General features: G+C 44.0%; 8 protein-coding genes across 8 annotated transcripts; 6 read left to right on the top strand and 2 right to left on the bottom strand.

The window, feature by feature from the left end:
• Positions 1-5,178: 5,178 nt before the first annotated feature.
• On the bottom strand, positions 5,179-5,872 carry LOC112900589. The gene is made up of 4 exons (XM_025969434.1): positions 5,815-5,872; positions 5,587-5,716; positions 5,363-5,488; positions 5,179-5,265 (listed from the first exon to the last, which is right to left on the bottom strand). The coding sequence occupies exons 1-4, from the start codon at positions 5,870-5,872 to the stop codon at positions 5,223-5,225; spliced, it is 357 nt and encodes a 118-aa protein (XP_025825219.1). The 3' UTR covers positions 5,179-5,222.
• A 2,427-nt stretch (positions 5,873-8,299) lies between these two features.
• On the top strand, positions 8,300-9,150 carry LOC112900590 (uncharacterized mitochondrial protein AtMg00820-like). The gene is made up of 3 exons (XM_025969435.1): positions 8,300-8,695; positions 8,841-9,014; positions 9,142-9,150. Exons 1-3 carry the CDS (start codon positions 8,300-8,302, stop codon positions 9,148-9,150), a joined length of 579 nt encoding a protein of 192 aa, XP_025825220.1.
• Positions 9,151-11,883: 2,733 nt separating this feature from the next.
• LOC112900591 (probable aldo-keto reductase 2) lies at positions 11,884-14,471 on the top strand. Its single transcript, XM_025969436.1, has 5 exons — positions 11,884-12,170; positions 13,318-13,328; positions 13,414-13,582; positions 13,688-13,793; positions 14,133-14,471. Exons 1-5 carry the CDS (start codon positions 11,884-11,886, stop codon positions 14,469-14,471), a joined length of 912 nt encoding a protein of 303 aa, XP_025825221.1.
• An 8,349-nt stretch (positions 14,472-22,820) lies between these two features.
• On the top strand, positions 22,821-24,708 carry LOC112899932 (probable aldo-keto reductase 2). The gene is made up of 4 exons (XM_025968592.1): positions 22,821-23,376; positions 23,547-23,719; positions 23,806-23,908; positions 24,233-24,708. Exons 1-4 carry the CDS (start codon positions 22,948-22,950, stop codon positions 24,557-24,559), a joined length of 1,032 nt encoding a protein of 343 aa, XP_025824377.1. The 5' UTR covers positions 22,821-22,947; the 3' UTR covers positions 24,560-24,708.
• A 5,050-nt stretch (positions 24,709-29,758) lies between these two features.
• LOC112901451 (cupincin-like) lies at positions 29,759-31,565 on the bottom strand. The gene is made up of 4 exons (XM_025970377.1): positions 31,080-31,565; positions 30,912-30,992; positions 30,507-30,785; positions 29,759-30,402 (listed from the first exon to the last, which is right to left on the bottom strand). The coding sequence occupies exons 1-4, from the start codon at positions 31,563-31,565 to the stop codon at positions 29,908-29,910; spliced, it is 1,341 nt and encodes a 446-aa protein (XP_025826162.1). The 3' UTR covers positions 29,759-29,907.
• A 12,940-nt stretch (positions 31,566-44,505) lies between these two features.
• On the top strand, positions 44,506-47,137 carry LOC112899411 (probable aldo-keto reductase 2). Its single transcript, XM_025967866.1, has 5 exons — positions 44,506-44,843; positions 44,945-45,145; positions 45,896-46,068; positions 46,158-46,260; positions 46,532-47,137. The coding sequence occupies exons 1-5, from the start codon at positions 44,619-44,621 to the stop codon at positions 46,868-46,870; spliced, it is 1,041 nt and encodes a 346-aa protein (XP_025823651.1). The 5' UTR covers positions 44,506-44,618; the 3' UTR covers positions 46,871-47,137.
• A 2,167-nt stretch (positions 47,138-49,304) lies between these two features.
• LOC112899409 (probable aldo-keto reductase 2) lies at positions 49,305-51,220 on the top strand. Its single transcript, XM_025967865.1, has 4 exons — positions 49,305-49,778; positions 49,973-50,145; positions 50,246-50,348; positions 50,583-51,220. Exons 1-4 carry the CDS (start codon positions 49,353-49,355, stop codon positions 50,919-50,921), a joined length of 1,041 nt encoding a protein of 346 aa, XP_025823650.1. The 5' UTR covers positions 49,305-49,352; the 3' UTR covers positions 50,922-51,220.
• An 11,529-nt stretch (positions 51,221-62,749) lies between these two features.
• Positions 62,750-65,180, top strand: LOC112899686 (probable aldo-keto reductase 2). Its single transcript, XM_025968258.1, has 5 exons — positions 62,750-63,025; positions 63,123-63,326; positions 64,104-64,276; positions 64,368-64,470; positions 64,603-65,180. The coding sequence occupies exons 1-5, from the start codon at positions 62,801-62,803 to the stop codon at positions 64,942-64,944; spliced, it is 1,047 nt and encodes a 348-aa protein (XP_025824043.1). The 5' UTR covers positions 62,750-62,800; the 3' UTR covers positions 64,945-65,180.
• The last annotated feature ends 4,135 nt before the right edge of the window (positions 65,181-69,315 follow it).

A 69,315-nucleotide genomic window follows, 5' to 3' on the forward strand; every position in this document is an offset into this window, starting at 1 on the left:
GTCAGACCCGGGACTACGGGACTGTGTACATAACGTAGTTCATACCGGAATAGGGGATAGGACATGTCGTATGCCTTATCTATGTTGTACTCTACTCGCATGCGAAGTAGAACTAGACGATACAGAAGGAAGCTACTCGAGTTGTACTCGAGTACGGTTCTAGACTAGTGTCGGACTAGGATTCATGTAACCCTGTCCTCCCGGATATATAAGGGCGGGCAGGGACCCCCTCAAAACACAACATCAACACCAAGGCAACACAAACCACCAAACAGGATGTAGGGTATCACGCACATCGCGGCCCGAACCTGTCTAAACCTTGTATTGCTTGCACCTTCGAGTTCCTGATCTCGGTGTCACCCTACCTAAAACTTACCACCTCGGGTATACCCCTCGGTGGGCAGGCGGTAAAACACCGATACAAAGGTATCTATGTGATGACGTGTGATCCAAGTCTCAAACTTGCTCGGGTTTTCAGACCGTACAATATTCATGTGCTCCTCCGTATATGGAGCCACCAGGGATGAATTCTATAAAACCGTGAAGTTTGCTTGGTAGATTTCATTGTGAGGGATATGCATATTAGATTTTTTTCCCTAGTGTGCCTTTTCCCTTCAGTCTCCCTTCATGGCGTGACATGGGGACCCTGATCGGACTGAGATCATCAATAAAGTCAACACAAAACTCAATGAACTCCTCTGTTCCGTAGCCCTTGGTGATACATCCTTCTGGACGACAATGATTATGAACGTACCCTTTAGGACTGCATGTACCTCTCGAAAGGGAACATATTATGTAGGAATACAGAGCTCAGAATGTTTATCTCTTTCACAATGTGAACGAAGAGATGTGTCATAATATTAAAGAACGAAGGTGGAAACACCATCTCAAAGCTTACAAGACATTGGACCACATCATTATGCAGCTTTATGAGCTTATTTGGATCGATTGCCTTCTGCAAAATTTCAATGGAAGCCGCATAGCTTCACAATCACCAATCTTACATTCTCCAGTAGAATACCCCTAAGTGCAACTGGAAGCAATTGTGTCATCAGAACGTGATAGTCATAAGCCTTTAAGTTTGTGAACTTCTTCTCTTTCATATTTATTCTTCTTTGTATATTCGAGGAGTATCCGGACGGTACCTTCATACTGTTCAAGAAATCAAACATGCTTTTCTTCTCCTCTTTGCTGAGAGTGTAGCTAGCAGGACGCAAGTAGTATTGTCCATTGTCTCTCTTTTCAGGATGTAGGTCTTCTTGTTGTTTCATTTCTTTCAGGTCACGCCTTACTTCGATTGAATCTTTTGCCTTCCCATACGTACCCAGGAAACCGAGCAGGTTCATGCAAAGATTCTGCGTCAGGTGCATCACGTCAATTGCGTTGCGGACCTCTAATACTTTCCAATAAGGTAACTCCCACAATATAGACTTCTTCCTCCATATTGGTGCATGTCCGTTTTCAACATTCGGAACTTGTTGGCTGCCACGGCCTTTTCCAAACACTACATGCACATCCTTTATCATCGAGAAAACACATTTTTGTCACGGAACATAGGCTTACCATGAGTTTCTGGTTCTCCTTTAAATGTTTCCCTTTTCCTCTTAAGGGGTGATTGAGGGGAAGAAATTGATGATGGCCCATATACGTGACCTTCCGACAATTTTTCAAATAAAAGCTTTCGGTTTCTTCTGGACAGTGGGTGCAGGCGGAATCCCTTGTTTGACTGTCCCGGCAGGTTACCAAGTCTAGGCCAATCATTGATAGTTAAGAAAAGAAATGCTCGGAGGTTGAAAGTCTTCTATTTGTAGTCATCCCACACACGTACACCTTCTTCCTTCCACAACAGTAAAAGTTCATCAACCAACAGTCTTAGGTGCACGTCAATATCATTGCCAGGTTGTTTTGGGCCTTGGATAAGCACTGGCATCACGATGTACTTCAGCGTCATGCATAGCTAGGAAGAAAGGTTGAACATGCATAGAGTCACAGGCCATGTACCGTAACTGCTGCCCCACTCGCCGGAAATTCTCTGTCCATGTTTCTCCACCGCGACCCATCTCCGGGGTGTCTTAGCATCCTATCCTACTTATGCTCTTCTTTGTGTGACCGCATCAACTTAGCGTGTGCCCTGTTTCTGAACAAGTGCTTCAAGCGTGGTATTATAGGGAAATACTACATAACCTTAGTGGGTATTTTTTTCTTGGCAGGCTCCCCATCGACATCACCAGTATCATTTTGTCTAATCTTATATCGCTTTGCGCCACAAACAGGACAAATATCCAGTTTCTCATATTCGTCGCCATGATAAAGCATACAGTCATTAGGACAAGCATGAATCTTCTGTACATCCAATCCAAGAGGCAAACAACCTTTTTTTTGCTTCGTATATTGTCAAGGGCAGTTCGTTACCCTCAGGAAGCATGTACTTTATGATTCCGAGTAGCTCCTCAGATCACTTATCGGTAATACCATTTGCTGCCTTCCACTACAGTAATTCCAGTATGATACCCAACTTTGTGTTACCCTGTTTGCAATCTGAATAAAACAACTTTTTATGATCCTCCAACATCTTCTCAAACTTCTTTGGCTCCTTCACAGTTTCACTGTCTTTCTGTGCATCTAGCAATACTTGACCTAGTTCGTCATATGGTTGCTCTTCTACAATATTTTCTCCAGCCACGTCCATTGGTTTATCATCAAAGGCACCCGCTTCATACATGTGAGCCAAAGTATGGAATGTTGCATGCTTGGTCCAAAAAGTATAGTTATCCATGAAACCCCTTTCAATAAGGTGGACGTGCAGAGTGTTTCTTCTACAGAATTTCTTGTTATTTCTGCAAATGAGGCATGAACAACACATAAAACCTTTCAATGACCTGTGGGCCTCAGCCACATCGAGAAAAGACGTTAGGCTATTAATCCACGCCATAGTGCACCGGTCGCCATACATGCATTGTTGGTTCATATCTGCAATCATATTATCCACGCCATGGTGCACGGTCACACTAATTTTAATAAAAAACTATAATCAAAGATGCACATTTTTAACTATTACAATAACATGAATAATTAAAAAGTCTGAAATCTCCATCACACAAAATGAATAATAAATTAAGAGGTCCAAATGACCATCACACACCATGACTAATTAAAAGATCTACATTACCATTACACAGTATCAACTACACAATATGATTAACTGAAAGATCCAAAATTCCAAATAAGCTACATGCTTATAGAAACTACTCATGGGACCTATTGATAGGTGCCTCGTGAACCGCCTCGCGAGCTCTCGACACCGAACGGTCAATTTGTGCTATCCCCAACGCTTAGCGCCTTTACGTCGAGCCATCAACTCACGATCATCATCCGTACCATGCAACTCGACATCTAATTCACGCTCAACTTTGCGCCTGGCCAGGGCGAGGGAATCAAATGCTTTCTTAATCCAACTCCGAATACGACCGTTAACAAGTCCAAGATGCACTTCAGGGCTGTACTCAAGGGAATGGCCTGTGCGCCTCAAATGATTGCGTACCGCCACCCGAGCAAAAGCACGGCGCTTCAATGCATCATGTTGCAATGCCATTTCTATAAATTAAACATTAATTACTCATCATGTTAGGTGAAGCGCTAAACTACAGTATTTTCAAAAGTAAAACTAATTTCACTACACTTATCAAATAAATGTAAATAACAAAATAAATTCTTAGAATTACAATGAAAATATACTCATACTCACTGGCTATATTCAAATTACATCTTTGCATTCATATTCAACTTTACATTTCACATTCACTATTTCTAAACCCTAATTATTTGGACACTCTTCAGTTTGAGGTGAACACTCATCGTCCCATGGCATATGGGATGCAACCAAGGTTCAAAACATTTATTCAGGCTCTATATGCAAAAACCATCGAGAAGAAAATAAATCTTTATTTAGGAATATGTATCTATTGTTAACCTTGATCCTACGGTGATGACACTGCCATTCGGGGCCAACATTGATATCCATGACACGGTGCGGTACAAGGACGTGATGAAGGAGTACGGTCTTGGTCCGAATGGTGGCATTCTCACCTCGCTCAAACGTGAGGATTTCTTCATTGGGACCAAGACCGTACTCTATCATCACGTCCTTATACTGTACCGTGTCGTGAATATCATATTTGTTCCGAATGATAGTGTCATCGCAGCATGGTAAAGGGCTATCGATAGATGCATGTTTCAAAGCAAAGATTTTTTTTACATCTCGATGGTTTCAATAGGAGCCTGAATAAATACATCATTAGAGTGTCAAAATAATTCCTTCGTAATACAAAATAAATACCAAGTATATATATTTTTTCACGATATTTCATATTCACTAATTATACATTTCACTAGCTTCAAAGCATAACAATAATGGCCACTCTTGGAAATACAGTGTCACTTGTAATTAATTGAAAATAAATATTAGCATAATGACATATACATACATGTCACTTGAAATTAATTGAAAAAAATTACTCTAGATTTTCCACATGCAAACTAACCACATTCAAATTCTAGTCATCGCTTTTAGCTATATATCTCAAATGAATGTGTAAATATAAAAAAAATCATACTCATAAAGACCATCAAAGAAGAGAGGATGAAGTTGCTAACCTTTTGAGCACTTAAATGTGTGAAATCTCCACCAATCTTGAGAAAAATAGGCAGCACCTCCTCTCTAAAACGCCATGAGGAAGAAGAAGCCCGAGCTTCAAATGAATGGCTCGGGCTCAGGATCGGGATCAGGAGGAAGAAAGGTGCTGATATATAGATGAAGGCATGTTAGTACTGTCTCGTGGTTCAAGCCGGTACTAGATCTCTCCATTTAGTACCGGCTTAAGCGTCTAGCCGGTACTAAATATTCTCGGCGCCATTTAGTATCAGCTGGAGCCCCCAGCTGGTACTAAAGTGGCACTAGTCGTTACCTCCTGGTGTCGGTGGCGCACTTTAGTACTGGTCGGATGCTCCAACGAGTACTAAATAGCAACCTGAGGCACTGTTCTTTCAGCCTGGTACTAAAAAAATACAGGCGTTACGCCAGGGATGAACGCTCGCTACTCTGGTTGTGACGGCTGACACCACATTTCGACGGCGGTAGGCTGCGCCACGAGTCTTATGCGGTTAGTGCGGCAATGAGGTGGAGGATTGGGATGTTGACTCTACTTCTAGGCGGCACAGTTTGTCTAGAGCAGCAAAATTGTTGGCCTGCTTTGCTCAGAAGTCTTCCTGCAGGTGAAAAAATCAATAAATATGAGAGGGATTTGAAGGCTCAAATGCGACAAAATTATTCAAATTTTTTGGGGTGAACGAAATGGATAGGAACCTGTGCTTCCAGTGTGGAGTGCGAGTTTTGGAAGAGATGGTCATGGGCTTGCCGGATTTGTTCTTGCCGGGCCAATAACTCTTCTTGCTGTCGCTGCCCAACTGTGCAAGTTTCTGAATTGTTTCCCTGCAAATATTTACTTAAATAGCGTTCATTTTCACGGTAAATCAAGCATTGCTCCAAGAACAACAATACAAAACGAGCAGTGAACACAAATACACTACCTGCTTTCTTCAAGAGCTTGTGCTTGGAAGCTGTGGAGATTATTCAATCCTTCCGTAGCCCGGCTCTGACCATCAATTAGCTGCTTCTGATTCTCCAATGACCACACTCCCAATATCATCAGCCTTTGCTCTGCAAATCTTTCATCTTTGAAGACATTGAATCGCCAACACTTTTTATTTCCCTGTGAATGTATCCAGTTTCTTCTTTCAGTTTATCCATCCCATTGCCAAGGCTCTCATACGACTCTTCGACGCGTGCCATGCCAGCGTCGATCTTCTCCCTCATCTCCGTTTGTTTCCTTCAGGGCAACCTAAGACTAAGAGGCAGCGATCTCCTTGGACTGCTCAAAGACGGCCTTCGAGTTAGCCAGCGCGTCATTGATCTGCTCCCCGACGTTCTTCGACGTCTCTGCCAGATGAACAGTTTGTATCTCGATCGATGACAGCGTGTCCCGAACTTTGCTGGACTCCTTGATAATCTGGTCTGACCTCTCCTCGATCACCTCCAGGCTATCCTATCATCGTGAACCAAGAAGGTAATCACATACATGTATCTAATCTGTACACAAGTCGAATATGTAGTTATTATATTACATGCCAACCACAGTTAGCACGGACCCTGAAGAATCAGTAGCACGAGTAGCGAAGCTAGAGCAAATTGAAGGTGAGTGCACTAACCTTGTGGGTGTATGGAGTTAAGCTGTGGAGGTGCTTATATGATGAAAAATTGGATCTAATCACTTTTTCAAATTTTCGTGGGTGCATGGATACCCCTAATTACTACTTGCCTTCGCCCCTCTGGGGATGACCGTGATGCAGGCCTGAACAACGTTTGAACACGCGTCAGACTCCACCACTTGTACCACGCACTGGATTGAACTCCGTGCTCCTCGCTCACCAGCACGCGAGCGGGCTGAAGTCGCACGCTAGCTATGCCGCTCGACTGGCGCTCGCCTGAACGTCGAAACCCGCCCACAGCGGCGGCAGTTGCATGCCTGCGGCGTTATTAGCTCTGCTCGTCTGCACCGATGCGAGGCAGCACCATCCGGGGGCGCCTGCACCAGCAGCGGCGCACATGGAGGTTACCCGCCCCCGCATCGCCTGTAAGCGCCGCTTGGCCGCCCGCTCGGCCGCATCTCGCGTCCGCCCGCATTGCTGTCTGCGGCACACCCGCAGCGGCTACCCGCCGCTTGCCAGCAGAGCCCACCCGCGACTTGCCCACAGCGTCCGCCCGCGGCTCGGCGCGCCACCGACCCGGAGATCGAGGTGCCGCCCGACCGCAGCGCGGGCCAGCAGAGCGGCGCCGCTCGGAGCGGGACGCCCGCTCGAGGAGGCGGCAGCAAGGGGAGGAGGCGGGTGGGGATGGGGCCGGTTCGGGTTTCGGATTGGGACAAGCAGGCCGGTCCAAGAAGGGCGCAAAGGTCCTGATTTTTATGGGAAAACCTCTGAATAAATAAAAAAATTAGAGACAAAAAAATGTGAAACTCTGAATAAATAAACCTCGTCGATTGTTGGGACTGTGACGGTGGCGCCAAGATGATGAAATGGGGATGGCGTATACGTAGGCAGCAATGGCTGTGGTTGATTGGCAAAAAAGATCACGGTGAAAAGATGAGTCGGTTCACATGAAGGAGCGCCACCTCCCTTCGCTGGGAAACGCTCGAACAGCCGGAGGTAGGGTCTGCTAATTTGCGGTCGCCCATAGGAGCGGATTCCAGTGGTCGATTTCCGACCGGCCCGTGCTTTTCCATTTTAGGAAAGTTTTCGTCCCCGGTCATCTCCTTTCTAGCATCCTTTGGTCATTTTCCTTTTCAGCACCAAACGGCCCCGCACGCCTCATGCTCTGAGGAAGTGTTCGCTTTTGCCGATTTTTTTACTACCCATCGCGCTCCAACCTATTTTTGCCCGCATTTTTTGTTGCTTTTCACTTTTACAAATCTTCACTTTCACTTTCTGCATGAAAAAAACATTCGGGACCGTGGAAAAATGGGAACAAAAGTGGGGGGGTGGGGTGGTTTGGAATAAAAGCTAGTAATTTTTTTAATGGAGGCTGCGATGTCTTGTGGGCGCGCACGGTCGAGACGCCTCGCCGTGCGGCAGGCGGAGTGCCCCTCACCTGCCTGGCGCGTGTCAGGCACAGGGCCACAAACCCTAGCTGCCCGGTAGAGAGATGAGGATGGTGTGAATCGAATGATGAAGAAATAAAATTGAATCAAATGAAAGAAAGATAAGACAAATTAATTGGGGGTACTAATGTCCCTGAAGTTTTTTCCAATAATACTTCTATATTCCATTTGCTCAGATGACAGCTACTCCATCGACGCTAGTGCCAGCTTCCATGCCGCCGCCGCCGCCAACGGACCGCGTGCACGTCGCACCAGCACGGCTTCCTGCTGCACCGGCTCCGGTTCCTCCCGCGACGCCTACCTCCAGAGCCGCCGCACCGTCCGGTTCACCATCACCACCTGCTCCCGATCTGATCGGGTCCATGCCAACGGCCTCGCCACATTCTGCGCGCCGCACGCCACGGCCATCCGCGACGCCGACCGTGCCGCCGACCGCGACGCCATCCATGATGGCGACCGCGACGCCGTCCGCCTCGACCCCTCCTGCTGCTCCACCCTCGGCGCCGTCCTCTCCACCAGCTGATCGTACTCCTTCGCCATGCACTCCGCCACCAGCTGCTCATGCTCCTGATCTGCAACAGCATCCCATGGTCACCCGTGCCCGTGCAGGCATCAGCAAGCCAAATCCTCGCTACGCCAACGTCGCTGTTGCACCAGCCATCTCACTGATCCCCACCACTACTCGGGCAGCTCTTCGTGACCCAAATTGGAGTGCCACCATGCAGGAGGAATTCAATGCCCTGATCGACAACAACATTTGGGATCTAGTGCCTCGACTGTCTGGCGCCAATGTGATCACTGGTAAATGGGTATTCCGCCATAAACTTCATGGTGATGGAACCCTAGAGCGCTACAAGGCTCGTTGGGTCGCGCGTGGTTTCTCTCAGCGCCCCGGAGTGGACTATGATGAAACATTTAGCCCGGTCGTGAAGCCGACTACCATCCGCACCGTTCTCACCTTGGCATCATCCCGTGGTTGGCCGGTAAATCAACTCGACGTCAAAAAATGCTTTTCTTCATGGTGTTCTTGATGAAATTGTCTATTGTCTTGAACCGGCCAGCTTTGTCGACCCCTCCAAGCCGGATCATGTGTGTCTGCTATCAAAATCTTTGTACGGGCGTAAGCAGACGCCAAGGGACCAGTTTCAGCACTTCGCCGCCGTCGTCACCAAGCTGCGCTTCGTCGCATCGCGTTCTGATGCATCCTTGTTCATCTACAACACTGGTGATGATGTTGCTCTTATCCTGCTGTATGTTGATGATATACTCCTGACCAGTGGCGGAGGACGCGATGAAATTAAGGTATTGCTAACGCGAAGAGGACAAAATTTACAACACAATCTAGACCAACTAATATCAGAAAAATGTACAATGAAAGCAGAAAATACCTTACAAAGAGGTCATCGTGATCATTATCCATTTACATTAGGCTGCATAGCTCTTAAATCTGAAAAAAATAAATATGAGTTAGGCAATTGCATTTGTCTAGTGAAATCTATAAAAAAATGTTAAACTTGTGAAATAAAAAATACCTCTAGTTACGTCTAGGTCTAGAAGACTTAGGCAATTGCATTTGTCTAGTTTTCTTATTTTGAAATGCCTTTTCAATTTGTTGAAGATCAAGTCCTTTGTATATTTCTCTTTCTATGTAGCACACCATCAAGTCATTCAACCATCCATCGGTCATCTTGTTGCGCAATTCAGTCTTAATAATTTTTATAGCCGAGAAGGCCCTTTCAACCGTTGCGGTTGCCACTGGTAACAACAATGCCAACTCAATGAGACGATAGACTAATGGAAACACAATATGTCTCTCAAGTTGAACCATTATTTTTGATAGACTCGCAAGATCATAATAAGCCATGAATTCTTCAACTCTTCACTCATAATAACGAAAGTTCTTAGTTGATCTTTTATAGTCTTGCGGTCAATTAAAGAGAAATCCTCATGATAGATATCTGCAATCCGAGCAAGCTTCTCCACATCAAACTTAGAGAATGAATTTCTTGGATCAAGGCAAGCAAAACACACAAGCAACTATGAAGATAGCTCATTAAAGCGATGATCAAACTCTGTGGTGATAGAATCTATAGCAGCATAGAAGGTATCCACACTATAAAAATATTCTTGAGTGATATTATTTCTCCCACCTTTCCTTGATCGGCCAAACCGTGGCACAGCATCACACATATTTGGCATTGGGATATCATTTGCAAGGCAAAATGCTTTGGTTTCTTCCAACAATGGCTCCCAACCCTCACTTCTCAAATTAATCAAACGTGTTCTCACATCCACAACCAACGACATAGCTTGGACAACATTTTGATCCTTCCTCTGCAAGAGAAGAGAGAGCTCATTTGTGATACAGAGGATTTGCAACATCATCTTCATCATAAACACAAAGCTGAAACACTCCATTTTTCCAACAAAGCCACCTGCACTAAATGGATTGCGCTCATCTTGATGCACAATTTCTAAGACTTCTATTACTGAATCCCACATTGATTCAATACGAAGCAAACTCTTATAATGAGATCCCCGTCTTGTATCCCCGGATCTTGACAATGTTGTTGCTTGTTGTTTGCCTCTCCCTGATGAAATTTCTCCACTCTCCAACTTAGATAAGAGATTCAAGCGATGCTTATGCAACAATAAATCCTTCCTTTTGCAAGAAGCACTAGTGCTACTCACAATCAATGTTACATACTCAAAGAAATCCTCAAGGGATGAGCAATATTTTGAGACAACAACAACTACCAATTGCAATTGATGAGCAAAGCAATGGATATAGAAAGCATATGGGTTCTCATCTCGAATTAATTTTTGAAGACCATTAAATTCACCTCTCATATTAGAAGCACCATCATACCCCCGCCCTCGAAGTTTTGCAACAACTAATCCATGATCACTTAACATCTCAACTAATGCTTTCTTCAATGACTCTGATGTTGTGTCCTTCACATGCTTGATACCCAAAAATCTTTCTATTACTTCTCCTTTTTTTGTTGACAAATCTCACAACTATAGCCATTTGTTCTTTGACTGATATATCACGGGATTCATCAACAAGAATGGAGAATAGACAATCCCCCATTTCTTCTTTTATTGTCTGTGTGACTGCTTCAGCACAACAGTTTGCAAGTTCCTTTTGAATTGTTCCAGAAGCCATTTTGGCATTTTTCGGACACAACTCATCAAAAGCTTTTCTAACCTCCTCATTTCTTTGTTTGTACCAATCAAAAAATTCTAAAAAATTGCCCTTATTTAAGGAAGTGCTAGTCTCATCATGCCCCCGAAATGGTTCACCTTGCAATGCAAGATAACTTACAATACTTAAGGAAGCTTCCAACCGGGTCTCATATTTGACCAATGCATCTTGACTGTAACTTGACATTCTATGACTTACACTTGACCTTTGGTTACGAAAATCATGGAATGCTGTTGTTGCAACATTGTGTATGCTATTAGGCCCACCAACATATTTTGGAAATGTCGTGTACACATTCCTCCACTGTGAGAAGCCAACTTTTGTAAATGCATCATGAGAAGCCAACTTTTGTAAATATATGACCAATTGGTTGAGTCGGACCTTTAGCTATGAAAGCCCTTCTAACTTCATCTCTAATATTAGGAGCAAAACGATCAATCGGAATACGAAGTCCCGGATTAGAAATAATGTGATCCGGGTTGAATTCAGTTATACCTTCCACTTCTTCACCATTAATTTCTTCATCATTGCCTTGATCATGTGCATTTTCTTTGACATTATCCTCTTCAACATCAACATGTACATCCTCTTCAACTTGTGCAAGTGGAGGAGCAATGTTTTCTTCCACTTCTTCAGGTTCGTGATAAACACCACTACCATGAGTCCTTGGTCCACTAGCATGGGTGCTTGGTCCACCTTGACCACTGCAAGTAAAATAGCTGTAAATCCCTGTAATCAAACAACAATATGTATTAGACATTACAGCAAATGCGAAATCAAACTCATGGAATGGAATCAACAATTGCTGGCAAATGGCAAACAAACCTCTGGCTCTTTGGCCAATTCTTCTCCCCCTCCCCCTCCCCCTCCCCTGGTTCTGGTTGTTTCCAGACATGGTCGGGCACTCGGGCAGACCGGCAGACCGCAAAGCCGGCGTGGAGCTCTGGGAGGTGGCGGAGTCGGATGGCGGCCTTGGGCTTGGGGTGGGGAGGCGGCGACCAGGCCACCAGGTCCAGGCGAGCCGGTCTGCCGGGACCCGGGAGGTGGGGATCTGGCCAGCTGGGAACGGGGGATCTCCGGATCTGGGAACGGGGAGGTGGGGGTCTGGGGGAGGCGGGGAAGGTGGCCAGCACTGGCGGCGCCGCGGCGGACGGGCGGAGGCGGCCTGGCGGCGTGCGGGAGATGGGGCGAGTCGCGTTCGTGCGGGCGACGGGGCGTACGGGCGGACGGGCGACGGGCGAGTCGAGCAGGTAAGTTTTTTTTTTAAGCCCTGCTACCCTTCTTGGGCTGGGCCAAGGTATTGCCCAAGCAATACCGGGCCACATTGGGCCCTCCGCCCATGCTCCTGATAGCTTCCTCAGCCAAGCTGCTACGGCACATCATTGAACGCCTTCAAGCTGACTTCGCCATGAAAGATCTGGGCCCTCTGCATTATTTTCTTAGCATCCAGGTGACTTGCACAGATGATGGCTTCTTTCTTTCGCAACAGGCATATGCAGAGGACTTGCTAGAACGTGCCAACTTGTTGCAATCCAAGCCAGCAGCTACACCGGTTGATACGAAGCCAAAACTCTCTGCTGATCTTGGTGACCCAATTGATGCTTCAGAATACCGCAGTCTGGCCGGCGCCCTCCAATACTTGACGATGACTCGACCTGATCTACAATATGCTGTGCAACAAGCTTGTCTCCGTATGCATCAGCCCAAGGACACTCATCTGTCGCTCATCAAACGAATTCTGAGATATGTTCATGGCACAACACATCTCGGTCTTCAGCTTCGTTTTGGCTCCACATCTTCCATACTCAGATGCGGATTGGGCGGGATGCCCAGACACTAGGCAATCTATCTCTGGGTATTGTGTTTATCTTGGTGATTCACTAATCTCCTGGTCATCAAAGACGCAGCCAACCGTGTCACGCTCAAGTGCTGAGGCCGAATATCGCGCGGTTGCAAATGTTGTCACTGAATGTTGCTGGCTTCGTCCGTTGCTCTCAGAATTGGGTTGTGATATCTCGACGGCCACAATTATCTACTGTGACAACGTCTCTGCTGTGTGTACATGACTGCAAATCCAGTACCCCACCGATGGACAAAGCACATAGAGCTTGGCATTCACTTTGTGCGCGAGCGAGTTGCTCTTGGGCAGTTCAGAGTTCATCATGTACCGCCTGATCAGCAATTTGCAGACATCATGACAAAGGGGTTGGCCACGGCTCAATTCAGACAATTTCGTGACAGTCTGTCCGTCATTGCTCCAAGCAACCACGATCACACTGGGGGGGGGGGGGGGGGATGGGGGGTGTTAGGAATCTGTTGTATGTAACCATAGCTGACCGATTCCTTAGGCTCTTAGCTAGTCTTCAGCTTGACTTGGTGTATGTCTGTTACGGCCAGATGGCCTGCCTGTACTTGTATATATTCTGCACCACATCAATCAATGGAAGTTGTTGTGTGCTAAACCTGTTCACTCGTTCTACTCATTCTCTACAGGGGAGCTCAAGAAGCTGGTCGAGGAAGGAAAGATCAAGTACATCGGACTATCCAAAGCATCTGCTTCGACAATCAGAAGAGCTCATGGAGTTCATCCTATCAGCGCGGTCCAGCTGGAGTGGTCAATATGGTCTAGAGATGTGGAAGAACAGATAATCCCTACCTGCAGGTATTTTGTGCTCATTGTATGAACACTAAAGTTGTCAAGTGAAAAAGTAAGAAGCATTATTGTCTGAATTTTACCTCTTTGGTGTCATTGGTGTCATAATTTCAGAGAACTTGGAATTGAAATCGTGGCCTACAGTCCACTGGGCCGAGGGTTCTTATCTGGTGGGGCTAAACTGATTGACTCACAATCAGTGCTGCAGCAGATATATTTGGTTGTGTTCGTCTTAAGAGCAAGGACTTTGTTTTTATTCTATTAGCAAGTTAATTTATCAATACTTTTAGAACATTTTATCATTATTATTTGGTTATAATGTCTTCTAGGATTATTTGGAGATATTTCATATAAAATTTTGGAGGAATTCCACTGCAAAATTACTGCATCACTTACATGGCATAAATTTTTATCGCCATATATTTCCCTTATCCTTGGTGTGGAATTTCTGTTTGCATTTCTGTAGAGAAGTTTTTGTTTTTGGACTATGCTTTTCAGTTTCTGTATATCATGAACTCATCAATTGCCTCTATGTAACGAGAACTTCATTGTTTCACAGAACTTCCCTAGATTTCGGCCAGAGAATCTTGACAAAAATGGCCAGATATTCGAGAAAGTTAATGCAATGGCCACAAGGAAAGGATGTACACCATCACAACTCGCATTGGCATGGGTTCATCATCAGGGAAGTGACGTTTGCCCCATACCTGGCACATCAAAAATAGAGAATTTCAACCAGAATGTAAGAGCACTGTCCCTGAAGCTCACACCAGACGAGATGGCCGAACTTCAGTCCTACGATGCTGCTGGTGATGTCCAGGGTGACCGGTATCCTCAAATGGCAAGCACCTGGAAGTATTCTGAGACTCCTCCATTGGCGTCATGGAAATCTGAGTAGCGAATTTTGGTTTCTTCGTCAAATCTGCCTGATGTGCCAGTTGCAAATGGTTGGCATGAAGAAGGTGCTGCTTAGATTCACATTAGATAATCACATCCTTTAGATCTGCTTGCCTTGTTGCGCCTAATCATCATAGAAGTAGATAAAGTTCTGTAATCATGAAGTGTAAGAGCGTTATGTTCTTTTAGGGGAGTGAGCAATATATTGAGCTACAACTGGGTAATGGCATTGTATACATTATTCCTTAATAGTGTGGATCCCTTAAGAGAAAAACTGTTTCTCCCAGACCCACCTTCTCTTTTGAAGTGCGGGAACCCGTGCCATGCACGCTAAGATGACGGGGCAGCGTATGGCTCTGCCCCAACTTTAGTATATGGAGCTGGCGGGTAAAACTGAATTATCGAAACCTACAAAGAAATCATAGCCCACCTATAGAGGAAGGAGGGAGGCAATTCTTGTCGGAATCGGGAGATCATGCTTTGGAAGCAAGGTCTATGAGTAGTGATAAAGAGGCTTTGACACTCGGCAAAGGGCACTCGGCAGTAATTTCGTCGGTAAAGATGTCTTTGCCGAGTGCCTTTTGTCGGGGCCAAAAAACACTCGGCAAAGAGCTGCACTCAGCAAAATGTAAATCGAAAAAAATCCAAAAAAATGAAACAGGAAAAAAAAATATTGAGGGAGGCATGCACAGCCAGCTAGTGACCCATCTAATGGGTTGCACATTTTTTTCAACGATTTTTTATAAGTTGTCGATGATAGTTTTTGAACTCACGACCTCCTGCACACAAACAACTCTCTCTACCACTGCACCATTGGACCAAGTATGTCAACATTACGTTTTTATTCTCCACGTATTATAATTAACCGAGTGTAAATTGTTTGTTTGAGATAGTAAATAAATTCAAATGAAAAAGTTGTTAACTACAAAGTGGCATAACTTTTCGAGATCTACAACTTTTATTTTGGTAGTTTCTTCATCCGAGATCGTTTATAAAATTTGAATTTCAAATTTGAAAACTTCAAACATATTTTAATATGACACAATGATTTTAAATCAAAAAGTTGTCAACTACAAACTTTCATAACTTTTTGAGATCTACAACATTAACTTTGATGGTTTTTCCATTCGAGGTCATTTGTAAAATTCGAATTTTAAATTTTCTATATTCAGATGTAGTTTTGGTTCACTAGATGACTTCAAATTAAAATGTTGCCAACTATAAAATCTTATAACTTCTCAAGATCTACAAAGTTTATTTTGGTTGTTTTATCATTTCTTCATCTGAGATGATAATTCTAATATTGTTCACAAATCTTATATATATCTCTTATAGTTTCATAAACTACGAGAGAGATATATATATTTTGTGAATAAATGTACATTTATTTTGTCAAATGAAGAAATATCCAAAATAAGAATTGTGCATATTGATGAGTTATACAACTTTATAGTTGAAAATATTTTTATTTGAATTAATTTACTACTTTAAAATATGATTTGAAAATTATCTTTGCCGAGTGTCTAAACAAGGCACTCGGCAAAGAGCTTCTTTGCCGAGTGTCTTAAAAAAGGCACTCGGCAAAGAGCTTCTTTGCCGAGCGCTGGTCTTTGCCGAGTGTCTTTTTTAGACGCTCGGCAAAGAAGCTCTTTGCCGAGTGCCCGAAAAAAACACTCGGCAAAATATTTGACACTCGGCAAAGATCTTTTTTCCGGTAGTGAGCGGGCCCGCTTTGGATCCAAAATTGGTCTTGTTGGAGCCAAACCAGATCCACTAATGATTATGGTACTTGAAATTATTTTCCTAGTTCAAAACAGTTCTAGATAATATTGCAAACCCTCAAAATATCCCAAAGCTCCAAAACTTCTAGACACGAGGAACCCAACAAAATATCTGGAGTAAAACTATTTCTTGGAGCCTCCAATAGATAAATTTTAGGTGGAAAAAAGTGTAAACATCTAGAAATTTCACTAAAAAATCTAACCAACGTCTATATGTATTCTAAGGGCTTTTAGCACTTATAAAAACTAGATGCAACTATCATAATATAACATATATATTATTCTATTTTCCTTTAGAAAATAATTAATACTTACAACTAAAATTCTTGAAGACTAGGTAATTGTTTGAAAAATTTTAAAAACAAGAGAAAATCTTAAGTTTATATGTGCTATTTATTAACATTCTAAACATATTATCTTGGGGGTGTTACACTTCTGTATTCATTTTACGTCCTAGAGTAGGTAAATGTCCATTAACACCCAAAGCCATCATCAAACTGCTTTGTTTACAAGTCTGCGTATGTACCGACTTACACGTTACATGAGATATCTGTTGGAATGGCCAGTTTAGTCTATCTAATATCTTGATGTCTTCCGGTGGTCATGTTAGAATCAGCCCTACTATTCTACCATTTAAGTATAACTCAGTAGGAGGAGAAGTTGATTATCGACGCCTATATGATGATGTTTTGGCTTTCGTTGCCCTTCTGAGTGCTAGATATCCAGTTCATATTAGTAATCTGTTGTTCTTATTATGAAATACTTCCAATAAACTAAGGGTGAAATCTTTGTATGTGATGCTCTTGGTTAATCATCCAAGTCTACTTGACTGTACTAAGTAGCAGGGGCTTTATTTTTTTAGTACATCAGGTTTTAAAGACGCTTGAAGCTACCGAGGATAAGAAAGTGGAAGACTGGTTGCTGCAAAATATTAGACATGTATGGAGAGGACTAGTCATTGGTTCCCTAGATTTTTTTTTATAAAATTACATGCATAGTTCATATTACCCTACTGGCAGCTTTGTGAAAGTGAAAATTCGTGGACTTGGGTTTAAGGAATGTTTTTCAAATTTGGCTGGAACTACTTGCTCATCCACCTATGGTTAGTGTCTTTTGAAATGCTTGCTTTTCTATGAAACAATTTTGTGTATACCGACAAATTTGCATGCATTATTGTGTATCTGTGAAATTTTGCAATTACTAATAAGATTGTTTGTATTAGGCTGATCTGTCAGTAGCTGAGGCATCTTTATCGTATACATTCTCTATGCTCTTGACCAAAGTCATTGAATGTCTGATAAAAAGCTGAAGATTAGTCCACCAATGCAGAGTGGTCAAGTGCAGACAACTAGCTTTCTCATGATTGCTTGGTTGACATGGATGTAGTTATTCTCATCTTAATTCATTCTTAAAGTATCAAAATATGAGTATTAGTCATGCCTCGTACCGTAGACTTTCTAATCCCAAGGCGGATGCCGGTACTATGAAGCACCTCTGGACTTGAGGAGATGAGAGGAGGTGGCAGAATGAAAGGAGAGATGGTGGAATTTGAAATGTTCGTCAAATCCATGCTCTGTGTTTGTCTTTGCAATTTGTGTGAATGACTTCTAGTCCCAAGGCTGATGCAGCTATGCTGCATATAGGCTTCTAGACATGTGGAGACCAGAGGTCGTGGAATTTGTAATGACTATCACGTTTTGTAATTCCTGATTTTTCTGCTCTGATGCACACTTCTTAGGCTGTGATGATGTTCAATGTTTTGGTAGTTATTTTGCACAAGATGAGTTAAGCATTGAAGACCAAAGTATTTGTTCTTAGATCTACTATAAAAGGAAATATAGTGCTGGTTTGATCTTGTGCAGGTTGATGATATATGGATTGTTTTTCTACATAAGCACATTGGTATATTCACCCTAAATAATAATGCATAAACCATAAAAATGCAGTAACAACCTAGTGGACATTGAAATCACCCTGAAATTGCAGTTTTGCAATTTTCCAATTAACCAATAGGCAAGTCCAGTATCTCCATTCACCAATGCTTCAATTCCAAAGTCCAAAATTGTAAAAATCAAATATGAGCCTGTACAATCTACAACTACCAATAATCCCTTTTGCTTACTATTGCATCAAATGAGCACTAGTACCGGATACAGATACATGCAAAATTATGAAATTATAAGACTGATTAGAATCAAACAGAGATTTTCTTCTAATGGGCGTTGGTGTGTTTGGGGAGAAATTTTCTTCTAAAAATCATATAACATTAAAGAGCCATGAGCACGCATATTTGCTTTATTTTTTTTCTAATTGGCGTTAGTGTGTTTGGGGGGAGGGGCATATGACTCTTGTAGGTAGCAGAGAAGATATTTCTCATATACAGTGATATTATAGTTAACTGATGTAATTATTTGATAATGAAACAATGACTACTTTAGTTTGTAACAGTGACATTTAGATCTACATACAAACTAGATTGATTGTAATTGATGGGAATTTTTAACAAATTTTGTTTGTTTGAAAAGGTATTTGGTTAATTGGTAATAAAATGGTGACTAAAATCCTCAAAATTATTAGTTGGATACCACGACACTTGTTGGTTAAAAAAATGACTAATAAGGTTCAAAAAAGTTAGCAAATCACTTTCATGTTTCCTTGAAGGATGTCCTTGACTACATGTCCTTGAGTCGTTCTATGTGTCAAAAAGTAATTTCATTCCATAATGAAAATAGCTTTATCACCTACACGTTCTACTCCGTATTTTACTATATTGATTAATGGGATGTTTGGCAGGGCTCCTTACCAGGGGCTCCACTGGAGGAGCCAGAGCTGTTGGCTCCTCTATTTTTCACTAAAAATACATCCTCAACTCATATAAGATGTTTGGTAGGGCTCTTCCGGAGGAGTCGGAGCTGAAGCATGTAGAAACCCTACCACATAGGACGTAAGTCTGCTTGTGTGGCCCATATCATGATTGGTGGCATGGGCGGAGGGCCCAATGTGGCCCGGTATTGCTTGGGCAATACCTTGGCCCAGCCCAGGAAGGGTAGCAGGGCTTAAAAAAAAACTTACCAGCTCGACTCGCCCGTCGCCCGTCCGCCCGCATGCCCCGTCGCCCACACGAACGCGACTCGCCCCATCTCCCACACGCCGCCAGGCCGCCTCCGCCCGTCCGCCGCGGCGCCGCCAGTGCTGGCCACCTTCCCCGCCTCCCCCAGACCCCCACCTCCCCAGTTCCCAGATTCGGAGATCCCCCGTTCCCAGCTGGCCAGATCCCCACCTCCCGGGTCCCGGCAGACCGGCTCGCCTGGACCTGCTGGCCTGGTCGCCGCCTCCCCACCCCAAGCCCAAGGCCGCCATCCGACTCCGCCACCTCCCGGAGCTCCACACCGGCTTTGCGGTCTGCCGGTCTGCCCGAGTGCCCGACCATGTCCGGAAACAACCAGAACCAGGGGAGGGGGAGGGGGAGGGGGAGGGGGAGAAGAATTGGCCAAAGAGCCAGAGGTTTGTTTGCCATTTGCCAGCAATTGTTGATTCCATTCCATGAGTTTGATTTCGGATTTGCTGTAATGTCTAATACATATTGTTGTTTGATTACAGGGATTTACAGCTATTTTACTTGCAGTGGTCAAGGTGGACCAAGCACCCATGCTAGTGGACCAAGGACTCATGGTAGTGGTGTTTATCACGAACCTGAAGAAGTGGAAGAAAACATTGCTCCTCCACTTGCACAAGTTGAAGAGGATGTACATGTTGATGTTGAAGAGGATAATGTCGAAGAAAATGCACATGATCAAGGCAATGATGAAGAAATTAATGGTGAAGAAGTGGAAGGTATAACTGAATTCAACCCGGATCACATTATTTCTGATCCGGGACTTCGTATTCCGATTGATCGTTTTGCTCCTAATATTAGAGATGAAGTTAGAAGGGCTTTCATAGCTAAAGGTCCGACTCAACCAATTGGTCATATATTTCCACAGTCACATGATAAGAGGAGTTTTCAAAAACATTGGTTTAGGAATCATAGTTGGTTGGAATATAGTTTGGAGAAGAATAAAGCTTATTGCTTTTATTGTTACCTTTTCAAATATGATCGGATGGAGGAGAAGTTTTGTCATGATGCATTTACAAAAGTTGGCTTCTCACAGTGGAGGAATGTGTACACGACATTTCCAAAATATGTTGGTGGGCCTAATAGCATACACAATGTTGCAACAACAGCATTCCATGATTTTCGTAACCAAAGGTCAAGTGTAAGTCATAGAATGTCAAGTTACAGTCAAGATGCATTGGTCAAATATGAGACCCGGTTGGAAGCTTCCTTAAGTATTGTAAGTTATCTTGCATTGCAAGGTGAACCATTTCGGGGGCATGATGAGACTAGCACTTCCTTAAATAAGGGCAATTTTTTAGAATTTTTTGATTGGTACAAACAAAGAAATGAGGAGGTTAGAAAAGCTTTTGATGAGTTGTGTCCGAAAAATGCCAAAATGGCTTCTGGAACAATTCAAAAAGAACTTGCAAACTGTTGTGCTGAAGCAGTCACACAGACAATAAAAGAAGAAATGGGGGATTGTCTATTCTCCGTTCTTGTTGATGAATCCGTGATATATCAGTCAAAGAACAAATGGCTATAGTTGTGATATTTGTCAACAAAAAAGGAGAAGTAATAGAAAGATTTTTGGGTATCAAGCATGTGAAGGACACAACATCAGAGTCATTGAAGAAAGCATTAGCTGAGATGTTAAGTGATCATGGATTAGTTGTTACAAAACTTCAAGGGCGGGGGTATGATGGTGCTTCTAATATGAGAGGTGAATTTAATGGTCTTCAAAAATTAATTCGAGATGAGAACCCATATGCTTTCTATATCCATTGCTTTGCTCATCAATTGCAATTGGTAGTTGTTGCTGTCTCAAAATATTGCTCATCCCTTGAGGATTTCTTTGAGTATGTAACATTGATTGTGAGTAGCACTAGTGCTTCTTGCAAAAGGAAGGATTTATTGTTGCATAAGCATCGCTTGAATCTTTTATCTAAGTTGGAGAGTGGAGAAATTTCATCAGCGAGAGGCAAACAACAAGCAACAATATTGTCAAGATCCGGGGATACAAGATGGGGATCTCATTATAAGAGTTTGCTTCGTATTGAATCAATGTGGGATTTAGTAATAGAAGTCTTAGAAATTGTGCATCAAGATGAGCGCAATCCATCTAGTGCAGGTGGCTTTGTTGGAAAAATGGAGTGTTCCAGCTTTGTGTTTATGATGAAGATGATGTTGCAAATCCTCTGTATCACAAATGAGCTCTCTCTTCTCTTGCAGAGCAAGGATCAAAATATTGTCCAAGCTATGTCGTTGGTTGTGGATGTGAGAACACATTTGATTAATTTGAGAAGTGAGGGTTGGGAGCCATTGTTGGAAGAAACCAAAGCATTTTGCCTTGCAAATGATATCCCAATGCCAAATATGTGTGATGCTGTGCCACGGTTTGGCCGATCAAGGAAAGGTGGGAGAAATAATATCACTCAAGAATATTTTTATCGTGTGGATACCTTCTATGCCGCTATAGATTCTATCACCACAGAGTTTGATCATCGCTTTAATGAGCTATCTTCAGAGTTGCTTGTGTGTTTTGCTTGCCTTGATCCAAGAAATTCATTCTCTAAGTTTGATGTGGAGAAGCTTGCTCGGATTGCAGATATCTATCACGAGGATTTCTCTTTTGATGACCGCAAGACTATAAAAGATCAACTAAGAACTTTCATTATTCATGTGCGAAGAGTTGAAGAATTCAAGACTTATTATGATCTTGCGAGTCTATCAAAAACAATGGTTCAACTTGAGAGACATATTGTGTTTCCATTAGTCTATCGTCTTATTGAGTTGGCATTGTTGTTACCAGTGGCAACCGCAACGGTTGAAAGGGCCTTCTCGGCTATGAAAATTATTAAGACTGAATTGCGCAACAAGATGACCGATGGATGGTTGAATGACTTGATGGTGTGCTACATAGAAAGAGAAATATACAAAGGATTTGATCTTCAACAAATTAAAAAGGCATTTCAAAATAAGAAAACTAGACAAATGCAATTGCCTAGGTCTCCTAAACCTAGACGTAACTAGAGGTATTTTTTATTTCACAAATTTAATATTTTTTTATAGATTTCACTAGACAAATGCAATTGTCTAACTCATATTTATTTTTTTCAGATTTAAGAGCTATGTAGCCTAATGTAAATGGATAATGATCATGATGACCTCTTTGTAAGGTATTTTCCGCTTTCATTGTACATTTTTGTGATATTAGTTGGTCTAGATTGTGTTGTAAATATTATCCTCTTCGCGTTAGCAATACTTTAATTTCGTCGCGTCATCCGCCACTGATTGGTGGTTGGTATGGGTGGCCGTGGCCGAGGCGCCGAGGCCGAGCCCATTTCTCCAAAGGTCCATGTGACGTAAGCTCTTACCTGTTTACGTTGTCAAGTCATCGCTGCCGTCAAACACAAACTGGTAGCCGCCTGGCTGCGGATCATGATCTGTTACGTTCCAGACGACGCTTCTTCAGAGGTTCCCCGGACACACCATAAATTCAGAGACGAATCAGCTCATCCCATTACCATTCCACCCAACATTCTCAGCTCTAATCTGAATTCGTACCCAGCATCGGAGAGAGCGCATTCCATTTTCCAGCAATGGCTGCTGCCCTTGTCGCGGTGCCGCGCATGAAGCTGGGCTCGCAGGGGCTGGAGGTCTCGGCGCAGGGCCTCGGCTGCATGGGCATGTCCGCCTACTACGGCCCGCCCAAGCCGGAGCCCGACATGATCGCGCTCATCCGCCACTCCGTCGCCGCCGGCGTCACCCTCCTCGACACCGCTGACAGCTACGGCCCGCACACCAACGAGCTCCTCCTCGGCAAGGCGCTGCAGGGCGGGGTGAGGGAGAAGGTGGACCTGGCCACCAAGTTCGGCGTCTCCTTCGTCGACGGCGGCAAGCCCGACTTCCGCGGCGACCCAGCGTACGTGCGGGCGGCGTGCGAGGGCAGCCTCCGGCGGCTCGGCGTCGAGTGCATCGACCTCTACTACCAGCACCGCATCGACACCAGGGTGCCCATCGAAGTCACCGTGAGTCCACCTGCTTTATAGCGAAATTGCATTTTTTTTTTTTGATGTACTTAGTACTTGCCCTTAGTAGGTTGGAGATATGCATGTTTCTCCAAAATTTGTGGTGACCCTTTTTTGTCTTTTTTTCTTTTAGCAATGATTACTAAACTTGGTTACTTCTTGAATTGCAGATTGGTGAACTCAAGAAGCTGGTTGGGGAAGGAAAGATAAAGTATATCGGGTTATCTGAAGCATCTGCATCAACAATCAGAAGAGCTCATGCAGTGCATCCCATCACCGCGGTTGAGCTGGAGTGGTCATTATGGTCTAGAGATGTAGAAGAAGATATAATTCCTACCTGCAGGTATTTCACGGTCAAATAATAATGACTTGTTCAACCGAAAAGCTGGAAGCTTTATTCTGAATTATTAGTCACTCTGACAATTGCAGAGAACTTGGAATTGGAATCGTCGCTTACAGTCCACTGGGCAGAGGATTCTTCTCTAGTGGGGCGAAGTTGATGGACTCGCTATCAGAGCAGGACGTCCGCAAGGTGAATTTCCATGACTTATAACTAAGCTTGTTTCTACGGTAGCAAGTTAATTGATCATTATTCTTTGGGTCTAGCATATTGTTCTGTCCCCTAAGAGGAATTATAATAATATTCTGGGAAAAAAGTTTCTGAATTAGTATGATCGCTACATAGTGCACTTAACCTCGATAACTTTTACGGTTCTACCATTCCATCTGCTACAAGAAAACAGAAACAGACTGGATTTACAATAATCATGTTTGTTCTATACAATAGTGTCATTAAGATATTTGTATACACTAAATTAGCAGTGCCATGGCTAATGAGAAGTTTATACTCTTCCAGAATTGGCCAAGATTTCAGCATGAGAATCTCGACAAGAACTTACAGATATTCGAGCGTGTTAATGAAATGGCAAAAAGGAAAGCATGCACACCGTCGCAGCTTGCATTGGCTTGGGTTCACCATCAAGGAAGCGATGTTTGCCCCATACCTGGAACAACGAAAATAGAGAACTTCAATCAGAATGTGGGGGCACTCTCTGTAAAGCTCACACCAGATGAGATGTCCGAACTGGAATCCTACGCTGCTGCAGATAATGTCCAAGGTGACCGACATCCTCAAGCTGCTTACACCTGGAAGAATTCTGAGACACCTCCATTGTCATCTTAGAAAGCCAAGTAGCTATATGTTCAGCTGTGCCTAATTTCCCCGGTTCGCAGTCGGAAGACAATAGAAGAACTGTTGTAATGATGCGGAGGTCGGAATTTTTGTTCAACTATCTAATAAAGACAGCAGAGCATGCTCAGGTGTTTACTTAAGAAGATTGTCATTTTCATGTGCTTGCTTTATCACTGTTGTATGATCAGTACTCATTAAGATGGCACTAAAAGTTTCTGATCAACAGAAGTGTGATATTCATATGCTGGTTGAAATTGGGAAAGGTCTTGCACATTTCACTGGGGTTGTTTTGTATATGACAAAACTGGCAGAGTAGGCCTCTTAATTCAACCTTTTGCCCCTTAACCTGAGGCATCGTCATTGCTCACCATTTCGGTATCAGAGATTGCTGGAGGGAGCACTGATGGAGCAGTCTGCTTTGCTTAAGAGAAGATTATGGTACATTGACAATTAACCTTCCAAATAAAATAATTTATAGTCTATCACTTCTTTTATCTATATTACGATCTCCTAAATACTAGTAGTACTACAATGGGAGGCACCACTGAAACTATAACTTATTTGTACCGTTGGATGCTCAATACTATAGAATTATACTAGTAGTATAGTATTATGTGCCGTAAAAGTTCAGGGAGCAGCAGGGTATATGAACGATGCCACTAGGTTGGGTCATACGGTGATTTTATTAATTTCAAGGTTCCGGAAGGCTCCTCGGTGAAGCCCTCTTGTACTGAGATTTTAGTCATACACAAATCCCGGAAAGTGGGACTTCCCGACTACATGATTGTTGCCCTTGTTACAATAGACAACTAATACTCTCTGCGTTCATCTTACCAATATGTATTTCATTTAAGTCTTTGATCATGAAATGCATTTGAATCAAAATTAATCTCTGTTCCTCTGTGGCAACGTCACCAATGACTTGAACGGTCAAAATATATTTTGCTAAAGTAGCTGATGCTGCCATGGAAAGTTACAGAAAATTAAAATTAATAAGGAATTTGTAGTTATCAGAATGGAGTGGACATTTTCAAATACAAAATATAGCAAAAATTGAACAGAAAATGGCATCAAAGCAGTAGTGGTGGCAATTTGGTCAACGATCAATACACAATCAGCTGAATTTAAAGAAACATGACAACATGGATGAAAATGCTAATGTTCGTAGAAGCCCTGTACCTTCTGAAATGGTGTAAATATCGAAACTGGGACCTACAAAAAAAGATGGAGGAAAAAGAATAATGTAGCTTTTCTCTGGTAGTGAACTGCTTTGCTCTACTCTATTAAGAACAAGGGGCACCAATGGTCATGCTGCACGGATTCCATGTAGGAACATTCTCGCAAGCAGTTACTATTGAAATCCATATGTTAAGCCGACATTCTACTTTGTTTGCTGACAGCACTGATTAATCATTTTGTGAGCTCTGATATACCTTAAACCTAGTAAAACGGTATACACATTATTTTACTCTATACAAAATTTGAGGAGGAAAAATAAGATAGTCACAATAAAACAATAGACAGAACAGTACTCAAACTGGGTTCTCCTTGTGCTTATTTACCAAGTTTATTTGATCCAAAGTTATAACCTTCGAGTACATGCAGCTACCGTGATCCTGTCAAAGAAGGCCTTTGATGTCATTAAGTCCACTGATGTTATTGGGCACTAGGTAGGAAACAGAATTCGGCTGATTCGTCATCCTTAATGCTTCTGTAAATTGCGTATGTAGACGTGTAAATTATATGGACGTGTCTCCTCGTCAACTGATTGATATTTTGTTATCTGTCAATCACCGGTTCTCACCTTTAAAATCTCCATCCAACAGTTCCGGCTAGCTAGTATGTATCTTTTTGTTGTTCGAACCCGTACTGCACAATTGCGCTCCCGATAAGTCTTATCGGACGTGCTGTTTCCTACTGTACCTGTTAGCTGTCCAGGGAACTGTCCCTGTTGGAGGCCTTTTAACGTGGTGGTTGTTGCCAGCCCAAATAGCATAACATTGGGCCCAGTTTTTTTGTTGTATCTCTCTAGCTAGCTAGTATGTATATTCCTTTTCCCAACTTGACTCCAAATACAATTACAGATAAAATTTTTCTAACCATGTACAAAGATGTTACATTACATTGACACACATAAAAGTGGTGGGAATATACATCCTCCTAGCTGCCGAAAACGGAAAGTACACGGACTGTTTTCCCCGATCAATAAAAACACCAGACAAAGTTGACTCCAACACAGAAACCCCTAGGAAATGTTCGAACGTGTAAACATGGAGGGAAAATTTCTGCATTCAGGAAAAACAACAGAATACCAGTCACCAAGTTGTGGTAACTAGGGTGAGTTATCCTTCTGATCATCCTCTGCTTTTTGCTGCGAGATCCATTCCCTCCATAGTCCATATCCCCCACAAAAAACCTGCTAAAAACATGTAGATGAAAGTACACAAAGATGTTACATGAAAGTATTACACTGGATTGTATTGAAAAACTTACATGAGTCATGAGGTTCTGTTATTTATGGCAGTAACAACAAAATGGTTGGCAATACAAGTGCAACAGAGCATGGAGGTGCAGTAGGAAAAGTCATTTCTATGAGCAACACAAAAGCACACTTATGCAGGGAGGATACATTGGACGATAATGGAATAGATTAGAAACTCACAAGAAATCATCGTGCTATCCAATTGCATTTGCGGCATAATCCAGATTTCAAAAAATTGCACAACATGTGCTTTGTATAAAAATATGGTTATATGAGTATGTGACTTAGCACATAAAATTTTCTAAAAAGTTTAGCATCGGGCTTTTCTATTTTTTGCAAACCTTTTTCATTGGCTCATTCACGTGCAGACAGTAGATGGAGCATGTGTAGACTCCTATAAATCACATATGGAGGCACTCATAGACAGTAGAATGTTGGAGCTCAAATATAAGGGGGAACAAATGAGCCCATATTAAACAAAAAATTTGCACCAAATTGTAAGAGCAAACCATCCTAGCAGCATCATATCAGCTATATGTAAGAAAAAAAAGTAGAAGCATCATGAATCTGTAAGCTCAAAAAATAGATAAGGTACATAATACTTTTTTTGGGAGAGAGAAGGTATATAATACTAGGAATAATATGACCTTCTTAGTAGATAGTCGTAGAAAGAAGTATCAAGTTACACTTAGAAAAAAAAAGTTGTATGTAAATTTTTGGGCTGACAACAAAATTACATACAAAATTTTTGCATACTTGATCTTTAGTTTATAAAATTGGAAGCAGTACTGGAGTATAATTATACTAAATTTTTAAAAGTTATACATATGTACTATTAAAAGATACAAAGAAATCTTTATTCAAACACAGATTGTCTACTATTAAAATTTTAACCAAAACGAAAATAAATTATTACATATGTTGTCTATATAAAAATAAAGTTACGCATAATAAAAGTAAATATTTTGTTCAGTTTGATCTTTGATAAGATATAAAGATATGAGCATATTGCAATCTGATCAATAAAAAAGATGAATCTACTACGGAGAAGAAAACAATTTATTATGAAAAGAAATTTTCAAGATTGCAAAACTAAACAATGAAAAGAGATAAAACATTGACCATACCTGCAGACTGTATGAGGGTTTTCTTGGTAAAAACGAGGCTCAAGAAACTTGAGAATCTACGAAAATAGATAGTACATCAATCTATAACAGTTTGTGGATACAAACCTTTTTCTAACCCACTGCAAAGCTCTTACCAATACTTTTTTTAAATTGAACAGCTAAAATTGTTATAGTCTGATTCTATATGGCATACACAATAATTTAGTAAAATCTGCAAAATAAAGGCTCACAAATCATGCTTGATTTATTTTGACACACATCAATACAAGCAGAAATGATAATATAGGTAAATATTTACAAAGAAACAAAAAATTACATGGAGCAGAAATCATAATGGTAGAAGCCTTGCCATTGATGACAAATACAGCCAGCCAGCATGATACAGCAAAAATGCAACCCTAATCAATGATTAAGGGGACAGTAACAAAAAGAAAAAATCGAAGAGGAATCCCAAATGGACCAGAAGTCTTCTATGTAAAATACAAACAAGATAACGGAACTATGGCACAATTACATTGAAATTTAATAAGTGACAGGTGTATTATTTCTGTATGCTGCATGAAAGTTTTTTCAATTGAAATTAAGCAAGCAAACAACACAAGAATGGTTGTTTTGGCTTTGATAGGTTACTAATAAAAATTTTAGATGCTCAGCACCAGACAGGATTACCTTCCTGCAGGAGCACCTTCAGAAGTTGCCTCACCTCTTCCTTTAGGACTCCTCCAAGCTTCTTCCCTTTCTGCAATGCTGGAGAAAAGGACAGATACTACAGTTGTTCAGGTCATGGTGCCAAGGGCTTCCACACTCCAAGAAAAGCAAGCTCAGCCCTAATCAGAGGTTTAATACTGCTAAATATACAACACTGCCCTTACGACACATCTACAACCATAACCCCCCATTCACATAGGTTTTTGTGGCCCCGTGCAGATTTAAAAAAAAATCATGTACTATGCCTAATCAAAGGTGCATCATGTGGAAAGGATTTGAGCACATATTAATTCCATCAGAAGTTATAACTTTTTATCACTGAGAACAACATCCCTAGTAACTCGAGGGGAATCCAAAAATTCTAAGACTTTGGCAGAAACGTATTCCTGGATCAGCAAAACACAAGCCATTACTAAATAGTTCACTGCTCCTGCTAACAATGCACAGGGCTTAGCTGACTAACCTTCCTTGTAGTTGAATATTCAGTATTTCATGAAAGTCTAGCAACTTCTCCTTGTTTAATTTTGTCGAGCTTTTCCTTTATCTTGATCCTGCGGGCAAGGCGAACATGACCAAAACCATATAAATTCTGAAACAAAAAAAAGCACGAGACAAGCACGACAGCCAAGTTGCCTAGTGCGCCTGGCCGGGGAAGCAGGGAAGCGGCGGGGCAACACAGCAGAGATCCCGACCCGGTAAGAATTAACGGGCGCACAAATTTCAATCGGTTGATAGATAAACGAAATTTCAATCGGTTGACACGGAGAAAATCTGAAATTATGTAGAGTTTTTTCCTTTTACAATATTGCGAGTTGCTTTGGATTTTCTTCGAGAAAAGATGGCTCAGCAACATTATTTCATATACAGACAGATAAACGTAGGATTACTGCACATTTCCGTACAAACACGGATGCACGCGCTCAGCGCCCTCTCTCCACGTACGGACGCGACGACGCGCGCTGCGACTTTATTCTACTCCTACCCTCACCGTGATACGACACAGCACCTAGAGGTGCTCGCACTTACGCGGAGGATATCCTGCGGCTGCCCGGCCCGTGCACGAAGATAGCATCCGTCTGTGCTCCGATGAGACGGTCCACCTTCTCCCTCTCGGCTCCGAATGCTAGCACCTTGGCCGGCTCGTCCATCTGCCTCAGCACGCTGTTGCTGCCCGCCAGGAACACCTTCTCGTCGTGCCGGGCATTGATGCCGAAGCAGAGGACGGCGAGGTTCTTGTCCTCGCCGGCGACTAGCGTCGTCGGGTGCCCCGGCGGGATCGCGATCACGGAGCCTTCTTTGATGCGGGACCTCACTTGCTTGTAGCTCCTCGACTTCTGCCCACCCTCCTGTTCCTCTCGTCCCTCTTCCTCCTCCTCTCTGCCCCGCTCCCTGCTGTCGTGGCCGCGCGCCCGACCACCGGACAGGTGCGGGCACGCCATTTCGAAGTAACCGCTGCCCTCCACGACGATGGCCACCTTGTAGGCATGGGTGCTGTAGCTCGGCACCATCATAGAGCCCTGCACACGCGCGGCATCGAGTCCCGTCAGAAAATATTAATAGCCGATCCGTTCAGTTTCAGCTAGAGAAAACTATATATCCATTGCCGCATCCGCATGCTTACGCGGGTGATGTTTGCCAGGCCAACTTCGATGTCGAGCGCCCGAAGCTGCGGGCAGTCATCGCCGGTGATCTCGTAGTGCCTGCCGTGGTTGTTGGAGTGGCGCGGCCTCTTGCCCGTGAGGCTGGACGGCTTGATGTCCCACATGGACTCGCCGCCGCCGTGGCCGCGGCCGCCCCGCGAGCAGGACCTGCTCAGCTCCCGTATCTGCTCCTCGGATGCCGTCGTGATCTCGCCCTTGCTCTGCTTCTCGAACACCTGCTCCCACTCTTCCCGGCGAGTCTTTTGACAACAGGAAGGATCGGAGTAGCCCACATGGTTAGTTAAGGTTCATCATCTTCTGAAGAAGAGAAAAGAAAAAAAATGTGAACAAAGAAAGACGTGACGTGATCAAGCGCAAATGCATACGTTGAAGGCGGCCTGGAGAACGTCGTCGCTGAAGACGCTGAAGAACGACTCCGGGCTCTCGCCTCCGATCGGGAAGAATTCCTGTCGGAAAAAAAAAGAGTTGCAGCTCGATCTCTCAACATGCAAACGCAGAGGAAGCGAAGGAGGATGCATTGTTGCAAACTAAACCTCGAAGCGTCCCATGGTGGAGACGGGGTTGAGGAGCATGACGACGCGGAACCACCGGGAGCCGTGCGTGTTGGCCGAGTAGACGACGGCGCCGGCCGGGATGACGAGGACGTCGCCCTCCTTGACGCAGAACGACTCCCTCTTCCCCCTGTAGAGCAGCGCGACGACGCCCTCGCCCTCCTTGACGAACATGACCTCGTCGGCGTCGTAGTGGCTGGGCTGCAGGAACGCGCGCGGCGCGGCCTCCAGCTCGGCGACGCGGTAGTTGCCGACGGCGTCCTCGAGCAGCTCGTGCGTGAACCGCTCCAGCACCCGGAACCTCCCCTGCCGGGAGCGCGTCCAGTGCCGGAAGCTCTCCTCGCCGTAGTGGTACGGCCGGCCGGAGCCGGAGCTCTCCTCCCCGTACGAGTAGGACGCGAGCGCGAGGGAGGAGCACAGGGAGAGCAGGAGCACCAGCACCAGCGGTGACCTCTTCATGGCGCCCATCTGTGGTTTGCTTACTGGTGTTGGACCGTGCGTTGGATGCGAGAGGGATCGAGGCGAGCGGTGGCTTATATGAGGAGGTGCCGCGGCCATGCGCGCGGCCGCGCGGCGGGTACGTGGCGAGGGGGAGGCGATGTGGAGCGCTGCTGAGCTGCCGTGCTCGGCCACATCTGTCCGGGCGTGGTGATCTTGGTGCCGGCCGGGACTGCCCGCGGCAAGGCGACAGCGGTGACTCAGGTGGGGGCAGCACGGAGCAGATGGAGCCACGCGCTGGGGATTGGGGCTGTCACGCAGGTGGGCGGCACTAGCATTCCAGCATCCATCCCTAGGGTACTCCTGCAGTCTATGCATTACTGCACTCCATGAATTACCACGGAGGAAGGAGATATGCATGGTTCGGGATTTTTTCTGGATATATAACTTTTTTCTTCAAAATATAAAATGGGAGCCTAATGTCCTTCAAGTGTAATTCGAGATAATGTTTTTCTTTTTTTGACAGTAAGATAATATTTTTGAATAAGGAAAAAAAAGACAAGTTTCTGTGTACCTTGAATTGGGTCCGATTAGGGGCCACGCACGTTACTGCGATCTAAATATCGCAGAAGCGGGATTTGGCGCCAGTTAATTTTCTTAGGCCGTAATTTTGTTCCGTCCTTCTCGGGCCGCATGCCACCCGCTTCTTTTTTCTTTGCGGGCCTGTCTTTCTGTGCTGTTACTTCGTCTGTGCCAGAAGCGTGAAATACATCAAGTGAGACAAGTTTAATAATTTGTTCCATTAGAAAAAATGATAAATGTGCTATTTAAAATAAAAATATGAAATAAATAATTTGTTCCATTAGAACAAATGATAAATGTTGTAGTTAAACGATTAAATAAATTGTATTAGATTTAATGTGGAACAAAAATATTTGTCCCATGAAATAAAAATCTAACTTATTTGTCAGACCCGGGGCTATGGGACTGCGCACATAGCATAGAATATTCTAGAATAAGGGATGGGCATATCTCATACCTTATATCTATTGTAACTAATCGTACAGGAGTATGACTAGTCGGAATAAAATAAAACTACCTGAATAGTACTCGGGTAGAACTCCTAAGCTAATATCGGGTTAGAATTCCATGTAATCATGTCCCCCAGATTATATAAGGGCGGGCAGGGGCCCCTCCAAAGAATCATCATCCAAAGCAATACAAATCACCATATAGGACGTAGGGTATTACGCACATCGCGGCTCGAACCTATCTGAACCTTGTGTTGCTTGCATCTTCGAGTTCCTGATCTCGGCGACACCCTATCTACAAGTCTACTACCTTAGGGTATACTTAGGTAGGCTTGCCGGTAAAACACCGATAGTTAACGCGCCAGGTAGGAGAGTTCATCGAAGATCCACCGGCGATGGCATCTTTCAACTCTGCTGTTGTACCTGAAAAGGGCGCCACCTTCATTTTCGGCTTCTGGGTCTACGTCGCCATTGGTCAAGGTGGCTTCAACAGCCATGTTGCCAATCCCAGGAAGCCGGAGGCACCGTCACTCATCTTCAGCCAAGACGTCGGCACTCTAGCCGGCGGATCTAGCCAAACTTGACTTTCCGATCTAATTGGAAACTATGCTAGCCGTCTCCGAGCAATCCCTCGTCCCAGGATCAGTAATGGCGATCTTATCGCCGGAATTGATCGGGTGGATCGTAGCACTGCCGGTTGCATCGAGCTCGCGGAGGCTGCTCTCCGACGCTCTTGCGACTCGGCTCCAACAACCCAGAACCGCTCTGAGATACGGCGTTCGCTTCTCGCTAACACCGGTGACATCTTCTCCGGAATTGATCAGGTCGACCGATCCATCGCCGAGTGCATCAAGAACACGGAAGCAACTCTTCAACACTCTAGCCCTCAGGGACCAGGCGCATCCACATTGGCGTTTGATCGCGACCTCGATGACTTCATCAACAAATTCATCAACTCACCATTACCTGACCTGCCGGGGAAACCCAAGCCCAGTTCCGTGTTTCACTCCAAGTCCCTCTCTGCCCTAGAGGAGTACTTGGATCTCCTACTACAACTCGAAGCAGGGAAGCCACTGCTTGCCAGGGGGCTCCTGTCTTCGACAACTACTCAGACTTCAACGACCACATCACACCTTTATTAGGTGGAAACCAGGCCTTAGCAATGGAATGAAATCTGGTGGGTGAGCTTACGCGATGGAAGGGCACGAAACCCTCCAAAACACTCAACATCAACCCACCACGCTACGCCACCGACCCCGATGAACTTCCATTCCAGGAAGGTAGGCCCCTCGACTCCTCTAACGAAGAAGGAGGTTTAGTTAAGCCAAAAGCAAGAAATTTTCCACCAGAGCAAGAAATATTCATGGTTCGCATCGTGGAAATTCAGCTCGCGGACAAAGAAGACTCGGGGCATCTCCAATTGGACGACTACTACATCGACAATGACTACATCTCCGATACGCCAGGGCAAGATACGGATACAACGATCCCTAACTACCTGATCATGTTCACAACACTGAGGATGTCGCGAAGATAGAAGATGAAGACGACGTTCAAATAGAACGATACAGGTTCAGAAATGCCAAACGTGCCAAGCGCAGAAAACACACGATGGAGCGACAGCAGCACCAACCCGGCGACCTCTACGACTTCTCCATGACTGACCTCCGCAACATCATCAACATCGGTCGGGACGCTCGCAATATCATCATCGCCCGGCAACAAGAGCGTGTCAAGATAGAAGCTTATAGTCCCACAAATTACCACATCCCTCAAGACTACTTGAGCTCAACTCGGAAGCGCATGATGGATGTCTCTGATGCAATAACGGAACAACCAACTCGAAATAAGATGACCTCCACCTTGCAAGAACGCTTTGAGAGGGCTCTCCATGGGCATTGCCCGTGGCATCCGAACGGCAATCACTCTGTCTTTGAGTGCCATAACCTCCGCAAGGCCCTGGGAGCCCCGGCACTCAAGAACGTCAAGAAGAACAACCATGAAGGGAGGCAGCCAAACTACTCGGAAGATGAAACATGAAAGAACTAGGACCTGATCTAAGGAGTTTTCTTTGCGGCCTTTTTTAGGGAATTTTTGCGTATAACCATTGTTTTGGAATAGAATTTTCGAAACAAGGGGTTCTTAGCATTTAAACCTAAAAATCCTTTTTGTTTATCGATTGATCAAGGAATTAAAGTCACAATTTTTCTCCTAAAGTAAAGTGAGAAGCAAATTTAAAACCCTTTTCATTCTTTCAGTCTAACAAGGATGCATTTGCCATGCGATTTTGTCGGGAACCCTATCACAACCGAACTGCATGACCATCGATCAGGACATCCCCGATTGAGTGGTCATCCCGTTTGAACATGATTAGTGGAACCTAGCAACTAAACGCACTAAGTACGACATACTCACAATCTAGATATCCATTTGAAAAGCTCATACGGCCAACTATTGATTCCAGTAACGACTCCGACTACTTCTCTCTTGAAGATAGTAGCGACGGAAGCAACTCCTGAAGGGGCCCTTAAGCCCACATTTCCAGCAACTGCTACAACTACTTGTCTCTTGAAGACAAGTGCTATGAAAGCAACATCTAAAGGGGCCACCAAGATTGTATTGCCAGTTGGGCTGTACACACTTGACATGAGCAACAAATATGCCAACTGAAGAGGTTATCAAACTAAAACTCCAAACGAATCAGAGTACCGCAATTATCTGATTAGTTTGATGAATTCCCATAAGGAATATGTGATCGAACAGCAAGTTATCGACTACATCTAAGGGTGCAATACATAGAGTAGCATGACCCAAACGTATCGATTCCATCTAACACCTACGATCGTCGATACTATAAAATAGTATTTTGAACAGATTACAAGGCAACAAGTAAATAAATATATTTACAAACATAAAATAAAGTGGATTATTCATAACATCTCAATGGTTTTAGTCTTGCTCCAGGCTTTCAACTATCCGATGGACCACTGGCTTGACTTCTTTCAGATAATCTTTGAATCATTCTTCTGAACAGTCTGCAGCCATGTCGTCTGCCAGCGGCTCCACATTGGCCTTCGGCTAGAAGGACTTGACGAGACCAAGCACATACGCCACGTAGGTCTTGGTGGTCTTAGAGACATAGCCGACAATCTTTTGTGGGGCCTCATGAAGACGCTCCAGCAAAGTCCTATTGCCGACTACTACTTCTTCCGAGGGGTCCACCATGTTGTCGATTACTTGGGCAACCTCTTGGAGATCTTCAAATTGCTTTTGCTTCAGCTCTTTTTCTTCAGCCATGGACTTGATTTTTTTCATGCACTACAACAGCTGCTGGTCTGCATCTTCGAGCAGTTTAGCCAAGCGCTCCACATCATCTGATGATCAATACAAAAGATTCTTCATGCCAGCCAGCAGTTCTTCTTTATACTTTATCAATTTTTTGAGTTCTTGTGGGCAAAAGACAAGAAGAAGTACTTATGCAAGTTTAGAGATTACTTTCCAACTATATTCAACTTGGCAAGAGGACTCGGCAGGGAATTACCTTGATGGGTTTTTCTCTGAGCCTTGTTCTTTTCTTCAAGATTTTTGATCTCTTGCTTGAGAAGCCAGACTTCACAAGTGTGCTCCAGTTTCAGTTCATCCAGTTGGCGTTGCACTTCAATTCTCTTGTGGATCTGCTCTTCAATTTCTATCTTTGGCTTGTAATTGGCGCAATCCATCTTGCACGGCCCTTAACTTGTCTGACTTCAGTCGAGACTGGTTGGCCATCCTCTACTCAAGTACAGAAATACACAAGTCAGCAGATGCAACAAAGGCATGTTATGGTATTAAAAAGAAGCCATACCATGGAGAACTTGTATAAATCCTTAAAGGAATCTTGGAAATGCTTCAGATTTTTGTTGGTCAGCATTGGGTTGTCGATAAGCTCTGTTGGCTCAACATGTTGCCACCTCTCCACGGGTTGACAAAGATTTCGATGGGGACCAGCACAACAACAAGCTTTTGATGCTCTCAAGTCGAAGCTCACACAGGCACCATTGCTGCAACTTCCTGATTTTGAGAAGATCTTCGAGCTTGAGTGTGATGCAAGCGGGATTGGCATTGAAGGAGTGCTCATACAAGGAGGTAAACCTGTTGCTTTCTTTAGTGAAAAGTTGCATGGTCCTTTGCTGAATTATTGTACATATGACAAAGAACTTTATGCTTTAGTGCGAGTCTTACAAATTTGGCAACATTACCTATGGTCTAAAGAATCTGTCATGCATTCGGATCATAAATCTTTGAACTACATTAAAGGGCAAGCTACTCTGAACAAACGTAATGCTAAATGGATTGAGTTCATAGAGTCATTTCCTTACATCATTAAACATAAGAAAGGGAAAGACAATATGATTGCCGATGTTTTATCTAGACGTTATACCATGCTGTCCCAACTTTCTTATAAAATCTTTGGTTTAGAGACCATAAAGGGATTATATGCTACTGATTTGGGCCTCAAAGATGTTTTTAAAAATTGTAGAGAGGGAAGAACGTGGCAAAAATTTCTGCTGCGTGAAGCCTTCTCTACCGTGCTAACAAGCTATGCGTTCCGGCTAGCTCCGTTCGTCTTTTGCTGTTGCAGAAAGCGCATGGTGGTGGTTTGATGGGATATTTTGGTGTTAAAAAGATGGAGGATGTGCTGGCCGCTCACTTCTTTTGGCCACAGATGCGGCGTGATGTCGAGCGCTCCGTCTCGCGTTGCACCATATGCAACAAAGCTAAGTCTCGACTTAATCCACATGATCTTTATATGCCTCTTCCTATTCCTCATGCACCTTGGGAGGATATTTCTATGGACTTTATTTTAGGATTGCCTAGAACAAAGAGTGGGTGGGATAGTGTCTTTGTGGTTGTTGATCGTTTCTCTAAAATGGCACATTTTATACCCTGTCACAAGACCGACAATACTTCACATCTTGCTGATTTGTTCTTTAATGAGGTTGTGCGTTTGCATGGTGTACCAAATACTATTATTTCTGATAAGGATGCTAAGTTTTTGAGCCATTTTTGGATAACTTTCTGGTATAAATTGGGAACAAAGTTGCTATTTCTACTACTTGTCATCCACAAACTGATGGGCAAATGGAGGTAGTTAATCGTACCTTGTCTACTATGTTGCGGACTGTTTTGAAAGATAATTTGAGGTTGTGGGAGGAGTGTTTGCCACATATTGAGTTTGCTTATAACAGATCTATTCACTCCACAACCAAGTTAAGTCCGTTTATGGTAGTATATGGTTTCAATCCACATGCTCCAATTGATTTGCTACCTTTACCACCTTTTGAAATTGTGAACTTAGATGTTACACAACATTCTGAATTTATTCTTAAGTTGCATAAAACTACTAAGTTGCAAATTGAAAAAATGAATGAAAGGTATCGAATTGCTACTAGTAAAGGTAGGAAGGATGTAAAATTGGAACGCGGTGATTTGGTGTGGGTTCATTTGAGAAAAGATAGATTTCCAGATTTGACAAAGTCCAAGCTCATGCCACGTGCCGCTGGACCTTTTAAGGTTCTTGAGAAGATAAATGATAATGCATATAAACTTGAGTTGCCTCCCGAGTTTGGGGTTAGTCCCACATTTAATATTTTAGATTTGAAGCCATACTTGGGTGAGAAAGATGAGCTTGAGTCGAGGATGACTCCAATTCAAGAGGGGGAGGATGATGAGGACATCTCTCCTTTGCATACAATGCAAGGACCAATCACTAGAGCACGTGCGCGATAGTTGGATCTCCAGGTACGTTCTAACCTTGTCAATTATTTTTTAGAACTTACACTTGGTTCCATGCATGTTTTATTGATTGGAAATAATGGAGAGGACCAGCAAGGACTTGGAGAAGGCCAAGGAGTCAAGGAGGAGGAGCTACGACGTCCACACCAAGGAGGAGTCCAGGTCCAACTCGACTTCAACTCCACCTCGGATTCCAGAATCTGATTTCACCAAAATTGATGCCCTGACCATATACGGAGTCGGATTTGGACGTTCTATATATGGTTGGAACTATAATTTAATAGAGCTTCCAATGGCACTGGTTCCACCTCAAAATTCTTTCCGAGTCAACAGGAATCGTCGAAAAAAGTGGGCGTCCAGAATCTGTCAGGGTGCTGTGTCACCGTCTATTGGGCCGTTGGCTCGTGTACCGTGTTGGAACCTATTAGGGTTGTGTTCAGGGGACTTGCACGCCCTGACTCCTTTTTATTCAGTAGCCATCGCCACATTAGGGGAGGGTTTTTGCTTAGATTCAATCTGTCACCGAACACCGTTCATCGTTTCGTGAGACCTCATCTCGTAACCAAGTTTGTTTGATTACATCTCCTATTCTTGCTTGTGTTCTTGATTGCGCTTGTAGGGAGAAGTCTTCGTGGCGAGGTCATCCGTATGACACGGGTGATAACCAACGGAGCAGTGGTGTAGTGATTGCGAGGTTCCGATCGTTCGGAGTCTTCGTTCATCAACGTCGAGTTCTCCACCAATCAAGTTTATCGTACCTCTCAGAAGATCGGGACTCATCTTTCTATCAGGTACTCCTCCAGTTCTCTCAGCCAGTAACGGTTTATGATTTCCAATATAAAACCATAAGTCCTTCCAACACGGATGACTAGTGGGGAACTTATACTTGATGTACTTTTCAACCGATTTCTGCTTCAGTTGGAACCCGGCTTCTCCGACTACACTTTCGTGCTCCACACTAGGTTGGGGTTTCAAGCGGAAAAGAAATAGGAACAGAGCAAAATGGGGTTCGATCCCTAGAAAAGCTTCACATAGATGTACAAAAATAGCTACATGAGCTATGAAGTTTGGATTCAGATGATGGATTTGGATTCCATAGATATAAAGAAGGCCACAAAGAAAATTGGAAGCACGGAGGGCCAATCCCCTTTCGATAAAATGTAGATAAAAAATGATTTCATCAATATTTTCTTGAGGGAAGAGTTGACGGAAAGAAAGACGTCATTGAACAACATCTTGACCCTAAAGAAGACCCTCGGCAACAAGATTTAAAAGGTCGTTCCTGAAAAACTTACTGTAATTCCAATCTTTGGTCGCAGACTTGGTTTCTTCCTCTTTCTTGTTCTTGCTTCCTTTGCTAGTGGCTTTCTTGTTCCCCATCCTTGATGTCACGAGTGTCTTCACTCGCATACGCTCGGGGGCTTAAGGAGAAGGTGCAAGATGTGAGCAAGCAGGGTGCATTTGCGAGTGGTTACATGGCGGTAGGAAGGAGATGGTGAAACTGGGCTAGATCTAGATCTGGATCAGCGGTGGCTGTAAAACGAAGGGTAAGTTAACCCTAAGTTACAGCACGGTTAAATAACCAGTGGGGAACCCAGTTTTACTGCGCAGAAGTTGAAGAGGCTTTATAGAAAATATTTTGTTTTGAGAGGTAATTTTTTAGATAATTTTGGGAAAGTTATTGGATTAACCATTTTTTAGGAATTTTATTTCGGAAAAAGAGGATTTTCGAATTTCATTCCAATTTTTCCTACTTTTACCATCATTGCAAAAATATATAACGTACACTGCAAGGTATGCCACTTCATTTGGATTTTTTTAAAAGTTTTTGGGATTTGGATTCAAGGTTCAGGGGCTGCGGGATACGTGTCGTCGATGGCTTATTTTTTAAATTCTTTGGAAGATAAGAAAGAAGATTCAAGGCTAATTTATCCCTTAGCCTGATTTTTTGATTCAACCCAAGACTCACGGGTTACTCCATATGGAGTGCGATTTTCATCGCACCCCATATAAAAGAAGACTTAAAACTACTTGGGGCATTAGCACCCAACAGCCTCAAAGCAGCCAAGGAAGTACTTGGAAGACATCTCGAAAATGAAGTTGCAGAAGAACTTGAGGATGACTTCAGAAGTACTCGGAAGACTACAGTGCTCGGCTACGAAGAGTTCGGGGCTTTGTCAGACCCGGAGCAACGAGGCTGCGCACATAGTATAGAATACTCTACAATAGGGATGGGGCATGTTCCATACTTTATATGTGACATAACTATTCGTACAGGAGTAGAACTAGTCGAAATAGAAGGAAACTATCCGAGCAGTATTCGGGTAGGACTCCTAAGCTAGTATCGGGAGTACTCGGGTAGGACTCCTAAGCTAGTATCGGGCTAGAATTCCACGTAACCCTATCCCCCCAAACTATATAAAGGCGGGCAGGGATCCCCTCCAAAAAATTATCATCCCAGAAAATACAAACTAACATACAGGATGTAGGGTATTACACACATCGAGGTCCGAACCTGTCTAAATCTTATGTTGGTTGCACCTTCGAGTTTCTGATCTCGGCGACACCCTGCCTACAAGTCTACTACCTTAGGGTATACCTATCAAGATAGGCTTGCCGGTAAAATACCGACATTATTTGTTCCAGGAGGAAAGAAAAAAAAAGAAAAGAAAGAAGGAATTGGCAAAGCTGGGTTGTTAAATTAAACCACTGATGAGCCGGCAAAAAATAAAAAAGCGAGCGGGCCGCACAGAGCGAACGCTTCTGCAATGGGTCCGCTAGGACCCGCGTGCGCGACTGGGAACATTTGCGCTTGAATTTGCCCTTCTTATAATGTAGAATTCATTGTTTGAGATCATGGAGCACTTGAAGAGGGAAAGAGCGTACTCTAGTATATAAAATATTAGAGACACTTGGATTTTTTTTCTACTACGTCGATGAGCAAAGGACCATAACACTTTCCTGGTTCTTTCAATCAACCAATCAAACGAAGATGTTTCTTCACCCCGTGTACGTGACAAAAGTGTGTGCTTGTGTGGATTTTGCAAGTGGGAACCTAATTTGTAAGTAATATTTTGGTTGAAAAGTACCAAAGGCTAGGTACTTTTCCTACTGATTTTGCTGACAGTTGATCTGGGAAAGGGAATTTAAAAATTAAATATATAGAGGTAAGGGTATTATAGTAATCATCTCTAGTATACGTGCGTGACCCCTTCGGTTCGGCCCCAACAGATGCTGGTGCCGCCGCGCTGCTCGTCAAGGGTAACCGCCGCCGCACATTGGTTTGGATCCCGCCGGCACCGTGCTGCGAGTTAGGCCAGGCGCCGTCGACTTGGTTAGATCAGGCCGCTGTCGTGCGGCTGGTGGAGACGAACCGCCGTCCCGGTCGGCTCGGGGAGCTGCCTCCACCTCTACTGAAGAATGTATCAGCTTAAGCTGCGACAATCCTCTGAATAATGTTGGTGAAGGAGACTACTTTGCAGCTCTGCAAAATTCACCTACCCCAGTATGTACTTTGGTTGTAGTAGAACCTGATAGACTTTGTAAAAAATGCGAATCGCGGAGGAAATCTTAACAGTGCCAACATTCAGGTAGTTTATGATCCTTTTTAACCAGGACAAGTTAGCAATTGTTAATCCCTTGTTTGTCCAAAGGCGAGTTACATGGGCGCCTGCATACTGCAATTTCCCATTCAGTGGCATTGAGGGATTGAATCAATCTCCACACAGTTCAGTTATTAGAGCAAATCAGCTGGTCATGCCTTATTGAAAGCTGAAATTACAACTCCAAAATATTGATTGTCAGAGGGCTAGACATAATAAAGAACCATTGAACTTCATCACACTAATACAAAATACAGCCAAATATTGGTCAAATATTTCAGATGTTATCTACACGGCTCCATGTAGAGTTGCACACTTGTGCCATGGCTACACTGAAATCCAGCCATTTGGAGGAAAATTGGACAAATTCAGCCATTTTGAGCCCAACTGGGCTGACATTCCAGGTGTCAATGCTTGACGTCGATCAAGCCTCTGATTGCCTTCTGGAATTCAAGCAGTGACCACTGATCACCGATAGAAACTACCCTATTGCAGTACCCTTCATACTGTTATATGCATACACAAAAACAGGGGAGAATTCAGATAATCAGAAAATGCTTGCAGGGTTCTGCTTTGTTCCATCAGGAGGATTGAGAACAAGTGGAAATCAATTTCTGTCGTCACTACAGGATGGCTGTATGTTAAGCTCTAGAGCTTTGACCAATGTAATGTGCCGCTCACTGTGCTCATTGTTTCGACCAAATAGTTTTCTTTAGGGCCCTATAGAATCAATGTTGACAAAATCACATTCAGGAAAAGGAGTCACCTAGCTAGCTGCTATCTAGCAAGATTAGTACTTGCAGGTACAACGGATACAGAAGCTGTCCAGGAGCCAGGGGCGGATATACCTTGGTATGCCACATGGGCCATGGCATACCCTGTGATCCAGCCAAGCACAAGCAGCCGATGTGTTGTTTATAAAAAAAAAATCTTAACTTTCTCCAGCTGGACCGTGACTTTTGGCCTTCAGATCGCGTGCCGATCGCGGGCCTGTTTGGTTTGAGTCCCCATGCCAAAATTTGACCATTGTCAAATGATGGCATGACCAAACTTTGGCCAAGTACTAGATGTTTGGATTCGAGCCGAGCTAAAATACATGAACAATGTTGAAGTCATCTTGTTCATGACAATGACATGTGGGCCCCTATGTCAATAAAATTTCTAGCACCAAATATAAGCAATATGGACCTTGATTTATAGCTTTAATTGCAAGAAATGAAATTGTTCAAACAGATTAGAAATCGGAATCATGGACTGGTCTTCTAGTACTTTTAGTAGCAAAATGCAATGATAATATTGGTGAGCTACTCCTCAGATTTTGCTACTTACTGGTCTTTTAGTACTTTTAGTAGCAAAATGCAATGATAACAGATTAGAAACCTCTCTTGGTGAGCTACTCCTCAGATCAGACCAGTCTGGAATCACTGACATAATATTGGCCGTGATACCTTTTAGTACTTTTCTTTAGGTACCTCCTATTTTTCCACTGTTGGATTTCTCTTAATGGATCCTTCTTATTTTTTCCAGCCACCGTAAAATTTCTCCGATGATTTTACTGGATGTTAAGAGACATATATAAATGTAAGAAAAAAGTCCAAATTACTCCTCTCAAGTATGGCCAAAGTCCAGATAACCTCCTTAACTCTCTTTTGGTTCAATTTGGCCCCTAAACTATGTCATTTGGTGCAATTTACCTACTACTATAATTTGTCTTTTTTCTTTCTCAATATACAAGTTGGATCTTAATTTAAGATTTTGCAGGGTTGTAGTGAGCATCACAATGTATGTCTAGAAAATATATTATGAATTTTTCATCATTATTGTTTCTATAATTTTGTATCATAAAATTCAATTTATTGTTAAATATCATACCCTATCAAAATAACGATGACAAATTCTTGACATATTTTTCTAAAATATATTATGATGTCCGCTATCATCCTTCAAAATTTTAATTCAAGACTTCGCTTGTTCATGGAAAAATAAAAAAGATAAATCTTATCAAGGTTAAATTGGACCAAATGATATAGTTTAGGAGGACAAATTGAAAAAAAAACAGTTTAGGGTATTATCACTATGATGATACTTGAGGGGAGTAATTTGAACTTTTTCTTAAATGTAATGATATATTCATGCTGTATGATCTGTAACATGCTCCCTATCAAATTTTGCTTTAAGAAAATGAAACTTGACTAATTTGAATGATTAGTCAAACTATGTATGAGTTTATCACACAAAAGGTTGTATCAATAGATTCTACTGAGGGGAATTTTGAGATGACTTGGACTTTATACCAATCGACAATTTATTGCAATTGGACTCAAAGGTCAAATTTTATTTCCGAAGACCTTTTCCCTTAAAGAATTCATTTCTGTCGAAAACATGTTGAAAATCCACTGCCCAAAGCCTGGGCCGTTGCTAAACATTAGTAATTGCCCCTGTAATTGACATCAGCTCTTACATGTTTAGGGTAGCTCACATGTGCAGTGACGTCATCACAGCCCGTCCACTGCCCCGCTGGCACAGAGCCACTCTCACTCTATATAGCTCAGAGCCCCCCACCTGTCCATGGACCAAGACCACACCAGCACCACCAATAGAAGTCACTGCCGGGCGGCCGCACCAACAACCGGAGAGCAGCGGCGAGCACCTTCCAGCTGCTGCCTGCTGCTATCATGGCTGCCGCTCCCGTGTCCGTTCCCCGCATGAAGCTCGGCTCGCAGGGCCTGGAGGTCTCCGCGCAGGGCCTCGGATGCATGGGCATGTCCGCCTTCTACGGCCCGCCCAAGCCCGAGCCCGACATGATCAAGCTCATCCACCACGCCGTCGCAGCGGGGGTCACCTTCCTCGACACCTCCGACGTCTACGGCCCGCACACCAACGAGATCCTCCTCGGCAAGGTTCGCTGGGGCTTGGATTTCGAATCTTTGCTTCTTCCTCTTTAGCTTCTTTTCAGTTTGCACTGACGGTGTTCGATGTAATGCTTCTGAATTCCGTGCAGGCGCTGCAAGGCGGGGTGCGGGAGAAGGTGGAGCTGGCCACCAAGTTCGGCATCTCCTTCGCCGACGGTAAGCGCGAGATCCGCGGGGACCCGGCGTACGTGCGGGCGGCGTGCGAGGGCAGCCTCAAGCGGCTGGGCGTGGACTGCGTCGACCTCTACTACCAGCACCGCATCGACAAGAGGGTGCCCATCGAGGTCACGGTGAGTGGACCTTCTCCATCTGTTTGTCTTTGTTTGGTAAGCTGGGGATGGTGGATGTGAACGCACAACGGCACAAGTGGAGGCTGGAAACACGAGGGGAAAGTTCTAGAGTGATGGTGGTTGGTGGAGGCAGGTTTGTTTAAGACCCTTTTCCTAGAAGGAGAATAGAATGAGAGGTTATACAAAACTAGGAACTTCGCACACTTTTTACAAACAGGACTTGCTGGTGTACGAATGTACGATGAAACCATTCTCTTGTGTACTAGTTAGTACGAAACCTGGCCATTAATATCAGTCACCATCCTGAATTTACCGAAAAGGAAAGGAAAACCATATTCTGGATCCATCCTGTTACACTCTCTGCAGGTCATCCATGAATCTGAACCAGTGTAAATCAGGAAAAGAAAGTCCAAGAATCGTTGATTCAGATGTGGAAGACAGCTTCTGTACTGGCACAGTAACATCTAGGAGCTCATATGAGTTACCATTGCATATAATTACCAGCATTATAGATCTCAGGAGTATATAAGATATTTCATCAGTGCCTCTGCTAAAATGAATTATGTCGGTTTTAAACCAATAGCAGGTTACTGTTTTATGCAGATCAGTTTTGTTGCATCCCTATAGCCCTATCCAACACCGCCCCCCCCCCCCCCCCCCTCCCCCGAATCCGAGAGTGACATCTTAAACCATGAACTGGTCCTTTAAAGAAAGATAAAGATTATTGAATCATTTTTTTTCCGTTGCTAGATGGGTGAACTCAAGAAGCTAGTTGAGGAAGGAAAGATAAAGTACATTGGATTATCTGAAGCATCTGCGTCAACAATTAGAAGAGCTCATGCAATCCATCCTATTACAGCAGTTCAACTGGAATGGTCATTATGGTCTAGAGATGCAGAAGAAGATCTAATTCCTACTTGCAGGTCCTTCTATGAAAAATCGAACAAGAGTTGTCCAGTCGCTAAGTAGAAGGCTCTATTTTCTGAATTATCTCTTTTCTGTGACAATTTAGGGAACTTGGAATTGGAATAGTGGCCTACAGTCCACTAGGCAGGGGGTTCTTGTCCAGTGGAGCAAAACTGGCTGACTCACTGTCCGAGCAGGATTTTCGCAAGGTGAAATAAAACTGATGCCTAAGGAACATTGATTTGCCTTGGTAGCAAGTTAATTTAACATTATCCTTTGGTCTTTACTTTTCATAGGACTTGGAGATATTAATTTCCTTCATTGAAAACATGACCTAAATATGCATAATACATATTGCACTTATCCTACCATTTAATTGACCTTAGATACATTTAAGGATTCTGCTCATCCATTTTATGTATACAATGGTCTAAGTACAGTCAGTTGCCTCTTCCTAATGAGAATTTCATACTTCTGCAGTATCTACCTAGGTTTCAACCAGGAAATCTTGACAAGAATGCTCAAATATTCGAGCGCGTGAATGAAATGGCAGCAAGAAAAGGATGCACACCATCACAACTTGCATTGGCTTGGGTTCACCATCAGGGAAACGATGTTTGCCCCATACCAGGCACAACAAAAATCGAGAATTTCAACCAGAATGTGGGGGCCCTGTCTGTGAAGCTGACACCAGATGAGATGGCCGAACTCGAGTCGTACGCTGCTGAAGGTGAAGTCGTGGGTGACCGGTATCCTCAGATGGCCAACACCTGGAAGGATTCTGAGACACCGCCATTGTCATCCTGGACATCTGAATAGTTCAATACAATATCTTGAACTGCCGTATCTACAAGTTGTTGGACTGCAGAAGATGCTGGGTTCTTCATTGTAAGGGTGTCCGTATGACGTGCTTGTCTTTGCAGGTCATGATGTGTGGTAGTGAGTGTGTATGACATACCTCCGTGTCGTATATCCGTGCTCTAGTGGCGTGATGAATAAGCTTGTGCACTGTATCATGAGTATTTATCATAGTACAAGTACATTGAATTTTGCAATAGATGGAGGTGCACTTTTCTTTTTTGATAATCTTGTGCCCATTTGTTGGAACTAGTGAGTGGCCGTGCGTTGCAATGATATCTAAAATAGACCATGCAACCCATTTGAAACTATAAATTAATAGAATGTCTGAATATATAAAATAAACTTTGCATTCGAAAGAACATATGGAAAACGGAACCGGTGCCTCTGGAGGTTTTTTTATGCTTCTAATCTAGGTATAGCTGTAGTATCTGTCCGTACATGAACACACGTCAACCCTCTACCACTCATACATAAACAGATCTACAACTACACCTAGATAGACCGCGTTCCACACTCAGATTTGACGACCGCGTTTCTAAAGTGATCACCAGTGCCTCTGGAGTTATTGTAGAGGAATTTAGATGGCTTATAGGTGGGCGTACCACGAACACTTTCCTTTGCATTAACTGCAGTGGAGACTCGGTCGAAGAACACCATGCATTCTTGTAACATGTACATGAGTGCTTTCGATGGCATCATGCTACAAAACTTAATCAAACCAAACTTTTTCAGTGTTTTAATGTCCCTAAGGCTCTGAGAGATGAGAAAGGTGAAAACAAGTATAAATGACCAGAATCGTCAATATAAAATTGCTTGACTTCGAAGATGAAATAAAAAGGAGCAGCTCGAACTATTTCTACAAAGATAAGGCTACAGAAATATACTAATTTACTTCTAACTAAACAGTAGGGAAAATAAAACAAAGAACAGTAAATAAATGTAAGGAAATAACCTTTGAAGTAGCGATTCACTTCCATTTCCTTCAGCCTGCCTTCACAGTTACATTGTGACAATAGACTTTACGTTTTTGCCCTCATCTACCAACTACTCGCTCTGTACCATATTATTATACCATATTATTAGTCGTTTTGCCTTTTCTAAATTCATAAACTTTGCTATGCACCTAGACATGATATATATGTAGATGCATAGCAAAAATTATGAATCTAAAAAAACCAAAACAACTAATAATTTAGAACGGAGGAAGTATATACTAGGCATATTCGATGGCGAGACGTAATGACATAAATTGTTTCTCAGATACATCGAACTTGCTTTAAGGATTGTGCAAATGATCGTTTCTTAGATACATCAAACTTGCTTTAAGGATTGTGCAAAGAGAAAACATTATCAAAATTTTAAAAATAACGTGAAAAATCAACTAATAGAATAATGTTTTCACCAAAGGCCCAAATGGCACTAAACTTATTTGCAGTGTGCACTGGTTGCTTTTGGACCCTATCGAGTCTTTCTCTGCATAAAAAAAATGAAAGATTGAAAATGAAAAATATCTTCGGTAGTAAAGAAAAGTATTTGAAACAAATAAAAATATTCTGACAAAAAAAATTTGTTCCAAGTGTCAAAAGAAAATATTTTAACCAAAGGACAAAAAAGCAATATAAAAATACTCTGAGTAATAAAAAGTATCCGTTTACCTACCACTCCACAAAATTGTTGCTAATTACTGGTCGTTGAGTTAGCGTATTCTCAAAAGATCCATATCTCAATAGCTGAGTTGGATGTGTTAAAAGGATGTTGTACGGTAATACACGAATTTGACCACTAACAAACTACTCGATGTTGCCAACGCTCTCCTTACCGCTTCCAACAAATGAGCTCTTTTTGTCCAGATAAGATGGAAACTTATAAAAGAGTTTGTTTTCTGTAAGGTAAAAGGTATTCGAAGAAACAAAATTAAATAAAAAAATAAAAATACTCCAAGCAAAAATTATTTTGAGCATCCAAAATGTATTTCAAGAGAGAACAGAGATGGTACGTTATGAACACCCAGAACAATCTTTGAAACAAACAAAAAAATAAAGTTAGGGACACAAACAAATGGTTCCAATTGTCATATATAAAAAAATTACGAGGCGGATTAATCATTAGCAGCGTTCTAGACGAAACAAGGAAAAGGGAGAAACGAAATCGCCAACGACGCAGCACTGGTCCGGGGTCGACGGGCGCGCCGCCATCTAGAAGCTGGACCCGCCTCCGGCATCAAAGTCCTCGCCTTGCTTGGAAAAAGAAGTCTGTCTCTACACGTGTACTCCGGCTAGTACTGCAATCAGATGCTTCTGTCAAATCATCTCGCATAAGCAGTGACGCGATGAGTAACCTCGTCCATTGACCAGCAAGCACACATCCAGCTTACAAAAGGCCACACCGAGGCCATGGCTCACACTCCAACTAGCAGCAGCTCCGATCATCTTCTTGCACCATGGCTTCCGTCACGGCAACTGTCCCCCGCATCAAGCTGGGCTCCCAGGGGCTGAAGGTCTCGGCGCAGGGCCTCGGCTGCATGGGCATGTCGGCCTTCTACGGCCCGCCCAAGCCCGAGCCCGACATGATCAAGCTCATCCACCACGCCGTCGCCGCCGGGGTCACCTTCCTCGACACCTCCGACATGTACGGCCCGCACACCAACGAGATCCTCCTCGGCAAGGCGCTGCAGGGCGGGGTGCGGGAGAAGGTGGACCTGGCCACCAAGTTCGGCGTCAATTTCGCCGGCGGCAACGTCGAGATCCGCGGGGACCCGGCGTACGTGCGCTCGGCGTGCGAGGGCAGCCTCAAGCGCCTCGGCGTGGACTGCGTCGACCTCTACTACCAGCACCGTATCGACAAGAAGGTGCCCATCGAGGTCACGGTGAGTCTCCATTTGTTTGTTTTATTTATTTGGTAGCTGGGAATCTGGGATGGTGGATGTGAACGCGCAAATTAAATGGAGGCTGGAAGTGCGAGGGGAAAGTTCTACACAGGACCTGAGAGTGATGGCTCTGACAGTTAAGCTATGAACTTCTCCTTTAAAGAAAGATTACTGAGTCATTTTCTCATTGCTAGATGGGTGAACTCAAGAAGCTAGTTGAAGAAGGAAAGATAAAGTACATTGGATTATCTGAAGCATCTGCGTCAACAATCAGAAGAGCTCATGCAGTCCATCCTATTACTGCAGTTCAACTGGAATGGTCATTATGGTGTAGAGATGTAGAAGAAGATGTAATTCCCACTTGCAGGTACTTGTATAAAAAATGGAATTGAACCCAAGGGTTGTCCAGTAACTAATAAGTAGGAAACTTTATTTTCTGAATTGTCTCCTTTCTGTGTAAATTTCAGAGAACTTGGAATTGGAATTGTGGCCTACAGTCCACTAGGCAGGGGGTTCTTGTCCGGTGGGGCAAAACTGGTTGAATCACTGTCCGAGCAGGATTTCCGCAAGGTGAACTCACTTCGATACCTATGGAACATTAATTACGCCATGCTTTTCCTTTTCATAGGACTAGGAGGTATTTCATACATTTTTGGGAAAAAATATTTCTTCATTGTAAACATGTTTGAATACTATTTACTTGATCTTAGATACATTTGTGGATTCTGCTCATCACATTGATGTATACAATGGCCTGATTACAGTATGTTGCCTCTTCCTAATGAGAATTTCATACTTGTGCAGTATCTGCCTCGGTTTCAACCAGAGAACCTTGATAAGAATGCTCAGATATTCGAACGTGTCAATGCAATGGCGGCAAGAAAAGGTTGCACACCATCACAACTAGCATTGGCTTGGGTTCATCATCAAGGAAACGATGTTTGCCCCATTCCAGGCACAACAAAAATCGAGAATTTCAACCAAAATGTGGGGGCACTTTCTCTCAAGCTGACACCAGATGAGATGGCCGAACTCGAGTCCTATGCTGCCGCAGGTGAAGTCCTGGGTGACCGGTATCCTCAGATGGCCAACACCTGGAGGGATTCCGAGACACCGCCATTGTCGTCTTGGAAATCTGAGTAGCCCAATACGGTATCTTCAACTGCGTGCCTAGCCTGTATCTACAAGTTGTTGAACTGCAGAAGATGCTCAGGTCTTGTTTGCAAGAGGGTCCACAGCATGTACTTGTCTTGATGCCAATGATGATGTGTGGTAGTGTGTATTGCATACCCCGTTTTGTATATTTTTGCATTAGAACCATCTGCGCGATGAATAAGCTTTTGCACTCTATTAGGAGTATTTTATCGAATTATCATATTGTACCAGTAGTACTTGAATTTTGTAATACATGGAAGTGTGACATTAATACTTTGACTGAAACTGGTTAATGTTCTTGTGCACTTTTGTTGGAATAACCAACCAAGACAGCTTGTTAGTTTCAGCGGAGCGCAATCTGAAATCAGCCCAAAAAGGTAATCTATTCATGAAGCTAACATATGCATCATAACTTCACAAGGCATATTTAGAACAAAAGAATGGAAAACAGAGGAATGTGAAAAAACAGAGGAACGGCATGTCATGGTTATGGCAAAGCAAAGGAATAGAAAGTAAAAAAATGACAAAAGTTAGGCATTTGGAATGCAGGAACGGAAACAAGAACCATAGTATTTGAATTTAGACAAAAGGAAAACAAGATAAAAATATTTCCATTTATTTTCAGCGCAACGACTACTCGACCCAACAAGATAAGCGCCAGTAGTCAACATACATCATTCAATGGTCCATCCAGTCGACTACTAACATCTTTCTCATTTCTCTGCACAATGCCAAGCTCCTCGATTCAGCCTTGCTCTCGTGGCAGAGCACCGAAGGATGTAGATTGAGGCATCACCATGCCGGAAACCAGTTCTGATTCCTTTATTTTGTGTTATGGCATGGCATCCATGGCATGTGGCGGTACGAAAGCGCCCCCCCCCCAACCCCCAGCACCACCCACACACCCCAACCCAATGCTACCATGAGCAATAATAGCCCACACAATTATACAGGCGGTTCTCCATAAGATGTTGTACCTTTGGATAGTTTCAGACTTCTGCAGCTAAATATAATCATTCTAGTTTATTGTTATCGAACTTTGAACAATACAAACAGCATTCTCAAGTTCAAATGTTGAATTCAGACCACGTATCAGTCCAACTCAAAGAAGCACTACATCATAATGGTTTTGGCAACAATGAAGACCATGTTGGAAATAGCCCGCCATTAGCTTTTTAGGAGATCGACCGCTAGACTATGCAATATTTGTCCGCTACGTCCGCTAAATGAGTTTTACAAGATTTAGTAGTACTAAATATCCACTAAAGTGGCTTTTGCGAGATTTAGCGGCGCTAAATATCAAGTTGTGGTCAAATACGCAGTCAAAAGAACCGATACAACTAAATGAACATAATGTGGACCCTAGACAACGTAGTATGGGCACTGTTGGGCAGTTAAGAGACATGTTAGAGTTTATTTTTTTTGTTAGCCCAGTAATGCTTATAATTTTATATAAAATTATTGATTATTTTATCATTCCGCTAAATGATTTAGCTTTCGCTATAGCCCGCTATAGCTTTCTATAGCTTTAAGAAAAGGCTGCCGCTAAACTTCATAGCCCGCTATTTATAACATTGATGAAGATCAATAGCTGCCTATATTCACTGACAGAATCACAAGAACTGCTAGGAGTTATACGTGAAACAACTTAGAAGATAAATGACGGGACCTTGAGGCATAGCACCAAAGACCTGCAAAATGTTGTGGGATCTGGGTTTGGATTGTTTTGACTTGAGGAGAAATTGAGGTTTAAGGATGGAAGAATGTTCATTTGGCACAGCTACGGCTCCTCCAAAAATAGCTCTAGCTCCGACTCCTCTGGTGAAGCTGAAACCGTTTTGAAAATGTTTAGCAAAACGGCTTCTTCAATTCCGATTTTGCCTCCACCGAGGTGGAAGCAGTTCATGAAGTTGGTAGAGCTAGGATTTGTGGCTTCACCTACATAGTGGAAGCCATTTCCTGCTCCATGAGCGGCTTCATCATGGAGCCATTCTAAAATCACCTCTTCGGCAAGGCTTCAGGCGAAACTGATTTTGGAGCCTTTTTGAAGCCCTGCTGACGGTGGGCGAGTACCGCAAGCGGGGATTTGTGGCAACCCCTGTTTAGATATTCGGCCAGGGGTATAAAACGCAGTAAGATTCCGGCCGTGTGACGATCGGGAGACAAAGGGGTTTAGACAGGTTGAAGCCACTGTGAGCGTAACACCCTATGTCCTATGTGGAGCTAGTGGTGGTACTCAACTGAATCTGAGTTCGGGTCGATTCCGTTCGATCCCTTTATACATTGCCCGTCTATTCTATTTATAGCCTTCCTCGTGGACCCCGGGTAGAGGCTTACCACCTTAAGTGTGAGTGCAGCGTCTAATGAGGGGCGCCGATCTGCAAGTGGTGGCCGCACGCCAGATAGGGTCCTGCGCCGTGGTCCAGGACTATCGTCACTCGAGGTCCTCCTCGAGGGATCCCGGGATGCTCCGAGGTCTCTCCCGGGCTCTATGCATCGCCCGAGGTCTTTCCTGTGCGTTGCTCGAGGCCGCAGGCACTCCCCTCCATGTCTATCCGATGTGACGGGAGGTGTGGGTGGCGGGAGCCACCCCACCGCCCATCTCCAGATGACATGACGTGACCCGGGAGGGGAGGCTGCCTTTATCCTGGTCACCACGCCGTTTGAGAGCACGCCTCCCCCATAATCATGTTGTTTTACGGGGAAGGCGCTCCGCCCACGGGCTTCACCCAGTTGTAGCAGGGCGGGCGCATTAAATGTGTCATCAAGCGATCCCTTCTCCATGAAGGAACCGCCCCGTCCCGGGGAGGTGCTTGGCTTTCCACGGTCTCGGGTCCTTTAAAAGGCACCTCAGTTTGGCCAGGAGGGTCTTTTAGCCTATTTATCCTTGATTTGTCTAGAGCTGGGGTACCCACATTCCCTTGGCGCTGATAATAGCCCCCAGCCCCATATCTGGTTGAAGACACTGAAGGCCATGTGTGGGGCCAATCCCGAGGTGGACGGTACTTCGACTGCCACCTTGCCTCTCCGGACCTAGGGTTGGCTTTCTGCTAGAGTGAGCCACCGGAGTGGGCTTAATGCGACCGGTAGTCGGCTTAGTGTAACCGGAGTCGGTTTTGTGCGGCCCGAGTCGGCTTTGGTGCGACCGGAGTTGGTTTTGCTACCGGAGCGGGCTTTGGTGCGACCGGAGTCGGGTTTGCCGCCGGAGTAGACTTTAGTGCGACCGGAGTCAGCTTTGCTGCTGGAGTGGGCTTTAGTGCGACCGGAGTCGGCTTTGCCGCCAGAGCGGGCTTTGGTGCGACCGGAGTCGGCTTTGCCGCCGGAGCGGGCTTTGGTGCGACCGGAGTCGGCTTTGCCGCCGGAGCGGGCTTTAGTGCGACCGGAGTTAGCTTAGTGCGACCCGAGTCGGCTTTGGTGCGACCGGAGTCGGCTTTGCCGTCAGAGTAGTTCCGAGTGGTGTTAATGTTGCTGAGCCCCCGATGTAGCCATGCCGCCGCCGTCGCCGTGGTTTGGTGAAGCCCCAGGTACCATCGTTCTAGTCTTTCATCCTCGTCATCGCTAATGGTCAGACGCCGTTGTGGTTGCTATCACGCTAGTGTGAGCTGCTGCCATCGTCGATGCTAGCGTTGGCGGACAGAGATCCTGGGACAGCCCCCGGGCCCCACATTAGGGCAAGCCACCGTGGGCCCTCGAGGGAATAAAAAGCTCCGCGTCAACTGCTGCAGGCTGCCAACGTCCTGGGAGTGGTAAGCAGTTCAGCGGCTTGAATGCTTCTAGGGAACAGCGCGGGGACCAAGGCTTCATCAACTCCCCAAGGGCACACTGGTATCCATGCAGGTTGAGCATGGCGGCGTTGCCACGCCTCAGTGCTCGTGCGGCTCATATACACACAAGCAGCCCCGCCATGTAGTAGCTTGGAATGTTGGGCACAGACGCGCAGTTACCTGTGCACCTGCGTTGCATATACCGCAAAGCTCAAACTAGCATTTTAATTTGATTAGCAACAAGTGACCAGAATACTAGATTAGTTTAATTTCTTAATTCGAGCGAGAAAGGTGGTCCCTTGCCAGGGTACAAGGTCCATTCTATGGCTTTGGAAGCGAGAGACCGGGGCACTACTCATAGAAAATGGGCATGTCTTCTCACAACAAATATCTTATAATTTTCTCGGATAACTAGCCCATTACGAGTCAAGCGCCCAGTCCCTCTTTAGCCGTGGCTCGTAGCGTAGAGAGTGGATACTCATGCACGCATGGAGATTTTAGGCGTCACAGAGGAGACGAGGTTTCACGGATTAGGGCTTATGCTACCCAGGTACTTTCAACAAGTGTAAGCAAGGAGTGGAGGTGACTTAGCAATTAAGCGATTAAATACTTAGCTTTTTTGAGGTTTTGAGTGGGCAACGCGCGAGCAACTCCAACTCGAGGCCTGTCGGCTTAGGTGCTGCGACTCGGGGTCGCATCAACCCAGCTGTTCTGGGAAGCCGCACGAGGCCGAGAGCCCGGGACGGCACCTGGGTTGACGAATTGTTGGTACGGTTCATCCCAGGAGTCGACAGATCTTGGTGGGAGATTCATCAGCCAGGAGCTCGTGGTACCCCTGAGGACCACGTGGAAGTAGTTGGCCATGACCTGAGGCCCCCCACCCGCAGCTTGGATGGCCGTGGTGTAGATCTGGAGGAACTCCTTAGGGTCGATGGTACCATCGTACTTCTTCGGGATATCTGGTCGGAACTTGGTGGGCCAGTCGACCCATCGCAAGTCCGCAATGAAGGTCCAGCACCCGGCCCCGTAGGGTCCAATGTTGTCGTAGCCGGCGGAGCCGCACCACCCCTGGTTTCCCTGCGTGGGGGAGCCGGAGGAGGCATGATCCTCCTCGGCCTCTCGGCGCCACTCACGTGTACGCTCGAGGGTAGCCCGGGCATCCTTGCCGGTTCTCTTCTTGTCGAGGCGGGAGCGCAAGTCGCACGACCCGCCGGTGCCCGATCGGCCCGGAGTGGACTGCTGCGACGGTGACTGGGAGTCCCCACGGGAGGGACCTTCGGCGATAGTGCGGGAGCCCTGAGCCCCCCCCCCCTCCCGCGGGCACGCCTTCTCGATGAGACTGGCTAGCTCATCGAGCCACTTCCCCTCGGGCATTCCAGGCTCTGCTCTCACCGGGGGGTGGCGCAGGAGCGCACGGGTTGCCACCAGTGCTTCCCCAGGGGGAACACCGCCGAGGTCGAGGCGCCTTCAACCCGGAACTGGGCAAACCTGACATTGGCGAAGGCGGTGCCTCCGAAGGCGGACTTAGGAGCGTCAAAGTTAGGGTGGCGCCATGATGATTAGCGCCGACCGGCACTCACCTGGTGCGAGGGGATGTGGTTCCACCGCCCCCGCGCTAGGCGGCGCATTGGATGGCCCCCTCGGGGGCAATGATCACCGTTGCTCTCACCGTCGGAACGGTCAGGGCGGTTCGTCATGGTTTCTCTTGAAGGTTCTTCATCGAGGATAGTGATCCTACGCACCAACACCCCCTACCTGGCGCGCTAGCTGATGATGGGTGAGTACCACAAGTAGGGATTCGTGGGAACCCCTGTTTAGATATTCGGCCAGGGGTATAACACGCAGTAGGATTTTGGCCGTGTGACGATCGAAAGACAAAGGGGTTTAGATAGGTTCGGATTGCTATGAGCGTAACACTCTATATTCTGTGTGGAGCTGGTGGTGGTATTCAGCTGAATCTGAGTTCGGGTTGATTCCATCTGATCCCTTTACACATTGCTCGTCTATTCTATTTATAGCCTTCCCCGTGGGACCCGGTAGAGGCTTACCACCTTAAGTGTGAATGCGGTGCCTGATGAAGGGCGTCGGCCTGCAAGTGGCGCCTGCCAGCCAAGCAGTATCTTGCGCCGTGGGCCAGGACTATCGTCACCTGAGGTCCTCCTCGAGGGATCCTGTGATGCTCTGAGGCCTCTCCCGGGCTCAGTGCATCGCCTGAGGTCTTTCCTATGCATTGCCTGGAGCTGCAGGCGCTCCTCTCCATGTCTATCCGATGTGACGGGAGGTGTGAGTGCTGGGGGGCCACCCCATCGCCAGATGACGTGACGTGACCCGGGAGGGGAGGCTCCCTCTATCCTGGTCGCCGCGCCATCTGAGAGCACGCCTCTCCCGTAATCATGTTGTTTTATGGGGAAAGCGCTCTGCCCACGGGCTTCACCTGATTGCAGTAGGGCAAGCGCATTAAATGCATCGTCAAGCGATCCCTTCTCCATGAACGAACCGCCCCGTCCTGAGGAGATGCTTGGCTTCCAACGGTCTCGGATCCTTTAGGAGGCGCCTCAGTTTGGCCCATTACTGCTAATGGGCCAGGAGAGTCTTTTAGCCTATTTATCCTTGATTTGTTTAGGGCTGGGGGGACCTACGTTCCCTTGGCGCCGACACCTGCCAAAAACACCCTTAGGACCATTAGCTCATTGTGTCGAGTGGTCCAAGTTACCAAAGGCAAGCCCAATAAAGCATCCAAATTACAAAAGGAACAGCAAATCCAAAGGATAGGTCATCGATGAATTATTCGGAACACAATCAATACCCTTTCACTCAATTGTTCCTCTTCCTCCATCTGAACTCCTTTTCTCCTCTAGATTCTCCCCTGACAACCTTTCTTTTATAAACCTTTACGAACACTATCTCACTCAGTTTGTATCGAAAAGTGCTTATCTGTTCTTGTTGATGGAATTGATGTGACTAACAGAGGTTGATTGCCTCGGGATAAGCCTTTAACTCAATATACATGCACGCGATCCCATCCTAGCTTTGTCGTACGCGTTCGGTCAATGCATGCTAGCAACATCGAGCCGTGGCGCGCGTGGAACCCGTTGCAGCATTTTGCCAAATACCAAGAGCACGCACTGATCCTAGCAACCTGAATCGTACACGCACATATTTCACATGACCGGGACTGTATCGTATAAGTCGGCCGCAGCCGATCTAGGGCAACCCAGTGCTCGCACGTGGCGGGGCCACGTCGGTAGCCATGTAGCCATCGTGGGGCGCCCACTTTAGGCCCAATTTGAGACATTTCACCGGCCAATTCTGGTGAACCACCGGTTGGGTTGGAAGCCTTGGGCCGACCAGATCTTGGCCCGCTAACCAATCCAAGAGAGAAAAAGAAGAACTGATGTGCGGGCCCATTAACTAGTGAGATAGAGAGGATGACCGGTAGGACCGCATTGATCCATTGACTCATCAGCGTTGACCAGTCAATGATGATGTCAGCAATGGCATTGTTGACTTCATTGCTGGATGGCGTCATGCTGGTCATCATGCCTCATGGCACCCCCTGGTTCTGCCATTTGTTACTGCTTGTGGTTTTCATTTCTTGAAATTGTTTATTAATTTCAGAAATAGAATTTTGCTTTAGAAATTCATAATAAATAATAAATTAATTAGAGCTCAGAAAATATGAAATTGATTCTATAATTCTTCTAAAATCAGGACAAACGCGTTAGAATAAGACTTGGTTTCATTTGGATCTTCTATGAATCTTTTGAAGTTTATTTGCAATTAGACCCTCATTATTTATTTTATTTACAATCTTTGATCTACCGACAAGGAGTTGACTTGGGACCAAGACTACCAGGAGTATTATGAGGAGTACGAGGAACCACCAGGTTCACGACCATGTGTCTTTGAATACCTATTAGATATTGCAAACTAGTTTGCTAGTGCTTTACTTTTTGCATGATGATGGTGATAAACGTGCATAGCCTACTTGTACTCATCCTATTACACTCTAATATTTGATATGAAATATTATGCTTCGCTTGTATATGTATGTGTGGATGGAATAGGATTTCTTGGTGTGAGTTGGTGATTGTGGAGGCATTGGTGGATAGGCTCTTTAGCCAGGGCGAGCATAACTTAACCCTGATCTGCGGATCAGGGTGTGGGGATTGTGTTTGGCTACATCCTATTGAGTACCTGTAGTGGGTACATTTTTAGTGACTTGTGTTGATGCGGAGTTGGAGGCTATACCTCTGGGTATGTACTAAATTAAATCTATGTGATGTTTTATGCATGGTGTAAATGTGATATTCTTCTGAAATGAGTTCTATACGCGATGACTGTTGATGCTAGGATTATGATAAGAACACAGGGAGTCGGATCGATGAGAATCCAACTGGTTTCATTGGGAGTTGTCACCGTCCAGGCTAGGGCGGCCGCTGTATCTAACCCTACTAATAGGTATGCCACTTTATTTAACTTTATTAGCAGGAAGCTTCTTCCCTTTGGACCTGACGGAAGGATTCTAGTTTTGATCTTAAGGGCACGGTGCTTTGGATTGGAGCTAGCGGGGTGCTTAGAACCCAAGGAATGAACTTACCACGGGCACACAAAAAAAATACAGAAGAATAATTTCTCAATTGCTGGAAAATAAAATTGTAAACCACAAAAAATATACAAAAGGATTAGAAATAAAAAAGAGCAAACAAACTATATAAAGTGAGTTTGAATTCTATGCATGGATAGATGTTGTACTTCATCTATTTCAAGATCTACTGGACCAATCTTTAATTTAGAGATGCTCATAGTCAGTGGTGGAATCTAAACCAACTTGTGCACAAGTGTTGGCGAAATAATATATAGGTCTTAGTAACTTGTGGACGTAGTGCTGGATCTCAGCCAGTTCCACGAAATATTCAAGTCCATTTTCTTGTTCTTCATCTTGCCTTTGTTCCTATTCGTTTGACATCAGATCCCGATTGACAACAAATTTTCGCTTGATTAGCCACTTCTAGCATGCATATATAGGAAACGGATCGGATTAGAGTTTAATAAAAGCAGAAAATAGAAGGAACAGTAAGAAAGGAACTGTTCGTGTACGCAGAGGCGATGGCCTGATGACAGCGCGGGCCGTGGAGGCCGGACAGAGCGCGGAGCCGCCGGCCGCCGGCCGCCGCAGCCCTCGCAAGTTGGGACGCCAGCCCTCGCAGCCCTCGTGAAGGACGCCCCAGGCACCCCGCTGCTTCGTGTCGTCCATGCAATCACCGCTAAGAGAATAGTTTTTAAGCACCGTAAAAAGAGCGGATGTAGTACTCGTATCTACTTCTATAGTTAAAAATAGCTACTTGTAGGGATAGGTACCGCGTCTGCTCCTAAAATTCGATTTGTATGAGCAGGTCATGCCATGAGACCCGATAGCCATGACCTGCTCCTACAAATCAATATCCAAAAAATTAATTCCAGCTAACCAGCCACGAGACCCGATACTATAGAGGTACAATATTTTTTACGAAATATGCACACTTGCATCATCCGGGTTCGAACCGCTTACCTAAAATCTCGCGTGTACTTTCCTCTCCACCACGCTACACAGTCACCTGCAACTGTATAGGTATGCTATTCTTTTACATTAACTCTGAAATTAATTTTTAGGGGCGGGTGGCTCCATAACCCGCTCCTAGAAATCTATTTCTAGATGCTGGTGACGTCACCACCCGCACCTAAAAATATTTTTCTATTTTATTTCAAAAATTTATTTAAATCTTTACATATAGCAAAATAAATAAAAAATAAAATTTGTACACTATGGGTATGGTTACTGTGAACTATGGATAAAAAACTACCATATAGATAAAAAGCCTACCATTTATATTTCGGTGCGTATAAAGGTTAAGATTGTGGAAATCTCAAAGTATGACTTGAGTTGTGTGAGATAATACATAATCATAGCCATATGTAGGATACAACTATTAAATGATCTGGTGATTCTAAAGGATCTTAAATGAATAATGTATAAACTATAAAATTACAACTACAACTTTGATAAGGAGGTACTGTATATCCGAGCTTGTTTGGAAAAAATCAAAACTTCTGGATTTTAAAATTAAAGAACTTTATATTAACTTTTTACAACTAAATGATCTTAAATTAAAAAATTATTAAATGAAAAAGTTATTGACTATAATTAAACGAAAAAGTTATCAACTACAAAGTTTTAGAACACGCCAACCTCTAAAATTTTGATATAAAGTTTGATTTCATCTGAGATCGCACTACTAAAAAAGGTTTTAACGGGTGGGTGCGGTACCCCTGTTTCTCGTAGTTAAAAATAGGTATTTGTAGGGGCGGGTAACGCGCCCGCCCCTGCCCCTGAAAATCAATTTCTAGGGGTGGGTCACGGCGTCACCTGACCCTAAAGTTTGATCTATAGAGGCTAGGACATGATCTGCTCCTATAAATCAATATCCAGAATATAAAAAAGAAAAAAAATCAAAAATAACAAAATAAAAAAATATCCCCACCAACACCCCCTCTACTATCCAGGTACAATTTTTTTAACAAAATATGCACACTTGCGTAAATTGGGGTTCGAACCACTTACTTCTAACCTCACGCGTACCCTCCTCTCCACCACACTACATAGTCACTTGTGATTCTATGGGTATGCTATTCTTTTATATTAACTCTGAAATTGATTTCTAGAGGCGGGTGGGTCATGCTATCACTTGCCTCTGAAATTGATTTCTAGAGGCGGGTGGGTCATGCTATCACCTGCCTCTAGAAATCTATTCTTAGGGGCGGGTGACACCACCCGCCTCTAAAAATATTTTTCTATCTTATTCCGAAAATTTATTTAAATCTTTACATATAGCAAAATAAATCAAAAAAGTAAAATTTCTACACTATGGTTATTGTGAACTATAGATAAAAAAATATACTAAGTATATTTTACTATATATAAATATTAAGATTGTGGAAATCTCAAAATATGACTTGACTTACATGACATACTATATAGTCATAGCTATATGAGAACTTATAATAATTTTTAAACTATTAAATGACCTTAAATGAAAAGTTATCATCTATAAAATTTTAGATCTCGTCAACCTCTACAATGTTGATATAAAGTTCAATTTCATCCGAAATCATATGAAAAAGTTATGATTTTTTTACGTAGAATCATTTGTAGGGACGGGTCGTGCCATTACCCGCCCCTAAAAATGGCCACCATTTTCCAGGGGCGGGTGACGCACCCACCCCTAAAAATGCTTTTCTAAGAACAGGTTGGATGCTACGGTACCCGCGTTGCATTTGTAAGAGCGGGTTAGATTTTGATCCGCGACGTTCCTGCAAATTGTTTTCTTAGTGAATGGCTGTGATTGGTGTGAGTGTCTTGTTTCCATCGCTCCCTTCTGCTTCTCGATGGTCATGCCTTATATGCTGACTTGCTTGTGGCCTGAATTACCTACAGCACATCACAGGTCTTCAGAAAATTCTTTTTTGTGACAAGTGGTTCGGAGCCTGTTATGGCCTCACCACTGTATAGTGTTTGGCTGTACGTGTATGCATTCACGAAGCAGGTGAGTATGTGCACGTGTAGTTAGTCTCTGCGTTTGTGTGTTTCAGAAAAAAATGGAAAGAAAAAGAATATAGAAGAATGATAGGTAGAAAAAAGATTTAAATAAAACCAAAGAGAAAAAGGAAACGAAAAGGAAAAGAGAAAAACAAGAGAAACATGGGCGCAGAAGTCCACCCCGCGATGTATAGAGGCGCCGGATCGCCCTGTCACCATGGGAAAAATTTCCAACTTCCAAAAAGTCCTGGCGCTGTCGCCGGTGTGCAGCCAAGTCCTCGCACATGTTTTGGAAAAAAAAGTCTCTGTGCGTGTATTTTGGTTGGTTATATGCGATACCAGTTTCGTCAAACTATTTTCACACATACGCAGCGACACGATAAGTAACCTCGTCCACAGTCCACTGACCTGCTAGCACTCCCAGTCCCAGACTATATATATAGCTCCACTAGCTTCTCTCCATAAGGCCACACAAATCACACTCCAACTCCAACTAGCAGCCGAGAGCATCTTGCACCCTGCCGGCGATGGCTGCCGCCACGGTAACCGTCCCCCGCATCAAGCTGGGGTCGCAGGGGTTGGAGGTCTCCGCGCAGGGCCTCGGCTGCATGGGCATGTCCTGCGCCTACGGTCCGCCCAAGCCAGAGCCTGACATGATCAAGCTCATCCACCACGCCGTCGCCGCCGGAGTCACCTTCCTCGACACCTCCGACGTCTACGGCCCACACACCAACGAGATCCTCCTCGGAAAGGTCAGTTGGGGCTCGGATTTTGAATCTTTATTTTCTTAGGCCTTTTCTGTTTGAGCAGAATGTATTCGATGCAATGCTTCTGATTTCTGATGTGCAGGCGATGCAAGGTGCAGTCCGGGAGAAGGTAGAGCTGGCCACCAAGTTCGGCATCACCGTCAGCGACGACGGCCAGCCCCAGATCTGCGGGGACCCGGCGTACGTCCGGGCAGCGTGTGAGGGAAGCCTCAAGAGACTCGGTGTCAATTGCATTGACCTCTACTTTCAGCACCGTGTCGATAAGAAGGTGCCCATCGAGATCACGGTGAGTATTTTTTTTTCTCGGGCACGCAGAATAGCAGCATGCCGCTGCATTAATAGAAGAAGAAAAGTTTGACACAATGACACGCACTACTTTCCAGGTTACGTTCACGCCCGTATACAGAAGAAATTAAGAACCTGACCTGACCTAGATACTTATCCCCTGCTGGAAGAGCAGTAGGAACTAAGAAGGGATAGCCCTGTTGCCCCCAACAAACACCAAACACCTGCTTCCTCTCCAGCAAGCAGCAAAGGCAGTTGCTAAGCTCGAGGAAGCACAATTGAAAATACATCAATTTAGATGTTTCCATATGATCGCTAAGCTCGGGGATGATGAGGGAATTCAGCCCATGCCTAATCAGATCACTCACCCATCTGCTGACTTTGTTGTGCCAATTATCAAAGGAGTTATAGGCTGTATTGCCGAGCTAGCAAGACTTGCTTGCTGCAGGAAAGCAAACCTCTGAACTACCGACGAAACACGAGATACAATACTAGAGAAGGTCACGGTGAGAGGACCTTATCTATTATTTGATTCCTTAGTTCGATAGCTGTGAGCATGAAGGTTGTAAGTCGGGAAATTCCAGCTCGACAGTGAGACTAATGACAGTGATGTTGGTTGGGGGAGACTGGTTGAAGAAGTCCATGTCTAGAGACTAGAATGAATGAGTGGTTAGAAATAATAATAAGCCATCAACCATTTCATAGAATCCGTAATGCACCATGTAAGCCATGAACTACTTTTTTAGCTTTTTATTGAGTTTAGTTTTTTCGTTGCTAGATTGGTGAACTCAAGAAGCTAGTCGATGAAGGAAAGATAAAATATATCGGGTTATCTGAACCATCTTCATCAACAATCAGAAGAGCTCATGCAGTCCATCCTATTACTGCAGTTCAGATAGAGTGGTCGTTATGGTCCAGAGATGTGGAAGAAGATGTGATTCCTACTTGCAGGTATTCACGGACAGTCAAAAATAAGAGTTATCCCTTAAAAAAGTAGGAAATTTGAATTTTTTTATTATGTGCTTTTTGTGACAATTTTCAGAGAACTTGGAATTGGGATTGTGGCTTACAGTCCACTAGGCAGAGGGTTCTTTTCTAGTGGGGCAAAAATGGTAGAGTCACTGTCCGAGGACGACTTCCGCAAGGTGACCTGTTTTGATCTTGCTCATCTATTTTCTGTGAATTCAATGGTTTCATCCATCTAGCCGTCGGTCAAAAACAATGAGACATGTGATTATTAGTTGCTTCTTTCTAACGAGAATTTCATACTCCTGCAGCTTATTCCTCGATATCAACCAGAGAATCTTGACAAGAACGTCCAGATATTTGAGCGTGTCAACGCAATGGCAGCAAGAAAAGGATGCACCCCGTCACAACTCGCATTGGCTTGGGTTCACCACCAGGGAAGCGATGTTTGCCCTATACCAGGCACAACAAAAATTGAGAATTTCAACCAGAACGTCGGAGCACTGTCTGTGAAGCTGACACCAGAGGAGATGGCCGAACTGGAGTCATATGCTGCGGCAGGTGAAGTCCACGGAGACCGGAACGCTGAAATTATGGCTATCACATGGAAGGATTCCGACACCCGGCCATTGTCATCTTGGAAACCTGAGTAGCTGAATTACGTATATCGTCTTCAACTGCGTTCGTTGCCGTATCTTTGAATGTGCAGTTGAAGCTTAAAACCCCTGGTGTGACGAATAAGCTGGTTTTCGTATACCTGTAATAATTTAAGTTTGAAACTCTGGTGCTCTGAATAAGCTTGTGCACTGTATCATCGTCAGTGTTCATTGTAGGAGTAAATTCAATTTTTTTAGTAGACAAGAGTGTGAAACTGGATCTTGTCTAGGTATCATTTACAAGGGCTGGTCCATTGACAACACACACGAACCATAGAAGCCTAATCTTCTTGCTGAAGAAAAAGAGCTCATGCATGGGCTTGTGGTGGGCTCTCTCTTCTCGATGAAAGGGGCGAATATCATAAAAGGCCCTAGCCCAGATAAGTATAAAGGCCCACACTACGTTCATTATTGGTTCATCATGGATCTTTCGGTTCATTTAGCTCTTCTGCCCCTTTTTTTTTTCAAGGAAAAAATGGTTTTGGATGCAGCAGGCTCGTATTGCCATTTGCCAATGGTCCTATCATAGCTGGAATTTCTTAAACCTGGGTCATGGCATGTCAACAGCAAGCAACACATATTTGATCAATCTATATTGAACAGTTCGATTAAAAATATAAATTATAGAGTAATTATCTGTCCATTGGCACTTATTGCAATGGTAGTTTCAAACTGACGATTTCGATGGGCCAATAGTTGATGTCTCTCACCGTCCATCACATGATATCTATGTGTTCTGTTGCTGACTGCGGTTTACATCAGGAAAATTCCAACTATGTGAGCTTTATTGTGGATGCATCTCCAGTAGGGAATATAAGCTCTAGGGTACATTACAAAAGTTAATACCAGAAGATAGTGAAAAGTTCATCCCGAAAGACCGAAAACGGAACCAAATTGAGCTTGATACCAGTCTTTGTGTCAAGACAAAAATAAAATAACAAAACAAGACAGCGTAGGCGTATATTACCACTATCCCAACCATGAATCCATGATCGTCATAAATGCCACATTGATGGAGCTGAACATCAGCTCTTTGTAACGCTTTCCTTCGGTCACAGTCAGCTCACTATACAAAGGTCATAGAAAAACCTCATCAATCAATTTATTATAGTAGAAATAACATCTGGTCATTATGCGGCACCCGCTCTTATGTTGTTTGCCACCTCCTCTCCATCCATGCTGCTCTCAATGCCCTCAAGTTGTTCTTCGCTGTACATCTATAAGATCACTTACTCCTATATCTCAACTTGCAGCTTGTTCGCGTTGTAATAGTATTACTGTAGCTTCTAGTACATTGAGTTTATTAGCACACCTTGCAGCACGAGATTGTGTACATGATGTCCATTAGAAAATAAGCGCGTTGATGATATATTCAACTCAAATTGACATGTGTCAGCTTACATTTACTTTGATACCTACATCGTAGTAGATCTTGCAGAGATGAAAAAAAATATTACCATTACCTTGCATATTTAGGAGAAATGATGTGCAGAATTTCTAGAAGCCATGGCAATTCATTCAGTATAGATTCCGTCACCGCTGCAGAACTTAGCATGGACCATGCCAGTCTAGCATCTGTCGCCGCTTGATTCCTTTCTAAATCTGCACATCACCACTGAGGAATTATGACATATCTGATTTTTCCTACCATCTCGTTGTTCCACCAATGCAAAGGCGTATGCAGTAGTGATCACTCCCTCAGATAGCAAAACTGCACCCCTAACCGCAGGCACAACCAGTTCATTACATAATGTACTCAGCTACTTGCCGCATTGAACAATTTCAGCCACATAACTTATTGTCCATTTTGCTTTCTTCCTAGACAAAATGATCCAAAAGGTAAGAACTAAGCTTAAAAGTAATACTGTCACTCAGCAAATTCTTGCATTCATCAAAGACAAAGTAAGAGCAATCAACATGCCAGCAAAGAAGGGAAAATCAAAACAAGGTTATTCAAACGTCTATGTAGTGACCAATCACTACTGAATGACTAACAATGGAGATAATCCATACCAGTATGTCAGTTTATGTGGTTTGGCATTTCGACAAGCACATGGTGCGCATGCCAGCTCCGTTCATACCAAGCAGGTTGCTTGGATCAACGAGTGCAATCATCTCTAGGTGCTGGTTCTAGGTGCTTGATTTGGGAGCCCTGACCTGCAAGCGTGATGAGCAACCAAGATTAGGAATCAAGTAATCATTAGAGGAGGGGGTTCGCAGGGGGTTCCTTGCAAAAGCTCGAGGGGCTCCTGGCCATGGAAGACAGGGCCTCCGGCCGACGAGCTCGCCGGCGGCTGGGCGTGTTTGGGATGCCGGAGAGGAGGGAAAAAGGAAGAGGAGATGGAGGGGAACTTCGGGGTGTGCTCAACTATGGCGGAGAGCGCCGGATTTGGCCCAAATCCAGCAAGCAGCGGCCGGCTTCGATACCACTCCGTGGTGGCGGCTCTGCACGGACAGGGAGGCTGCGAGTACTGGCCAAATGGATTCGGCTCGACATGGCGAAGCTCGTAGTGGTGATTGCTTGGTCCGGCGAGCGACGGAGGCAGTGAATCGGCCGGCGGTCGCCGGCGCCCTGCTCCGGTCAGTCGAGCAGAGGCAGCGGCGGCGGCGTGTAGGGCGAGCGAGAGAAATCGGGCGGAGGTGGCGTTAATCGCATGTAAATGTAAGATTAGATACAACTATCTTAATTGTTTATCTAAAGATACTGGTTTCTCTGTAGATAAAATCTAGTCCGCTCCGGCAATACGGTACTGATATATTCGAATGGGGACTGTTATGGCTATAGAATATAATACAACTAACACGTAAAGTCCAGTCTTTTACTAAATCCAGAGATGTACAACAACATCCGTCTCTATTATAAATTTTACTTTGCAGCACCCACTAAACTAGTGAACGAATGATCCTATAAACAATTAAGAGACTAGAACTGTTACTTAACTTAAAAAGCTAAAGTGCAAAGAAAATTATGAACAATTATTCTAATCTAATTGATAAGCATCCGTCAAGATACAAACCAAAAAAGAGCGTTGGGGCGACAACGGCCTCCCTAACTTCCCCTCACTCTCTCCTTATTTTCTGAGCACTACCTAGACAGCACTAAGCCTTTAGAATAAGCCTTGAGCTCAAAATACGTTGTTTAGAATATTTTAAACAATGAAAAGCATATACGTTGAAGTTCCCAAAATTCTAGGAAAATTTCCAGGAGATAGTTTGGGACACGAGAAGTCCAAATAAAATACTTGGAGCTCGTGATAAATATTTTAGAGCCTTTCAATAATGGATTTAGCTCTAGAAAATTGAGAATAATTTTCAGAAAATTCTGGAAAATTCTTGGAAAACCCTATTTATAGATGAACACGTTCTAAAAGATACTCACATTCTAAAATTAAATATTTTAGGGTATGACACAAATAAAATGGGGGAGGAAAGGCACGTCGCACCACGAGTAAGATGAAAGAAGAATTTGTCACCATTAATTTTTTTTTAGCAGTAGAGATTATTCGTTCTGGACATTGGCCTAGGGAGACGCCCAATTCTGAAATTTCGAAAGCCCCGTCACTACTTTCTGTCAACCATAATTTCTGTATTTATTTATATCGTGTAACTAACAAGCTAATCATTACATACGTAAACAATTCCAACGACATTTTTTGTATGATTTTATTTCCAAAGGTTATTTCTCAATGTATGTCAAACAACCATTTTTTTCACCACCTACACATGCCCATTCACCGCGTTCATACACCAAGTCATTTATTTTGTTGTTCCTTCTATCCTGAAAAAAATCATCTCTCTCGCTTAGACTCGTTGTCCTCGTCGGATGATGATGATGAGCCTGAACTCATCCTTAGTACATTACAGCAAGCACACACAGGGCTTCCATCTTCGGCATAGGTTTGCAAATAATCCATTCTTTTTGTTTGGCTTATTTGTCCATCCTCTTGTTACACACATGTTTTCTTATTCTTTTTTCTCCACTCAGGTATGTACTCTGTTTCTAAGCATAGTGCAAAGTCTAGAGGAACGTGATAATTATTTTCTGCAAAAAATGATAGATGAAGATGGCTTGGATATGATCATCTAGTTTGCAGAAAATTACTGCAGCATACATGATGATAAGTTATGGAGTACCGCCAGATTTTATGGACCAATATTTTCAAATTTGTGGAAGTATTGTCTTAGAATCTCTTAGAAGTCTTTTAAGAGCTCCTATCTCCAAATGAGCATGACGCGGCTAGATTGCTTGCAATTGGACAACAAAGGGGTTTTCCTATAGAATACTTACGTGTGCAGTGGAAAAACTGCCTTATAGCATGTGCATAGATAGTCTCAAAGCCATTGCTTCTCCAAATCTTTGGATTTGGT

Source organism: Panicum hallii, chromosome 7, assembly GCF_002211085.1.
Source record: "Panicum hallii strain FIL2 chromosome 7, PHallii_v3.1, whole genome shotgun sequence".
Taxonomy (NCBI): Eukaryota; Viridiplantae; Streptophyta; class Magnoliopsida; order Poales; family Poaceae; genus Panicum; species Panicum hallii.

What these genes read in the sequence shown, in the direction of transcription:
- LOC112900591 (XM_025969436.1), top strand. Translation starts at nt 11,884, where the DNA reads ATGGCGGCCTTGGGCTTGGGGTGGGGAGGCGGCGACCAGGCCACCAGG. An exon ending in CAGATAATCCCTACCTGCAG is followed by an intron (nt 13,583 to 13,687) that starts GTATTTTGTGCT and finishes TCATAATTTCAG; the next exon opens with AGAACTTGGAATTGAAATCG. An exon ending in TGCTGCAGCAGATATATTTG is followed by an intron (nt 13,794 to 14,132) that starts GTTGTGTTCGTC and finishes ATTGTTTCACAG; the next exon opens with AACTTCCCTAGATTTCGGCC.
- LOC112901451 (XM_025970377.1), bottom strand. Translation starts at nt 31,565, where the DNA reads ATGGGCGCCATGAAGAGGTCACCGCTGGTGCTGGTGCTCCTGCTCTCC. An exon ending in CCACCATGGGACGCTTCGAG is followed by an intron (nt 30,993 to 31,079) that starts GTTTAGTTTGCA and finishes TTTTTCCGACAG; the next exon opens with GAATTCTTCCCGATCGGAGG. An exon ending in GCCTGGCAAACATCACCCGC is followed by an intron (nt 30,403 to 30,506) that starts GTAAGCATGCGG and finishes GCGCGTGTGCAG; the next exon opens with GGCTCTATGATGGTGCCGAG.
- LOC112899411 (XM_025967866.1), top strand. Translation starts at nt 44,619, where the DNA reads ATGGCTGCCGCTCCCGTGTCCGTTCCCCGCATGAAGCTCGGCTCGCAG. An exon ending in ACGAGATCCTCCTCGGCAAG is followed by an intron (nt 44,844 to 44,944) that starts GTTCGCTGGGGC and finishes AATTCCGTGCAG; the next exon opens with GCGCTGCAAGGCGGGGTGCG. An exon ending in CCGAGCAGGATTTTCGCAAG is followed by an intron (nt 46,261 to 46,531) that starts GTGAAATAAAAC and finishes ATACTTCTGCAG; the next exon opens with TATCTACCTAGGTTTCAACC.
- LOC112900590 (XM_025969435.1), top strand. Translation starts at nt 8,300, where the DNA reads ATGGTCACCCGTGCCCGTGCAGGCATCAGCAAGCCAAATCCTCGCTAC. An exon ending in CATCATCCCGTGGTTGGCCG is followed by an intron (nt 8,696 to 8,840) that starts GTAAATCAACTC and finishes GGGCGTAAGCAG; the next exon opens with ACGCCAAGGGACCAGTTTCA.
- LOC112899932 (XM_025968592.1), top strand. Translation starts at nt 22,948, where the DNA reads ATGGCTGCTGCCCTTGTCGCGGTGCCGCGCATGAAGCTGGGCTCGCAG. An exon ending in GATATAATTCCTACCTGCAG is followed by an intron (nt 23,720 to 23,805) that starts GTATTTCACGGT and finishes TGACAATTGCAG; the next exon opens with AGAACTTGGAATTGGAATCG. An exon ending in CAGAGCAGGACGTCCGCAAG is followed by an intron (nt 23,909 to 24,232) that starts GTGAATTTCCAT and finishes ATACTCTTCCAG; the next exon opens with AATTGGCCAAGATTTCAGCA.
- LOC112899409 (XM_025967865.1), top strand. Translation starts at nt 49,353, where the DNA reads ATGGCTTCCGTCACGGCAACTGTCCCCCGCATCAAGCTGGGCTCCCAG. An exon ending in AGGTGCCCATCGAGGTCACG is followed by an intron (nt 49,779 to 49,972) that starts GTGAGTCTCCAT and finishes TCTCATTGCTAG; the next exon opens with ATGGGTGAACTCAAGAAGCT. An exon ending in GATGTAATTCCCACTTGCAG is followed by an intron (nt 50,146 to 50,245) that starts GTACTTGTATAA and finishes TGTAAATTTCAG; the next exon opens with AGAACTTGGAATTGGAATTG.
- LOC112899686 (XM_025968258.1), top strand. Translation starts at nt 62,801, where the DNA reads ATGGCTGCCGCCACGGTAACCGTCCCCCGCATCAAGCTGGGGTCGCAG. An exon ending in ACGAGATCCTCCTCGGAAAG is followed by an intron (nt 63,026 to 63,122) that starts GTCAGTTGGGGC and finishes TCTGATGTGCAG; the next exon opens with GCGATGCAAGGTGCAGTCCG. An exon ending in GATGTGATTCCTACTTGCAG is followed by an intron (nt 64,277 to 64,367) that starts GTATTCACGGAC and finishes GACAATTTTCAG; the next exon opens with AGAACTTGGAATTGGGATTG.
- LOC112900589 (XM_025969434.1), bottom strand. Translation starts at nt 5,872, where the DNA reads ATGAGGGAGAAGATCGACGCTGGCATGGCACGCGTCGAAGAGTCGTAT. An exon ending in CAAGCTCTTGAAGAAAGCAG is followed by an intron (nt 5,489 to 5,586) that starts GTAGTGTATTTG and finishes AAATATTTGCAG; the next exon opens with GGAAACAATTCAGAAACTTG. An exon ending in ACTCCACACTGGAAGCACAG is followed by an intron (nt 5,266 to 5,362) that starts GTTCCTATCCAT and finishes TTTCACCTGCAG; the next exon opens with GAAGACTTCTGAGCAAAGCA.